At 45.9% G+C, this 68462-nt stretch overlaps 2 protein-coding genes and 1 pseudogene across 3 annotated transcripts; 1 reads left to right on the forward strand and 2 right to left on the reverse strand.

Moving 5' to 3' along the window:
* Nucleotides 1–3563: 3563 nt before the first annotated feature.
* On the reverse strand, nucleotides 3564–7487 carry LOC103737911 (annotated as a pseudogene).
* Nucleotides 7488–13064: 5577 nt separating this feature from the next.
* Thbd (thrombomodulin) lies at nucleotides 13065–60607 on the forward strand. 2 transcript variants are annotated; one of them, XM_029564809.1, is made up of 2 exons: nucleotides 13065–14732; nucleotides 60497–60607. In XM_029564809.1, exons 1-2 carry the CDS (start codon nucleotides 13281–13283, stop codon nucleotides 60566–60568), a joined length of 1524 nt encoding a protein of 507 aa, XP_029420669.1. In that variant the 5' UTR covers nucleotides 13065–13280; the 3' UTR covers nucleotides 60569–60607. The 2 variants fall into 2 exon arrangements, with proteins under 2 accessions (XP_029420669.1, XP_008835629.1); XM_008837407.3 differs by lacking the exon at nucleotides 60497–60607 and having other exon boundaries at nucleotides 13065–16716.
* Sstr4 (somatostatin receptor 4) lies at nucleotides 23966–25851 on the reverse strand. The gene has a single exon (XM_008837506.1). The coding sequence runs from the start codon at nucleotides 25726–25728 to the stop codon at nucleotides 24565–24567; it is 1164 nt and encodes a 387-aa protein (XP_008835728.1). The 5' UTR covers nucleotides 25729–25851; the 3' UTR covers nucleotides 23966–24564.
* Nucleotides 60608–68462: the final 7855 nt, after the last annotated feature.

Raw genomic sequence — 68462 nt, forward strand, 5'->3', positions numbered from 1 at the left:
TGCCAGCTTCTGCTAACTACTGAAAGAACTCAGTTCAAATCTACTCAATAATGACTTGGCTGGATAACAAGGGGTTCAAACATCAACTTTTCTCATCACTAAGTGTGGGGGCCATTTGTTACATGGGAATAGATGTATGGTATTGGACACAGCTATTCTACCTCCTTCATACTGCCAAAGCAGGACTGAGTGGAGATGCACAGGCCTGTAAAGCCTGGAAACTGACTCTGACCCTTCATGGAAAAAATGTGTCACACTCTGTTCTAGGGTGTCCACAGAATTCCTCCAGATCCATGGGTCCCAAGGAGTTTTACTGCCTTGCCTTCTACCACTCAAACCAAGACACTGTGTGATCTAGCAACCAAATAGGAAACCGGGGATGTTAAGGAACAGAGACAGGCTGGGCCCCTTCTACACAGCCTGAATCCATGGGCTCCAAATCTGTTCTCTTAGAAAATGTGTGTTTGGGGAAACAGGCCTGCTGAGTTCATAGGGTGCAGAGACTCAGTTATTTGTAACATCCCCCAAACAGCTTCAAGTGCCCACTGTACCACTTGAAAAGCAGAGTTAGGAACCAGTCAAAATAGCTCCTCTTTGCACAAGACTACAAAAATTAGACCATATATCAGTAATCAAACTACTTTGAAGTCACTAGATTTTATTGCTTAGAAGTAATTTCATCTTCTTTATGGGATTGGAGCTTTTGTATATTGTGAAACTAAAAATTGGTTGTTATCCTTTAACTCAGATAATTTATATATACATATGTATTTATTATGTTCAGTTTTTTCTAAAATAGCTGAGGCTATTTCTATAACTTTTCACACAGCAGACGTATCAATTATAATTCGCTTAGTACGCCTCTTATGCTAACAAAATGTCCAGCTTTGAAGTTCTCAAAAAAATTAAAGGCAAGCAATAAATATGTACAGTTGATTTTAGGACAGATATTTTGTTGTTGAGTTTCTCTCTCTCTGTTTCTCTCTCACGCACACATACACGCACATATATATTTAAAGTATATTAAATATACTTTTGTAAAATAACATTAAAGTAGGCAGCTTCTTTGTGATAGTCTCCCTCCTAGCTAAATAAGTTATAGTCTCCACACATCTGGTTTATAAGGCTCTTGTGCTGTGTGTACTTGAATCCTGAACTCATCCCCAGGAAATGCTTGTAGGTGTCAAAGCACATTTGACATCTTTCAAATGATACTTTTGAAGTTCTTGGCTCCTCTGTAAGGACTGTCTTCCAGGACAGTGCTGCTGAGTGTAACAGATTCCTTTCAAATGTGCATTGCATTTGAAATTAAAACATACTCTATGGAAAATATTATGTACAAACTAAAGAGAGAGCCTAATAGGTCACAAATGCATCTTGACAAAATAATGTAGAGGTTTTTGTTCGGCTGACAGAATATTCTATGTTCTTTCAATTTTGTGGTTCTTAATTCAGAATTTTCGTCAACTTGAAAGGAGAACTGTTGTAATTTTATTGTCATTAATCTCCACATGAAGTTTAAGGTACTGTTCCATGCGGAAAGGAGAGGAGGAGAAATGGGAAGAGAAGAAAGAAGAGGAACAGACGGGGGAGGAATTGAAGGAAGAGGAGGAGGAGGAAAAGGAAAGTAGGAGGAGGGAAGAAAGGAGGAGGAGGAGAGGAAGAGGAGGAGGGCCAGGAGAAGAGGAGGAGGAAGAGGAGAGAAAAGAAGGAAGGGAGGAGGGGGAAGGAGGAGGAGGGGGGAGGACGTGGGGATGAGAAGGGCGAAGAAAGAGGGAAAGGAGGAGGAAGAAGAGGACGGGAGGGTTAAGGTGAGGGGAAGGGAGAAGAGGAAGAGGAGAAGGAAGAAGAAAGAGGAACAGAGGAAGAGAAGAAAGTGGAGAAGGGAGAGAGGAAGAGGAGGAGGAGGAAGAGGAGGCAGAGGAGGAGGAGGAGGTGGAGGAGGAAGAGGGCACCACAGTGCCGCTGGTAGGACCCACGCTGTCAGCAGTGGGAATCACAAACCTTTCACCTTATGTTACAGTTCTTTCAGATTCCTGGAGCTATTCTTTATACGGATCACCAGTTCGAAATGATGGCATTTAAGTGATACACCTTAGAATTGTGACTTAGGACACTTAGAAAGAAGCATTTGTTTGCTATCACATATTTGCTTCATTTGATAACATTTAAATACAAATAATTGCCTTTTTAAATTCTGTTATGTTTTACTTGATGTATTGATTTAAAGTATGATTCTGAAAAAGGATCCATGGCTTCATTCAACTGACATAGATGGTCTGTGGTACAACTGCTTCTTACCACTTACTCTCAACTATTGAACAAGAAGAGACCACCATGTCCAGTCAGATAAAAGCTTCAGAAAGGTAAGTTGCTCAGTAGGCTGGGCTGCTGGTGGCCCATTGCTATTTTCCTCAAGCTCTGTTTTCTTCCAGGAAGCTTCTTAGGAGGAGGGAACACATTAAGAGTCTAAACCTACCACATACAAAATCCTCTCTAATCCCAAGAAGGACCACACCAGACCATGCAGAAATCTTCTGAGCTGATCAATGCAAGGTCCTATTGAAGGACAGACCTTTTGGGGCTTCATTTCCTACCTTGTACCCTAAATCTCCCAGCAGTAGGAAGAATGCTCAGGGGTACACTTGGTGGTGTTCTGCTGTCCCAGTTCTAAAAAGAAAATGTATTCCCTTGTTTTTAAAAGCAGTTTCACAGAGCCATAATCTACACACTAGCGCATTCACACATTTACAAATGTGAAAGTCAAAGGCCTTCAGCATAGTCACCTAGTGGCGTGACATCACCATAACTAACTTGAGACCATTACTATCATCCCATCAACAAACACCTAGCCATTAGCTCTCAGAAATATGTCGATGCTCTTACCTATATGCCTAGGAGTACAATAAATGGACCATGTGGTACCTTTAACAACTTCAGGCTCTGCCAACTACTTTACAAAGCAGATGAGCCATTTCATAGCTCTACCACTACTTAAAAGAGAGCGATTCAGATTTCTTAACTTCTTCGTCTATACTTAATATTTTCTGAGTTTTTTGTTACCATCATCTTAGTGGTTATGAAGAGCTATCTCACTGTGGTTTTGATTTGTATTTCTCTGCTAGCTGATTCTGTTGAGCATCTCTTCTGCTTATGGACCATTCATTTTAGAGAATTATCTTGTCAGATCCTTTGTTCATATTGTAGTTGTTGGCTGTTTTATTATTGACTTGAAATGGTTCCTTACACAGTTTGGAAAAAAAGTTCCTTATCAGTTCATGACTTGTAAATATTTTTTCCAATATGTAGGTATCTATTTTCTGTGAAGGACAAGTTTTTAAACTCCAATAACATCTTCGTTGTTTGTACCTTTGATGTTATATTCAATAACTCATTGCTTAGTCACAAAGCTTAGAAAGATTTGCATGTGTAATTTCTTCTATAGGCTTTCTATTTTTAGCTCTTCAGTTTAGATTTCTAAAAACTAGTTTTCATTAATTATTTTTTCTTCCTTCTCCCAAATTCTTGGCTTTATTTTAGTAAGCATTGTACCAGATTTATCCTTAGAATACTAGGTTGGAGGGAACAATAGGCAAGATGGAAAGGGGTAGATGCAGCCACCCAATCAGGGAGGTCTCCTTGCCAACATCTTTTATTGTGAGCCTCCTTCTCTGCCTCAGACTGGCTGTGTGGCTTCAACAGAGCCAGGCCCCTGCCGAATCATACAGGGCTGCACAGGGGCGGATGCTATGAGTGAGGCAGGTACTGGCGGACCTGCCTTCTGCATTTTCATCCCAGAGTGCAGGAATGGAGATTTGCTAGGAGAGGCGCGCTTCTCTATTGGCCCGGACGGGGGCGAGGGGGATACCTGAGTAATGTCATTCTGCATACTTGGTGGGGGCTGGTAGTTAGATGGAGGGGGTCTTATCATGGGAGGCACAGGAGCTGAGGGACCATATGGAGGCTGGCGCGTGCCATGGGAAGGCCATGGGCCTTCGTGGTTGGCCCTTTGATCCATGTGCAACATTTCGTCTGTTCGATTCACTTCATGACACGCAGGTCCCTGGGGGGCCGAGCCTGTGCTCTGCTTGTTGGCTTAATTGTAGGTCATATCATTGCACCCTTGCCACATGGTGCCTTGCTGAGCAACCTCAGTTGATGCCTGGATGGGGCCGTCCATCATTTGTGGTGGCATATTCTGCCGGGCATTGAAACCAGGGAGTGCAGAGACACAGTCTCGGCCAAACTGGAATGGAAACTGGTTCTGAGGACTGCATGCTGGTGGGCGCTCAGTAGCAGCAGTGACAGCAGCAGGTCGGGCATTGCCATACTGGTTGTACACATCTTGCTGAGGGGAGGGGGGGATGGGGGACGGGGGTGCAGCTTGTTGTTGACTGACCGCGCTGCAGGCAGCTGCTGTTGTTGAGGCTGCCCCTGCCCAGTGCTATACGGCACACTATACATCTCCCCTTCATGGCTTGGCAGGAGGACCTTACATGCCATCCATCGGCTGCTTATAATTCTGCTGCTGATACATTTTGGTCGGCTTGTTGCTGGGGAAGGGGGCTGCTGTGAAGGGGTGCCTTGGGTAGAGAATTAATTGCCATAGGAATCATGTCATTGCTGCCGTTGCATTTTGGGGGTTGGGGGGATGGGGGGTGGGAGTCTGGGGTGGAAGGCGTGAGATTTGGCTGGGGGGCCCCAGTGCCCATATTTCCTCTGGACCCAATTCCAGGCTCCGTCCTTTCCTCATGCTGCCATAATTATCCTTATTTGGCTCGTAGGACGTGTGCCCCATCACGTCAGAGGTCTTCATTGGGCTGGTACCCAGGGTTTGGAGTCATGGAATTCTGCTTCTGGAATGTAGGGTCACTTCTTTCAGGAAAGGCATCCTGGATTCTGAGTGATGCTCCTGCCTGGTAAGGGGGTAATTTGTGGTGTGGTGTGGATGCTGGAGTTGGTGGCTTCAGGTCTCTTCCTTCTGCCATTGAACTGCTGGCTGACTGAGGAGTTTGTGGCCCCTGCATAGAATCTGATCCTTAGAGAAGGAGGCTGGATCTTGGGCTGGGACATTTGGAATCAGCAGCTGCAAAGATGTCTGGGGGAGGATCTTCTCTGGTTCCATCTTGCAATCAAAGGCATAGAGACACTGGATATACTGTTTTTTCAAGGAGCCAGCAGCACTGCATGATGTGATTACATTGAAGTTGGCCACAAGTTCCCACTGGTTTTTATTCTTATTGGCCTGTTAGACACAGGACTCACTCTTGCCTCCTCTCACTAATTTTTATATATGATGTGAGGTAAGGAGCTAGTCGTACCTCATGTAGCCATCCAGTTTTCCCGGCATCGTTGCTGAAGAGATTATTCTTAGCCCATATAATTGTTTTTTCACCTTTGTGAAAATCAGCTAACCATAAATGTGAGCAGAATTTTTAGGTCTTTCATCCTATTGTATTAATTTATTATTCCAGTTTTGCTTATTCTATTTTTGTGTTAACTTTTGAAAGGGTAAAGTGTGTCTCCTTTTAACTTTTTTTTTTCAGGTGACTTTTTTTGGCTTTCAACTCACAACTTCTTTGGGAATTGCAGGATAAGTACGTGAATTGTTGATTTAAAGGGGGAGGGTGTGGAGGGAGGGTTAGACAGGGAGAGAGAGAGGAGAGATAAGTAATGCCTACCTAGTATGAAAAAACACAGGGAATCAGATTAGTCCAAAAACCTACCAACAAACTACACATACAATATCTCTACGTGACTCTATGCGTACAGCTGAAGGCTACATAACAAGAAACAGGGCCAAACAGGAGAAACCTTCCTTTGAGTTGCTGGCCAGGGCAGGCCAAGAGACTCTCAGAATTACATGATCTATTGCCACAGCCCTTGATTGTCTCCCAGAACTGGAAGGTAAGACCCTATTGCTAAAGACAGGATATACTTCAGACACAGGATTTGGAGCAATAGAGCTGGAACTGACCTGGAAGCCACTTCCCCAAGGCTAGCTCTCATAGCTTTGGAGAGTGCTATGTAAACTGCTAAGGAAGAACATCAATCAGTGGTCCAACCCAAGCTTCAAAGCCTAATAACCACATCAATGACTGGCACAGCACACAACATTGGTACAGTAGTGACACTTTTGTCTTGGGGGTAATCAACAGCTACCTAATTTGACTTAATGCCCACTCAATGAGAGGAAACTCATGTGTGGTACTATAAACATAGCCAAATACACATGACTGGAGAGGTCTTAGATCTTAGAGAAAACCCCAAGGCTCTCCTATCCCTAGACAAATGTAATTCTTACTATGTGCAAAACATGGCTCCTTGTATTTACAGACAAGTAGACTAACAGAGTTCCACAACTGGTCACACACAGACATTGTCTGTGAATTGCCCAAACAATCTACAGTGCAACCTCTATACCTAAGGCTCACATAACACAGAACAAGGGATGGAGAGAAGACTAATGCATGTCTCAGTTCTCATCAATGAAGCTCCCTCATGCAACAGAGGGCCAGGAACACAAAAAGTCACAAATGGCTAAAACATGGAGAGTAAGAGTCTTCAGAATGTGGGTCCTTAGACAGGACTCATATTAAACTTCACCCATCCAGGGCTCAGGGACCATTGCAGAGGAGAGGGCAAAAAGATTTTAAGAGCCAGGGAAGGCGTACACAACCACATGGAAATAGAGTCCTACAAGCTCCTGGGATTCTTCTCATGTGAATCCACAGCAATGGTATCAGCATACACAGGACCTATATAAACTCAAGCAGACAAAACCCCAGCACAAAACTTTGGAAATGGACAACAGTCCCCAATCTTAGGTAAGAATTATTGGCAAGTGATTACTGCTGGGTGAGGAAGAGTGGATTTTCTTAGAGGAAGGGATTCTAGATAGGCTGCCTAGACCCCAGTGGATGAGCTTGCACCAAGGGACATCTGGGGATACTTAATGTGACATGATAGGCCTTAACACAAATGACAGAATGTTTGGACTCCAGTGGTTTGAGGGGCTATGGGAGGGTGCCACTGGGGAAGGGGTAACAAATTATTAAGGTTAAGATGTTCTGTATGAAATATACAAACATTTATTTAAAAATTTACCAAGAAAGGAAAAAATCAGCTGTGATTCTGATAGAGATTGCACTGTAGATCAGTTTGGGGAATATAGCCACCTTAATTATGCTAAGTCCGCTGATTCTTGAACATAGAGTTCATTTGCATCTTTTAAAAGTTCTTTTAATAATGCTTAATCACATTCAGAGCATATGTCCTATATTCTTCTGTTAAATTTATTCCTAGAATCTTGCTCTTTTTGATACTAGTGTAAATAGAATTGTCCTGTGATTGTAACTTTCAGTTTGCACATTGATACTGTATAGAAATTCAGTTGGCTTTATGCATTAATCTTATATACTGCAGCATGTGACCTCATCTATTAGTTTCACAGAGTGCCACAGAGTGAAAAGATCAAGAGCAGACATCCTTATTTTGCTCATGATCACAGGAGAAAGGGTTTTAGTGTTTCACTATTCAATGTGGCATTAGTTATTCATATTTTATAGATGTGACGTATATCATTTTACAAAGAATAGATCAATTCTATTGACATGGTTTCTTGAAGAAAGCCTGAGTAGGAGCCAGGACTTAGAAAATGTTTACTTTGCTATAAACATGTTTTTGCTTATTGAAATTTTGCTCAATTAATCTGTTACCCCATCTTTAGATTTATGTATTGCTGCAAAGCCACATACTTTTACTTTTATGCCTGCATTTTAGTATAGTTATAGTTTACAAAATATGACAACGGTTCGGATGAGGTCAGCACAATGCCCTTGGAGCCTTCTCCCTCCGCTGAATTCCTCTTGGTGTCTGCTTTAACCATGTTTGCATGTTTACTTTCTAAACAGATGTCTGTTCACTGAGAAGTGGCTGGTCAAGGCTCCTCTACAATAATGAAGCAGAAACTCCCAACAGAAAAAAGAGACTTCTGGAAGGATACAAGTGATCATAGGAACCTGTGATAAAACTTTTCATCAGTAATGACCTCTGTGCAATGAGCCACTGTGTTCCAAGAAAAATAATCATCATATAGGCAAGTAGCTACCCTTTATATTAGCTATCTCCATTGTGTGTGTGCACATGTGTAAACCAGAGCTTTAAGAACCTCAGCCAGAGTAACTGGCATGTTGCTAATTTGGCTTCAGATGGCCTCCACATTGTAGGTCTTATATCTTAATAATAACGGTAACTGGTTTCACCATGTACTTGGCTGGAGGGGGGTATCACTTGCTCTCTCTGGCTTTCAGTTTCCACATGACGGGGACACCTCTCATGTGGGCTGGGACCTGACACCCATGCTACTGGGCACCTTTGGTTGCTTTCTTATACTTCCTTGTTTCTTTCAGTTTTATTCCCCACAATTGCTCATTATTATAATTGGCAAAAATGCTTGGCTGGATTAAATTTAATGTAATAGACATCGAGTTTCTAGTGGGGACTTAGAACCTTGTTGGGTGCTGAGAACAATTAGTGGGAGAATGCAAATTCTGGGAAATGTGTGGTTCCTTTCTAGCTAATTGTTTTTGAGGGTTCATTATAGCTCAGCTGGCTAAATGCTTTACATAATTTAGTTCCCGTAATGCTTTGACTGTCGTTGAAGAAACCAAGGCATAGGGATGTCAGATTACTTTCTAAATCTTAAAATTAATGCAGAGAAAGAAAGAAAAATCTTATGCTTAGTGGAAGTAGGACTCAAGTCCAACTATGCTGGCTCTAAAGCCCCCACTAACTTACTCTGAAGGCTCTAAGTTCCTCTGTCTTTGACTTTACAAGTTAACATGAGGCAACCACCTAGCGATCACACAGAGATGCATGCATTCACTACATGTGCTCAACTAACTCCTGGGTCCTGCCTCTGCACAAAGCATGCTTCTAAGCGAGAGAGAGGGGTACACAGATGTACAAGAAACATACTTTACTTCTAGGAAGACAGACTGTGGGGGCAGCAAGAGCTGGATACACACAATGACTTTGAGAGCAAGAAAGGAGTGGGAAGGAAAAGGAGAAAGTTGGCTTTCTCAGTTACTCAGAAGCCTTGTTGGTAAGGTAACTTGTCAACTGGGACTTGAAAAAAGGGAATATTTACAGCAAGCAGAGATGGGAGTGAGAAGAGGATCTTCCTAGCAGAGAAAGGGGCAGGAGTCAGAGACAGGAAGAGAGATAGATGAGGAATTTCTCTAGTAATGAGCAGAAGCTTCTCTTGTCAGGACCTGTCAACATCCATTGGGTCCAGAAGGACATTGGTCATTCTGTGTGAGGAGGTGGGGTGCAGGCTTTGGGTCCAGATCCCAGTCCAGCCTTCCTGAATGTGAACGCCCTCATTTGAGGCACAAAGATGAGCATCTTGGATGAGGTGGGAAGCTCTGAGGAAGTAAGAGGATCAAAGTGGCATTGGTAGGGCTGAGAAGTAGGGAAGAACAGAAGCCAGGAACAGTGTTGGAGACCTCACTGCCTTAACATGAATTGTGAAGTCGGGAGCAGTGAAGCAGTGCGAGTGGAGAGGACAAGGTGGAGACTGATGAAGTCCGAGACAGAGGACAGAGGATGAAAACAAAGATGAGAATATATGGTTTCAAACTGGGTGGCTTTCTCAGATGGCAACACAGAACAGAACTGGGTTGGGAGCCTTGCTAATTTGAATGAAAAAAAAAGTCCCCCATAGGCTCAAGTATTTGAACACTTGGTCCCCAGTTAGTGGTGCTGCTTGGTGGAGGTCACAGAAACCCTAGGAGGTATGGCCTTGCTGGAGAAAGTATATCACTAGGGGTGGGTTTTGCCTGTTCATAGCCCCGCTCCACTTCTAGTTTGCTCATTCTGCTTCAAGTTTGCTGTTGAAGATGTGAGCTCTCAGCTTCCTGCTCTAGCCAACATTCCTGCCCCTTGCTGCCATGCCTTCCTCGTCATTACAGACTCTCCTTCTGGTATAAGCAAAATAAACTCTTTAGGTCACAGTGTCTTATCACAGCAACAGAAAAGTGACTAATATAGAAATCTCTTCTAGGACATCCCCTCTCTAGTCTCCTGCCAGGGGAATGGGTAAGTTTACTCTTGAGAGAGAGGTTCAGAGACAGATGATAACTCCAAAGAGAACCACGGTGGGGTAGCAGAACGAAAGAAGTTACTCCTAGGTGAGGAGGCGCAGGACTACATGTGTGTCCAAATCTGTGGAAGAAGCTTTGAGATGGTGAAGGGTTAAATGCAAATGGTACAGAGCTCTCTGGAAGGGTGAAGACTGAAAACCAGTTCTTGGGATCAGTATTTAGGACACGATGCTCTTTGGGGAGACTGTCTCAGCAGTAAAGTGTCTTGGCTGATACATGATGGGAGTTGTCAGGCTGAAGAGCAGACCATGGAGAGGGAGGTGCAAGTGCCACACAGAGATATGAGGGAAATACAGATAAGAAGATGGCAGTCAGGCAAGAGCAGAGGCCTGGGGGCCTTCATTCAACAGAAGATTTTTTAAAGCATTTAGAAGAACTTGCACCATGGCAACCAAAGAAGAAAACTGGAATGTCAGAGGGGCAGCCCTAGAAAGCAAGGTGGTGAGTGCTTAGGGCCAGAGATAGAGTGATGAAGGATAGGAGAGTCTGATGGGTCATGGTCATCCAATCTCTGCAGGGTGGCCTAGAACTCACAGGTACCCAAGTCGGGAAATACTCGGCTCCCACAGGTTGCTTCTAATACAGAGGCATCAGTACCTCTTCGTATGTAGTTGGCCAACTTTCCATCATTGAGTTCCCTGTGGACTCATTCCAGCTATTTGTACACTCCCCCAATTTTCCTTTTTCTCTTTAAGTTTCAGTAGTGGGCTCAAGAACACCTTGTCTGAGACTCCCCAAGAAAGACACAGGTGGGTGAATCTGCTAAAGCCCTTCCAAGACCCCACCAACATTTAGGTCTGGCCACTCAGGAGGCCCCATGCAAGAGGGTGCCCCCTTTCAGAAGAGCCACCTCTCCTTTAACACTGTACTGTCATAGTGCTGGAATTCTTGGTGATTGGACAAGGCCCTCAGGTTCACATTCTGTAGACTGTACAGCTGGCTGGGTCCCTGGTCTTTTCTTTCCTACCCTAGGAATATACCTATTTTTGGAAGTGCTCTAGGAGGTTCCATCCCACATCAGAAGGCCACCTCCTCCCCCAGGGGCAAGCCCCATGGTCCCATCCTGTGGGTCCTTCCTTTTCCCTAAGGCTCCTGACAGGTGGAGTTGTGCTCTTTCCTAGAGCTCCAGAGCTTGACATCCAGCCATGACTCGAGTTTTCTTGACTGAGCTAGCACAGATTTGACCTGATGGAGTTGCTCAACCAATCCAATGCCAGGCCCTGCAGGTCCCAAGTCTCTCTTGGCATTACCCATTACAGAATTGATGGAGGACATCCCACTTGTATCCTTTCACTTTCTCCGTGCTCTCGCCCCACCCTCTTAGTCACCAGTCATTTGTGCTTGTCTTTTGCACGTGAGGACTTCACAACTTCCTGTTCGCTTGTAAAGTCCTAGACTAGGGAAGCCAGATACACATGTAGGCCGTGGGAACCACGCGGGACTTGCCGCGATTGAGTTTCCTGACCTAGAGAGAGGCCTCAGGTTCCTCCACACTCTTCACTTGTTTCCAACTGCAGAAGTAGCGGCGCTCCAACTTCTTTGGCGTGGTTTAGAGTTCAGCAGCGCCTCCTCCTGGCGCTTTGGTGGGAATAACAGCCGCTGAAAGTAGGCAAGGGCCGGTGTGCTGTGTGTGTGTGTGTGTGTGTGTGTGTGTGTGTGTGTGTGTGTGTGGGGGGGGGGGGTTAGTCTTTCTCCGGCTTTGTGCTGAAAGTAGGCAAGGGCCGGTGTGCTGTGTGTGTGTGTGTGTGTGTGTGTGTGTGTGTGTCGGGGAGGGGTGTTAGTCGTTCTCCGGCTTTGATTTGCATCCAGTCCTCCACATTCTGGTAAGTGTGTAAGCAGATAAGGTCACGGCAAGGCTACCTGTTCCTCTTCCTCCTCTCTGCCCCTCCCAGCAGCTGCTGTCCATCATGTGCACAAGACTGCCCCCTTTAATGCCCTTTGTGAACAAGTCTCTTGTACTGACATAGGTATCTGTCATTTCGGCCTCTTAACGAAATGATCACCTCAAGAAACCCAAGTGGGATAAATTGGATCCCACAGCACCTCCCTGCGGCGGCTCCCAGCCAACTTCATTAGGGAATGCTAGATGGAAAAACAGTTCCAACTAATGCGACACGCCCGCCCCCACGGGGTTCGGCAGGAATTGGCTTGCCACCACTCAGGAAGAGGGACAGGCTCTCCGAGCCCAGATAGCGCTCCCGCGACTTTCCCACGCAACGAGTTAGGATCTGGTCTCGGCAGTGCCTGCTCAGGAACTGGCGGTCATTGGGCCTTAATCCAAGAGAACTCAGTGCAGAACGCGAGGATCTCTGGCCTTCGACCTAGCGGAGTCTAAGGTCCTCTGGGGCTAAGTCCTCCGTTTGCCTCTGCGGCCAGCCGTCCTGACGCCGCCGTTGGTCTAACTGGCTCGCCTAGAGATGGAGCATGCCTTTGTGGAAATCCGTGTTCTAGTCAGCACCCCGCCCAAGTCCTGTTAATGTCTGGTGGCACCTCCCAGTGTCCTGAAGGTTTCAGGCACCCCTTCACTCGACTCCTTTTTTCTGGTTTCTTCTGAAAGCCCCACTAGCTGGGTCATCCTTCACAGCCTGGTAGCATTTATGGTGATGGGATGTGTTTAAGGGCGTTTAAAAGATTAAGGACAGGCTACCCGCAGGCTACAACCAGACTGTCCGGGGCGGGAACTGTCGCCTTGCTGTCACGGTGCCGTTCTTCGGTGGCGCCTGCCGGCCCCGCCCGAGGACCTCCCTGAGCCCTGGCCGGGTTTACTCATCCCGCCGAGGTGATCCCAGGCGCGAGGGCGGGCGCAAGGCGACCGGAGAACCCAGTAATCCGAGAATGCAGCATCAGCCCTTCCCACCAGGCACTTCCTTCCTTTTCCCGAACGTCCAGAGAGGGAGGGCTGCGCATTTATAAACTCGAGCCGCGGCGAGCGACATGTCAGAGGCTGCCTCGCCAGGGCTGCGCTCCTGGGCCTGAAACATCTGGCTTGCGACCAACCCTAGCCTCAGGACCAGCAGTTCCTGGAGCCCCTTCTGCTCCAGCAACCCCGGTGCCTGCCCCGACGCGGCGCCCGCTCTTTGCCCGGGTGCTTGCACACAGCACCCCGGGACAAACATGCTCGGAGTTCTTCTCCTCGGCGTGCTGGCTCCAGTCGGCCTGGGGATCCCCGCACCAGCAGAACTGCAATCCAGTGGCAGCCAGTGCGTCGAGCACGAGTGCTTCGCGCTTTTCCGGGGCCCGGTGACCTTCCTAGCTGCCAGCCGGGCCTGCGAGAGCCTGCAAGGACACCTGATGACAGTGCGCTCCTCGGTGGCAGCTGATGTCATCTCCCTTCTGCTGAGTGGCGACAGCAGCACGAACCCACACCTCTGGATCGGTCTGCAGCTCCCGCAGGGCTGCGGCGACACCGGGCATCTCGGGCCCCTGCGTGGCTTCCAGTGGGTTACTGGCGACAACCACACCAGCTACAGCAGGTGGGCGCGGCTCGACGGCGACACGGCTCCACATTGCGGCCCGCTCTGCGTCACTGTCTCTGCGGCTACAGCCGCTGCGCCCGGCGAGCCCGCCTGGGAGGAGCAGCAGTGCGAGACTGAGGCCGACGGCTTCCTCTGCGAGTTCCACTTCGAAGCCTCTTGCAGGCCGCTGGTGATGGATCGCTGGACCCCGGATGCCTCCCTCTTCTCCAGCACCTACACCACTCCTTTCGGGGCTCGCGACGCGGACTTCCAGGCGCTGCCAGTGGGCAGCTCCGCTGAGGTGGCGCCCCTCGGCTTGGAGCTGGTGTGCACTGCGCCTCCTGGAGCTGCGGAGGGGCACTGGGCTCGAGAGGAGTGGGGAGCTTGGGACTGCAACGTGGAGAAAGGCGGCTGTGAGTACATGTGCAACCTGACCGCAGGTGTGTCCAGCTGCCTCTGCCCCGGCGACGGTGTCCTGCAGGCCGACGGACGTTCCTGCACAGCAACCACCGTGCAACCATGCAACGACCTCTGCGAGCACTTCTGCGTCAGCAACCCCGACGTGCCAGGCTCCTACTCTTGTATGTGCGAGACCGGCTACCAACTGGCGGCAGACCAACACCGGTGCGAGGATGTGGACGACTGTAAGCAGGGCCCCAATCCGTGCCCTCAGCTCTGCGTCAACAGAAGGGGTGGCTTCGATTGCCTCTGTTATGATGGCTATGAGCTTGTGGATGGGGAGTGCGTGGAGGCCCTGGACCCGTGCTTCGGGACTAACTGCGAGTACGAGTGTCAGCCCCTGGGCTCCACGGACTACCGTTGCATCTGTGCTGAGGGCTTCGCGCCCAACCCCAAGGAACCACACAAATGTGAAATGTTCTGTAACGAGACCGCATGCCCCGCGGACTGTGATCCCAACAACCCAGACTTATGCCATTGCCCGGAAGGCTACATCCTAGATGATGGTTCCATGTGCTCAGACATTGATGAGTGCGATGCGGATGAATGCTCCCCCAATGAGTGCCGAAACCTTCCTGGCTCATTTGAGTGCATCTGTGGGCCGGACTCAGCCTATCCTGGCCAGGTTCGGGCAGACTGTGACCCCATTCCGGTGAGTGATAGAGAACAGGATGGCGGCTCTGGGGAGCCCCCCGCCAGCCCCATGCCAAACTCCCCGGGGAGTCCCCCGTCCGCGAGGCCAGTGCATTCTGGTGTGCTCATTGGCATCTCGATTGGGAGCCTGTCCCTGGTGGTGGCGCTTTTGGCGCTCCTCTGCCACCTGCGCAAGAAGCAGGGTGCTGCGCGGGCGGAGCTGGAGTACAAGTGCGCGTCACCAGCCAAGGAGGTAGTGCTGCAGCACGTTAGGACTGATCGGACACTGCAGAAACTCTGAGGGGCCTCCCTCCGGGGGCCTCGGCTTGCCCTGGCCTTTCCTCCCTCTCCCGCCCTGGCCCCCCAGCTGTGCTCTCTGGCTAGTCAAAAGCACCCTAGTTGGCCTGACACCAGGAGAAGATCTTCCCCCATTCTTCACTGAGAAGTGTGGGTAGGGAGGATCAGAAGCCTCAGAGCAGAGCTTCTTCCAAGTTACCGCTGGACAAATGGGCGGAGACGTCACATTCACAGTAAAGACCTGAATGCAGTGTCCAGGCCCTCTCCACGGGATGGTGGGCGCTGGTCCGTATCCTCAGAGGCGAACCTTGACCCCGTGGGCTCGAGATGACCCAGCTATTTATTTTTTTTTAACTATTTAGTATTTTCTTCCCTTTGTTTTTTCCCCCTTACCTGTAATTCTCCAGTTATTTCTCCCTCCTTCTCTCCCTCCTCTCTCTCTAATTCACCAGTCCATCTCTTCCTCTCCATATTTTGTCGCTCCAGATGGGCCTACGTGAAACAGAAACAAATACACTAAAAGCAGAACATTTTTTTCCACTGGCTTTGCTAATTTAATCTGAAGTTTCAGGTTTCCAGAGCAAAATAAGTTGAAAAAAATTTAAATGCAACAGCTGATCATTAATTAATTTTGCTGGACTATAACAGAAATTAAACCCAATGAATTTTTTTTAATCTTCAGTTTTGAAACAGTGAACCTGGGTTTTATTATTGTTGCTGTTGTTTGATTTGGACTGGAAAAAAGGGCAATTATTGTTAAGCTTTTTATGCAGGCTCCTATACTGTTGTTATTCAACCTTTGGCAGTGTTGAAAATGTGTAGATGCTCACTTGTCCAGCCTTTGACTTTGCAATAGGACATTGCATCTACAAATGCATTGGGCCATATTTATAGCTATTTTGGGATGCATGTGGCCTATGGGCTAGACCACCAGAGACTGACAGAAGCATCTCCCAGAAAAGTTTTGAGCTCCATGCTTCGTACCAAGCTGACTCTCAACTGTTCTTGCCACTTGTAGTTGAAAATAAAGCAGCTGTACCTCTTAGGGAGACATGGGAACTTGGGACTGGGCAGCCCAGGGGATGCCCAGTTAAGGCCTTGTTTTAGTAGTGAGACTCTTGGAGAGTATCTATTACTTCAGAGGGACCTTCTAGCCCTGGTCATTGGAATGAGGCCTCTGTACAAGGATTGGGCCCTCCTATGGGATCTAGTTAAAATTGCAAAACCCTAAGCTCCACCCCCACCTAGTTCACAAGAAGCTGCATTTTATAAACATCCACAGGGACAGTGTCCAGTCATTTGAGGACAATTGTTCTAGATCGTTTCCAACTTTCTGGAGAACATTAAATAAGGGTCAATAATAAGTAGCAGGCCAAGTTAGGCCATTTAATCTCAAGAAACTGAGGAATTTTCCACTGTACAGCTTTGCTTTCTGGTTTTAAAAAAATGACTAGGTACACACCTCTAGATATTGTCACACAGGGTCCAGAAGAATTTTGGTTCAACTAAGCTAGGAATGAAATCACGCTTCAGAATAAGGAACAAATGTATCATGTGTGTATCTTTTGTAAGGGAAGGCTTTCCTCTACTGGTTTGTAAACTCAACATATTTGTATATAGTTATTTATTTATTAGAGTTCAGCTAGGACACAGGCAATACCCTTGCTTATGATGTCACATGTACAAAATAAACAGATTTTAATGTGCTTCGGACGTCTGTTCCCCTTCCTTTCCCTGGGGCTCCTCATTCTATGCCACTACGTGAAACACACAAACACTGTAAACTCCAGGACATGTTGGCCTGCACCCACCACTTGCTCATGGCACCATCTCTGATTTTCAAAGATCTTTCCAGGGCAAGTTATTTCGACGTAGGACTTCATGTTATCTCTGTATGAACAAATATATATTTTTTTGCTTTCTGTAACCATAACAACCGCATACAGGATGCCTTGTGTCTGTGCTTTCAGACACATTCTCAGATCTGAGGCATCTTTAGATTTCTAGCTTAATGCCATGTTGTTGGTGATTTGGCATTATCTGCTTTCTGAGGTAGAAAACTCAAAGTTCTCATGAAGGTTCTGTGGCTCAAATTCAAGTGTTGCCTCTGAATCCCAAGGTCTCATGTCACCCAGTGTGACATCCTTGCCTCTACTAGTAATGCCAAGCATAGTAGTTATGTCACAGATTTCTTGAACTCTTTTTGTAGAATGGTGCAGCTGGCTAATTTTATATGTAAGAACATGAAATTTTCTTCAAGGCAAACATGAGGAAAAAAAAAAAGTTAAATGTTTGGACAGCCAGGTACATTCTCATTGTTAGCCTGAGCAGTTGTTGTGGTGGACATGGGTAGAGACCGCATTTCAGTGTGTGTGTGTGTGTGTGTGTGTGTGTGTGTGTGTGTGTGTGTGTGTGTTATATGCATGTGTGCTCACCCATGTAGGTATGTGTGAAGGCCAGAGGTGAACACTGAAATGTCTTCCTCAATAGCTTCTCCACTTTAGTATTTTATTTTATTTTATTTTTTTTTTGTGACAGGGACTCTCACTGAATCTCAAACTTGCTCTTTTCAGGTAGACTGCCTGGCCTATGAGCCCCTCTGGATTTGCTTGCCTCCTCCTACTTCCTAGCACGGGGGTTCTAGGCAAGTACCACCATGACAGACTTTTATATTGGTTCTAAGGATCCAAACTCGGGTCCTCATGCCTGTCCAGCAAGCACTTTACCCATTGGGTCTTATCCTCAACCCTAGAAGCAGAAATGTCAGCATTCATCCTAGAGACCTGTGAGAGAGCAAGGTGAGCGTTGTTCCCAGACCCTGTAAGTACAGTGAAGAAAGAGCTTAGGGGTGAGGCCAAATAGGTGCACTCATTGGTACTGGGAATCCAAAGGAGGGAGAAGTGTCCTCATTGCAGCAGGCCACTTTGAGGAGTTTTATAAGGAGCATGCTGGGATTGGAAATTGTTCAGAAAGATAACAGACACTTCTGGACTATTTACATGTTCCTAAGAGGAGAAACGTACAGTGTCCCCTGTAAGTGGCCAGCAGAACTATCATGCGACGGTAGGGATATCACAGACTCCTTGGCCTGATCCCAGCTTGAAACTTGGGATTACATAACCACAGACACCATGTACCTCTACATTTGAAAAGGGGCGCCAGCAGTGCTACCTTACTATGGTTGCATGAGGAATAGGCAAGGCGAGCAAGCAGTTTCTCGCACATAAGAGGCACCTCATAACTGTTAGCTTATGAGCTACTGAATTAGTGGGTGCTTATGAGGATAAGGGAAAGTTACATTGGAATGGGGAGTGTCATGGGGGCAAATACAAAGTAGTGCAAGTGCAAGAAGCACAAGTTGATTCTTTAAGGCATAAGTTTGTCAGCCTTAGGGGAACTGTAGTCATAGAATCTGGGGTATCAATCACAGCTTAAGGGGGTGGTGTCTGTTATGTGACAGTGACCCCTCAGTAGATGTGGAATACAGCTTCAAGGGCTCTGGTCTACATTCTGCTAAGTCTCATGAAGGAGATCCAGAGACCTCGGCATTGTTCCAAAGAGATCACAGAGAGGAAAGCATACATGTCAACATACACTCCAACAGGGTGAAAGGAGAAACTGACTCCTGCCTAGGCAGAGCTCAGGCCCCCTTGTGGGTGACACTGCAGTGGACATGGCTAGGTGGCAGAGGATTCCCAGTGTCTAACTTTTGAGAGCTCTTGCTTCTGGTTAACTGGTAGTGACACTGTAATATCATCGAGGAAAATTAAAGTTACAAAGAACACACAAAAATACATTTTTATTGTGGTCAAGGCGCTGTGAGAGTGGTACCCAAAGCATCTCCTGACCTTTGTAGGCAGTTCTTCACAGAACACAGGTCACACCCAGATCTGCTTTCTTTCTTTCTGGAATGAGTGCCCAGTTTAGCACTTTCTTTTTGTTTCAAGTGGGTCCTTCCTCCCTTTTTCTTTTGGTCAGCAGGTTCAGATGTAGGCAAACAACTGATTTCCTGTCTCATGAAAAACTAAATATTGTTTTAGCATCAGATTTTAGCAGAATCAAAATCCTTTTCTTCCTGTGTGCTCACAAAAGACAGAAGAGCCCATGGGATGTGATCCCTCAAAGTCACACCCTCTCGAAATTGGGGACAGATAGAAATTGGGGACAGAAGCAAAGGGCTTCAGAGATCTCATGAAAAGTACCAGGATTCAAAACTGGGGCCTATGACAATGGTACCACCCAGACCAGAGGCCGGAGGTATCTTTAAACCTCTGCCTGAAAGAAATCTGTTTAAATAGGAAGTTACAGGATGTGGAAACTGTCTGGTGGCAGAACCCTGCCTCTTGCCTGCATCTCCCTCAGTGATCTCCTCTCTAGCACGGCCCCACCTGCTACAGCACTTGGTGGAGTGGTGCGAATCCTTGTTTGGCTCACAAGGAAGAGAAGAGCATGGCAAGGGCCTGCCCTCATTCCTCTCCCTCTGCTCTGTCTTCTGCTCTGTTTGGGTTTAGTTCCCTTGAAAACAGAACCTTCCCTTCTACAAATGCCCTTTGGGCTGGGTGGTTTGCATAGCAGGAGCCCCTCCCCCACTTTAAGACTGTGTTATCAGAAGATAGGAGTCTGGTAAGCACCTATTGGGATTTCCAGGTTCTTGTGAAACAAGAAACTGGACAGGGACAAGTAGATAACAGCAGAAGCAGGGATCATTTATTAGAGAGGAACGCACTTTCATGAGAGAAGTGGGCCAGATCTGGGAGAAAGGTCAGAAACTCAATGGTGCCCATGCTCCACAGACTGGAGCTTTTACAGGCCATTTGTATACTGTCAGTCTCTATCAGTTACATATCAGCCTTGGTAGAGAGGGCTTTGCATCTTCTGCTTTTTTTTTTTTTTTCATACGCTAATTTTGACTTCCTTCTCGGTTGGTCCTGCTCCCCAGTCAGAAGGGTGCTATAAATGGCAAACCAGTTCATTTGGTCTGGGATCCTCCAGAACACAGGGCAGCCATATCGGCCTTATAGACAACAAGAAGCTGACAAACAGAGTGACTGACACAAACCTAGCACAGGCTCTCTGCAGTCTGGCAATTAGCAGGCAATGGCATATTGTAGTAGAGGCAGTCTTGGCACTGAAGGACACTTGGGGACACAAACTTGACTGGACAGACCTTAATATATATGACAGAGTACAGGAAATCCAATGGGGTGGCAATAAGATGGGTGCAGACAGGGGAAGAGGGTCTAGATATGATCAAAATATACTGTATGAAATGTGCAAAAATTCAGCTAAAAAAGGGTAAATCTCACTGTTCTCCTAGGTAAAGAAAACTGGGGTCCCTGGCTCCCAGAGAGCCACATCCTTTCTCTGGTACACGAAGGGTTACATGATCAGTAGGGAATTCCCAATTTTTCCAGGGGCATATTCAAAGTCCCAGTTTCTCCAGGAGACTTTGGAAGACCAGAACACTTCATATTCCTTTCCTGAATAATGTGTGTGTGTGTGTGTGTGTGTGTGTGTGTGTGTGTGTGTGTTGCTGGGAATGAAACCCAGGGCCTTGCACATGCTCAGAAGGCATTCTACCATTGAGCTACACTTCCAGCCACCTGCAAAGGTCTTATTTCAGTTTAGAATTGAATCATACTTTCATTTCTATGATTATTTGATTAATGCCTAACTTTGACAATAACTTTCAAGTTCTATAAGGGTGATGACGGACCTTTTTGTCTGGAAGCTGGTTGCATCACCTGAGAGACACTCTCAGCATACTGTCAGTGAGTACATCTCCCTGCACGTGGACCTACAGAGTTTTGGGGTGTGGTACTGACTAACACAGTAGAGCTGTCTCAGCAAAGACAGCCTTGGGATTCTGACATTCGTGATTACAGAATTCAAGGCTGTGCTTTCATCCTCTTGGGATAAGAGAGTGAGATATGGGGGTGATTCACACCTTATGACATATCAGATAAGTGTTTCAAGGCCCAGATTTGCTGGGATTCATGTCTGAGTTCTGTGGTAGCGGACAAAATATATGATGATTGGTTGATTCTTGCATCAGTCTTTAAAACGTAAGGCATGCCATTCTGATGGTTTTAGTGGAAGTAAAGCATGGTATTTCAAGATGCTCACGAAAGCAGCATGTGCCTTCAGTCAGAGACATGGTGCTGGCTTACTGGGCAGGAACTCTGACATGTGCTCCTCTCATGTCCAAATAACATCTGCCTCACCATCTGGAAAAGCTACACCTGCTTGTGACCATACAGTAAATAACAGGCAATTTAAAAACAGAATCAAATTCTCTAAAGGACTGAGTGGTGGTCAAAAGCTGTTTCTGTCCAGGGAAAAAATGTTTCCATTCACACTGAAGTCCGAACGTGATTTCCAGTCCCAGCAAGCACAGCAAGCAAAGCGGTCAAATTGTCCCTCCACTGTGACCTCCCAGGTAGCTGAGACGTATGTTGTAAGGGGACTTGGGGACCCTGGTGGTATGACTCACTGACTTCAATCCTCTCTGGTTTTCTTCATACAAACCATCAGGGAGGGTTTTATGAATCTAGCTATTATAAAGACTTAAGGGTTGACACTACTAAGTAAGAGCATCTTAACACATCCCAGGATGAACCCTTGGCCTGCTTGACTGTTGTAGCATTGTTTAGCCTGAGAACTACAAAGGGCTCTGCAGCTAAAGGAGAAAGCAGTCATCAGGAACCCTCTCTGTCCCGTAGGATTGCTGGGTTATGGTCCGGGCAGTATAAATGCTGATGGCTTCCAAGTGACAGGGGAGGGCTAAGCACAGAAGAGTGTTGCTCTCCTCATTGCTAACACATCTCTCCCGGGGCTTCAAAACAGAATTACATCTTGTAAGAACTCATAACTCAAAACCTCCCTTTGTAAATATGCCAAGTATGAACTGAGGCAGGAGAGTGGAAACCCTTGCTCACAGGCCAGCTGAGGCAGACCTTCTCTGCTGTCATTGAGGCTTCCCTTGCTTGAAGCTACTTCCCCTCTAATCACCATCAATCCCGGTTAAGAGGTTTCATTTGAAAAATAGGACATGTCTTATTTTAGGCAACTAGGCATGTCTTAATCAGTACCTGTGTGGGCTACCAGAAGGCTGGAAAGAAAGACTTCGGGCCTGCCCAAACCAGGCTAAAAACCTAACACCTCTACCTGCTGGAACCAGTGCCAAGGCCGAAACCCCTCACCTCACTGCTGTTACCCTATGTGGTCCTTGCAGTGAAGTTCAAGCATAGTTATCACGTCTACTCTGCAGATACCAGGGACAGAGAAATAGTTCAGTTATAAAGAAGTTACTGCTGTAACCTGCAAGAAGCTACTGCTGTATAAGAACTGAGGATACTCATTGTGGATGCCCAGGGTGATTGTGAGGAGGAATGACAACTTAGGGATGGTCCCTACATGCGCGTTTTTGTGCATACACGTGTGCCTGTGTGCATACATATTTATGCATGTTGATGGGACCAAAGGGTTCAGGGTCTTATTTAGATATTTTCAACCCACAATCAAGGCCCTAGTGCATGGCAGAGAGCTGGCTACACAGTTCTCTGAGAGATAAGTAAAACTCAACAGATTCATAGACCTTAATGATTTCCACACAATTTTTGCTCATATAGCCCTCTGAGATACCCTGGATCAACAGAGATTGTTGATCTCAGGCCTATAACTAGCTGTAGCTAGCTGACCATTTGGAAAAGGTAAGTATCCAGTTACATGCCCAATGACACTTGACATAAAGCCTTTCTCTTTTCTATTTCAAAGGAAAAATTTCCAGCCCTAGGAAAAAGGTATGAGGTTAGACCTTTCAGAATCACTAGGTAGGTCTGGGGATATAGCTCAGTTAGTAGAGTACCTGACTGGTCAGCATGAGTTTTATCCCCAGCACAGCAAACACTAGGTTTGGTGTCACACACCAGCTACCCCAGCATGCAGGAAGTAGAAGTAGGAGACTCAGAAATTCAAGGTCATCCTCAGCTACTATATAGTGAGTGTGAGGTTAGCCAGTATTACAGGAGACCTTGTCTCAAACAACAACAACAACAACAACAACAAAAACAACAATAACAACAACAACAACAAAAAACCCAGCAGCAACAAGAAAAGACACCATGCTACAAGGACCTGTTGATTTTCCAGGCAAAATTTCTGATGACCTGGGCTGAGTCCCCTGCTTGGGCTATGAGACACTTGTACTGGGACTAGAATTCAGCCTTCTTGTCTGTTTCTCATATACCTTCCAGTTGTTCCTGTCACATAAAGCCCTGGCTCTGGGCAAACAGCCCAAGGAAGGCCATCTCCTGTTCGTCCCAGGCTCTCAGAGAGGCACCGTGACCCATTTGGCTGCAGGGCATCCCCTTAGATGTCATCCTGCCCCTTGGCCCTGTCTGGATTCCCATTAGCCTCCCAGGAGCAGTACCCATCTTAGAACTTGTGCCAGCTGCCCTCAAAGACTCAGACCTGCTCATGAGACTAGGGTGTTTTTTCTTGAAGATGCTCTGCCAGGCAGCTGTGGGAGTTGCACACCTGCCTGTTCTGGTCTTCTGTCGATCTCTCCTGGCTTATCTTCCTGGTTCTATCAGCACTGGGTCAGAGGAGCTCAGCAGGATACTTTGCTGTATGGAGCTTGGTGGTGATGCTCTTTAATGGGATGCAGAATTCGCTCAGTCCCCTCCACTGGCTTAGCAGAAGTAAATAAAGCTCTTAGAAACTGCTCTTCCTCCCGGCTATGGTTAACTTACCAGGTACACACAGGGATGGCCTTTCATTGTGTTCAGCATCTGATGTGAAAACACAGTATGGCTTCGTTCCACTCTAGCTCTCTGAACTTTTCCTAACCCATCCCACTACTGTGGCATAACTTGGGACTGTAATGAAGTTTCATGTTCTCATAGACAAGGATGGAGTTGAAAAAAATCACCACAAATGAGATTTACTCTCTGCATTTTTATTCCTGACCAGGACTTTCATGCCTTACAACAACCCCCATGTCATGTCTCTATAAACTTTTCCCATTCACAGGAAGTGAACAACCAGGAGACACTTGTGGGGTAAAAAGCACACGTCCACTGCTGTTGCACAAACATCGCACTTAGCAATGACAGCCTGGCACAGACACAGAGGGAATATACTTGGAGGTGTCCTCTCTCCTCCCGTCTCACCTTGCACACTGCCCTCCCATCATTAGGCAAAGAGCCCGCAGACGGCAGGGCCCTCCCACCATAAGGCAAAGAGTTCAGGGCTCTCTCAAGCAGTCACTGTGACAAATCACATAAGGGTGATCATTCCTCTCTGGCCCTCACTTGTTTCCCACCCCTTAAAAAATCACCAGAGGCATCCTATCCCAGTTCCCAGAAGAGTCCTACCCTCATGGAGGTGTCCTTTGAGCGAGTCCTGGGAGAGGGGATAGCAGGAGTCCTGGGGCTCCTGAGGACAGCATACAAACTGCTAGAAGGGGCTAGTTTGGTGGAAATGCGAGTTGTCCTTGAAGTTGCTGGGCTGTGAAGGGTGGTGCAAACCTGTGGAGAAGGTGAAAAGGATTTTCAGAAAGTAGTGGTCTTGGTGAGAGGGATTTGCTTGCCACCAGGTTCTGTTTGCATGTGTTCCTGCTGGCAGGGCAGTGTGGGGCATATGCATCCGGCACCCCCTCTACTCTTGAGAGCAGTTGCATAATAGTCCAGGGGCTCTTCCTCAGCACCTGCAGCAGCATCCAGGAGACAGCAGCGCAGGCAGAGAACCCGCTGGAAAGAGCGCCGGAAGTTGTCAGAGAGGAAGCCATAGAGAATGGGGTTGGCACAGCTGTTGGCATAGCTGAGGATCAGGGACACATGGTTGACTGTGGCATCCAGGCTGGTGACAAACAGATTCAGCAGCTGAACTACATAGAAGGGCATCCAGCACAGCACAAAGACGGCCACCACCATCAGCACCAGCCTCGTGATCTTCTTTTCTGAGCGCCTCCGCTGCTGCCAGCCAGCCCGAAGGGCCACAGCACGCATCTTGCCGACGATGAGCAGGTAACACAGGCCGATGGCCAGAACCGGGAGCAGGAAGCCCAGCAGGAAAGTGTAGACCACGAAGACTGCAGACCAGGCCGGGTGAGGCCAGTGCAGGTTGCAAGCCACCGCCTCACCGCCGCGGGCAGGCTTAGTGTCCGCGAAGACGGCTATGGGCAGGGTGACCAGCAAGGATGCCAGCCACACTCCCAGGTTGATGAGCTTGGCCACGCTGGGCCGCCGGTAGGTGGCGGCACGCAGAGGGTGCACCACCGCCACGTAGCGGTCCACGCTGAGCACGGTGAGGCAGAAGACACTAGTGAACATGTTGAGACCGTCCACGCTGAGGACAGCGCGGCACAGCACCGCCCCGAAGGGCCAGTGGCGCAGGGCAGCGGCCGTGGCCACGAAGGGCACGCTCAGCATGAAGAGTTCATCGGCGACGGCCAGGTTGAGCAGGTAGATGTTGGTGGCCGTCTTCATCTTGGCATAGCGTAGGATCACGAAGATAACCAGGGCGTTGCCCACCAGGCCCACCAGACACACGAGCGCGTAGATGCACTGGATGGTGACCATGCCCGCGGTCCCCGTCCTGTCGGACCTCACCACCTCCTCTTCCTCCTCCGGAGCGCGGCTGGCGTTGGTCGTGGGGGGCCAGGCGGTGTCCAGCCCCTCCTCTCCCCCGGGGGGCAGCGTCGCGGGGGCGCTCATGCCTCAGGGTGCCCACCCCGGACGGCGGAGCGCGGCGGAGCAGCTGAGCCCAGCGCTAGGGATCCGGTGGCGGGCCGGGATCTCGAGCAGATGCGCGGATCAGCCGCTGCGCCTAAGTAGAGCGCGGGGCCGGGACGCGCCCGCCAATCCCCGCGCCGCCACGCGCCCCTCGGCTGCGGGAGCCAGGCTTGCCCTGCGCGCGCCCCTCCGCGCGCCCGTTCCCGGTGCCGCTTGCCCCGCCCGCAGAGATCTCCGCTCCTCGCCCGCTTTTCGCCCCCGCCAGCTTCGCCCAGACTCCGAAACTCTAGCGCAGATCCGGGTCCCGCGGTGGCCCTGCGGGGCGTCTCTCAGTGCTCGGGCGGGGTGTGTGTGTGTGTGTGTGTGTGTGTGTGTGTGTGGCTCAGATCGCACCCTTCCTCGGCCCTTTTAGTCCACTCCTGCTTTGCTCTTGGGGACCTGCTAGAGGCCATTGGCTCTTTGGGTATCTAGGTATCCCTGAGTTGCCCCAGATCGCTCACAAGGCTCAGAGTCTTCTGCTCTGCACCTGTCATCCCTTTGATTTTTCAGGAAGTCCTAGCTCATCTTTGAACTCTGTCCAGGAGGAAGAACCAGAGCCTCCTTACAGACACCCTGGTGAAATTCACGTCTGTCTGAGGTGGAGGTGGGGTTCTGGGGAGACGTGTGTCTTGATTTTCCCCCTTTCTCTGGCAGCAACGAAAGCAGATCCCCTGGATCTCTTCTGTTACAGTTGTGTGGAATTTAGATCTAGTGAGAGCAGGAAATGAAGAGGTATACAGAGAGGCAGAGACACCTCCCAAAGAAAACCAAACTCGGGCCAGTGAGATGGCTCAGCCAGTAAGGGTGCTTTGACTAAGGATCTCAGGACCCACACAATGGAAGGAGAGAATTCTGACCTCCACACTCAGCTGTGTCAGGAATGCCTCCCCACCCTATAAAGAAACAAGAAAATTATATATATATATATATATATATATATATATATATATATTTCTGCCCCCCCCCCCCCCAGGTACTTAGTACCCAAGTCCACTGGTAAGATGCATGAGAACTCCCACTTTGAAGCCACAATGCTCCTGGGGATGAGGGCGGCCATCCTAGTCTGAGTCTCCCCTGCCTCCAAACTCCAAACTAGTTCTGTGAAATTGTTTAAATGGAGTTTGTCTTGGAAATTTAATCTCAGAGGAAAGCTGATGCTGAGGAGCCTGGATTGGTTTCCCCAACCTCTGCGGTCAGTATGTAGAAGTGACTCCCTGGTCGCCTGGGGAGGTGGGAACTCCGAAGTCCCTTGCTAGATGGTTGGGACAGATGAACAGGGGCCAGGGCCAGGTGCTTCAGTTCCCCTGGATGTGGTCCTAAGAGAAGGGACTGGAGGCTGTGTGTTCCAGGTTGGACTGGGAACACAGGCCTGGTTAGTGCTGGGCAACAGAAGGGTTGACCCTAAACCTTGTCTCTGGCTTCTGTCACCCAAATGGGTCCACTGAAACGTGGCCTGGAAGTCCTCCACTCCTTTGTGGCCACTCCTTATACATGTCTGTCCTTTCCTCTGGTCTCATTCCCATCATTGGCCCTGTGGGAGACCTGTATCCTTACCTTAGGAAGAGAACCGACAGTGCAAGTGTTTAAGGCTTCTTTCACTGTTGATTATAAGCTTTATTGCACTGTGGTCTGAAAGAGAGCATGGGATTATTTCAATTTCTTTGTATTTGTTGTTTTGTGTCCCCAGAATGTGGTCAATTTTAGAATAACTCGCATGAGCTGCTGAGTAGAAAGTGTATTCTTTGGTGGTTGGGTGGAATATTCTGTATATATCTGTTAGGTTCATTTCATGTAGTATGCCATTTAATTCAGACATCTCTCTGTTTATTCTTTGTCCAGTTGACCTGTCTATTGAAGAAAGTGGGATATTAAAGTTGCCCACAATCACTGAGTTGGTGTCAATCTCTGTTTTACACTCCTGGACTACTGATTTTATGAAATTGTGTGTTCCTGAGTTTGGTGCATAAATGTTCATGATTGTAATATCTTCTTGGTTGAAGGAGACAAGGTTCAACTTGGGTGGAAAGAGGAGCATAGGTGCTTTCCCCCTAACTCTGGACTACGCAGAGACCCTGAAATGGCTTTTCTGCAGATTGGCTCTGGGTATAGTGCAGGGGTGCTGTCCTACCTCCTTGGCCTCCTGGGTTCTGCTCTCCTCGTACCCTTTGAACATTCAGCACTCTCTCTTCCTGGAAGTCGGTCCTGCTCTCCTGCCTCACACATAAGCCATTGGAATCTTCCCAATTCTTCCTCAGAGTTTTCCCTTGGCACTTCCTGCTCCCTTACCTCCATGCCTCAGACTCTGAGCAGGGCTCAGGAGTGAGGTCCAGGGCCTGGTGAGGCATGTTAAGCTTTTAAAAGTTATTCCAATGAAGGTGAATTTCAGTTGATGCCAAGAGCCCCTGCACTCAGCACAGCACTGTAGCCATAGTAAAATCTGGTGTGGGTGAGAAACTGGAGCCTAGGAAATTCAGGTCTGTTGTGGTCTGAATGGGAAATGCCTCTCACAGGCTGGTGGCACTCCTTTGATAGGAGGCAGAAATTTTGGGATGGAGACAGAGCTTAAGTAGGTCCCTGAGGGCATGTCTTTGGAAGGTTATACTTGGATCTTGTCTTTTCTTGTCTCTCTGCTTCCTGTTTGCCAAGGAGTGAGTAGCCTGTGCCTCATGCTCCAGCCACCATGATGTTCTGCCTCACCAGAGAATCAGTGGAAAAAGGACTGTGGACTGAAATTCCTCAAGCCACAAGTCACAAATCTTTCCTGCCTTAACTTGTTCATGGCAGGTATTTGATCACAGTGATGCAAAAGAAACCAACATGAGGTCTGATGTGGCCATAGTTCCCCAAAGTCAAGATACAAGCCCTGAAGCTGAGGGTCTGTGGGCTTTGATTCTACTGATGGGTCCGTGTGAAAGATGAATCATCTTCAAATTCTGGGTGTTTATGGAGTAAGTCCCGCATGACATTACTCTGATTCCTAGCTTCACTGTTCACCAGTGAACGACCTTGGGCAACTTATCCAACTTGTCTGTGCAGCCTCACTGTCCTCTGGAAATGCAGTCATACTAGCCCCTTCCCCAGTGGGCTGCTGTGTGGTCTGAGCAGGTGACATACTTGAAGCTGTTCTAAGTGTCTGATGGTGCTAAGCATAGCGGCACATACCTGTAATCCCAACACCTGGAAGATGGAGGCAGAAGAACGAAGAGTTCAAGGCCAGCCTGTACTATATAGTGAACTTGAGATCAGCCTGGGTACCTGAGGCCCAGTGTCATAACAACAACGCAACAATAATGGCATAATAACAACAACAAAAGTGTCTGGCACTGGGGCTGGAGAGATGGCTCAGCAGATGAGAGCACTGACTGCTCTTGCAGAGGACCAGGGTTCGATTCCTAGCACCCATATGGTGGCTAACAACCATCTGTAACTCCAGTTCCGGGGGAATCTGATGCCTTCTTCTGATCCCCACAGGCATTGCATGACACGGGTGCACTTACATGAAGTCAATACACTCATACATATAAAATAAAAATAATAAAATAAAATATTTATTTAAAAAAGTGTCTGGCACTGAGAAACTCTACATGTGTTTATTGCCTTTAGTATTTTTGGCACTTGGTAGTTCAAATTATGAGGCACTGTGCTGATCAGCTGCCTGTTGCTATAGCAAACACCTGAGATAAAGAAAAAAGTTCGTGAAGAACACTGGAAATTCTAATTCATGAACATATGATGAAGAAAAGCAGCTTACATAAGTAGGAGGTGGGGAATGGAGGGTGGTGGGAGGGAGAGAAAGAGAGGTTCACAATCCCCTTGGAGGAGTGCCCCCAATGACTTCGGAGTCTCCTACTTGGCCCTGTCTCTTAAAGGTTCCACCATGTTGAATGAGAGCTGGAAGAAGAACTGGCCACTCTGTTTCTCCAAGATCTAGGAGAACATCCATGCTGAGAAAAAGTGCTGGCAACAAATGTGTTTGTAGTGCTGTTCAGTTCACCCTTCACTCTTTCCTTAGGCCGTGTATACCGGGCTCTGCTTTGTCTGTTAAAGGCCTTACATTAGGCACAATTTTTTTTTTTTTGTACATTATGAGTAATGGAAGCCAAAGCTGGCTGGTTCTGAGGGCTCTTCTACTTCAGGAGGTGAAAAGGCTGCCCACAGGCATAGTGCATCTCAGCTGATGCAGTGGCCAATGGGGTGTCCAGGTCTGGGGCCAAAATGTGGGAGAGCAGGGCCTCATTCCTTGCCAAACTCATTGTTAGAGCTGTAAGTGCCTCACTTTCCTTCCCCATCCTTCCAGTGTAGCCCTTGGGTGGGAGGACCGGCTAGCCCAGGAATCTCAGTCCACAGTCCAGGGGTGCCCCATAGCTCCTCTTTCAGATAGCAGCACCCAGGGGAATACTTGGCCAGCTCCTGAGAGCTACTTCTGTCACCTGCTGATGAGTGAAACAATCTGAAGTGCTTTCAGCCGTTTGCCTTTGCTTCCAGCAGCTCTGCTCAGCTCAAGAGCCTGCTTTAGCTAGCACTAAGTACCTGGCATCTTCAGTAGCGACTCACAGGCACCTCCACCAACAGGTGGAGAAAGCACTTCCAGTTCCACCCAAACTGCATTGACATCCCGGAGTGGGGGATGCTATAGCACTTGCTCCACTCCACAGACTCAATGCTGACACTAAGTGCCTTCCCCAGGCTCCTGGCACAGGCTGAGCATCCTTGATCTCAAATGTGACATCTGTAATGCTCCAGAATCTGAAACTTTTGAGCAAAAGGATGACACCAGTGGGAAATTCCTCATCGTGAGACTGTGTCATGCACAAAAGAAACAAAAATATTGCAATCAATTACTTTCAGATTACGTGGATGATACAAACAAATGAATTTTACATTTATATTTGAGTCCCATCTCCAAGATGGTTCATTATATATATGTAAATATTCACAAATCTGAGACAAGCCCAACTCTGGAAGGCAGCTGTGCTCACCACTATACCACCAACGCCTCACATGACAAGTCCAACTCTGAAACACGTCTGGCCCCAAGCATTGTGGACAAGGGGCAGTAGACCTGCACTTATCGGTGTCCTACCTGAAGCCATAAGCCATGCAAAGGTCATGGAGACAAAGGCACAGGGACTCAAGGCTTGCAACAGAGTTCCAGAGCATCTGGTTCTATGTAATCTGCCATCTGCCCTTGGAGAGGCTGTAGCCCATCACAGAGCATGTGGCCATGACAGAGGTCCTTTTAGATGGTCTGTTAGCAGCCTGGCCTCACAGCTCTGTGTGCAGAAGTTGACGAACCGGCAGACAGAAGCAGGGGTCATAGTTCTGAGCTCTCTTCTTGTCAGGGCAGGGAGGACTCCCTCAGAACAATGGCTCTTTTGTTGTGATTGCTGTTCTGGCTCTGTAACACAGGCTAGCCTCACACGTGTAATCCTCCTGTCAGGGCCTCCTGAGTATTAGGATTATAGAGATGCGCTACCTGATCAGTGGGCCTGGACCAGCTCTTTGCTATTATCTGCTAGAAATTCACATCTCTACACGCCCCCAAACCTGTGGCATCAGGAATGCCGAGGACAACCATGTCGTCTGTCATCATGGGACTCTGCTGGGGCTCAGATCTGAGACTGTTAAGCTGGGTATGGCAGTGCACTTAGTAGGCTGAGGCAGGAAGATTGCCAAAAACTGGAGGCTAGCTTGGACCACACTGTGAGACTGATTTTAAAACAAATCCGAGTGCCCTCGTTTGGGCTTCTGAGCCCTGCCTTCCCCAGCTACTTCACGTCCCAGTGTTTCAGGTCAGCAGGGTAAAGAACATTTGCACGCCTGCTGTCAGAAGCCTCCAGACCAGCCCTGGATATAGAACATGGATATATGGGAGTCAGATATGGAAATGTTGGGTCAGATACAGTGTTAAGGGCTTAGGGTGAAACAAATGAGTGTTAAGTATCTTAGTCTTTTTCAGTATCAGTTATAAGGCCAGGTGTGGTGTTGTTAGTTCCAGCACTTGGGAAGCAGAGGGACATGTATCTCTCTGAGATTGAGGATAGCTTGGTCTACATAGGGAGTTCCAGGTCATCTGGTGCTACAGGGAGACCCTATCACAAAAAAACAATACTGGTTACAAGTTGAAACAGTTAATATTTTGAACATAGAAATAAATAAGTTACATTATAAAATAATTTTTACCTGATTCCCTTTCATGTTTTGATGATTTAGTTTTTTTTGAATATGTGGATGTGTGTGTCTATGTTTGGTATGTGCATATGAGTGCAGGTGTCGACAGAGGCCATAAGAGGGTGGAGGATGCCTCAGAGCTGGAGCTACTGGTGGTTATGAGCCACCCAACCTGGGTGCTGGAAACTGAATTCAGGTCCTTTGCAAGAGCAACAAGCACTCTTAACATTGCTGAGCCATCTCTCTAGCTCCTCTTTAAGTTTTCATTTTTTAATTTTAATTTTTTAATTTTTATTTTATATGTATGAGTGTATTGCGTGCATGTATGTGAGTGCACCCATGTCGTGCAGTGCTGCGGAGGTCAGAAGAGGGCATCAGATTCCCCTGGAACTGGAGTTAAGGACAGTTCTTAACTGCCATGTGGGTGTTGGGAATCAAACCTGGGCCTTCTGCAAGAGCAGTCACTGCTCTTAACCACTGAGCCATCTCTCCAGCCCCAAGTTTTTTCAAATGTAGCTACTGGATTCAAAATTGCATTAGTCTTACACACTGTATTTCATAGCATTCCAGAGCAGTTGGATATTTCTACTCCCACAGCAATGTTGCTTGACTCAGTGACCCACATCAATGAGGTAGCTAAGGAACCCAGGCAGCTCTTTAAATTTAAGTGAAAGTTGAAAAAAAACCCTCAACTCCTCAGCATTTTGCGTTTATTCTACTTGCTCAATAGTCACGTATGCCTATGGTTAAGAAGCTGGGCAGGTTTGCCCTACAATGTGCCCCTCATGATGACAGTGGGATCCTAGGGGCAAAGGGTAGAGCCTTCACTGTTCACAATAGTCATGCTATGGCATCAGCCTAAGTACTCATCAAGTGGACAAAGAAAACACGGTCCATATGCTCTGCCTTTTCCTCAGCCATAAAGAAGAAAATTATTACTTGCAGGAAAACAAATGGAACTGAAGATCTTTGTGTGACGTGGGTCATTGTGTCTAGTAACATTGCTGTTGGCATAGAAACATCCAACGAAGGGGTGACATTTGATCAGATGCATTATGTACATGTATGAAAATGCCACCGTGAAACCTTGTACAGTTAATATGCTAACAAAATCTACTATACGAAGAGCAGCATGTTGGACCCCGGAGTTGCTGCTGTACACCTCCCAAACTCACTGCCTCCTCGTCCTCGTGGGCACACTTCCTTCATATAGGACTGCATTTTACGTGCACTCTCCCTTAGACTGTCTTCTTTCATGGAACCTGGGCTTACTTGCAGTATGGACATGTGGTCCAATTCTCCTCAAGGAGATATGGAGGGAGATCTGTAGTAGTAACTTCCAGGAAAGGTTTGGCCCTTGTCTCATGGAGATAGGATGCTTAGAGTTGCCGTAGTTGCCTTGTGACTGTGAGGTAAAAGACAACTACTGAGGGGCTAGAGAGATGCTCAGGGGTTGAGAGCACTGACTGCTCTTGCAGAGGACCTGGGTTCGATTCCCAGCACCCACATGGTGGCTACGAACCGTCCTTACCTCCAGTTCCAGGGGAATCCGAAGCCCTCTTCTGACCTCCATGGCATTGCACGACACGGGTGCACTCATACATGCAGGCAATGCACTCATACACATAAAAAAATAATAAAATATTTTTTTAAAAAAAAGATGACTATGTGGGGTGTGGTGGTGCATGCCTTTAATCCGAGCACTCAGGAGGCAGAGGCAGGCGGATCTCTGTGAGTTCAAGGCCACCCTGGTCACATAGTGAGTTCCAGGACAGCTGAGAGAGAGACCCTGTCTCAGAAAGACCAGAAACAAACAAACAAACAAAAAAGATGCTACTGAAAGAGCAGAGAGCCCTAAAGACGGAAGGGCAGACAGGAAGGGATTTGAGTGCTTGGTACCATTGGCTTCTTGTGGAAGATGGCTGCCATTCCTGTTTCACTGTGTTTAGTTAGCTGTACTTTCTGTTACACGTAGTCTAAAACACTCTGACCTATTACTGACGTCTTTAAACCACTGCTTTTTCATCCTCGGAATACCAGTTTTCTTATCTCTTCCAATGAGACAATATAATAATAACAATAGAAAATATTTCTGTCAGACTGTGGGGTCCGCCCTGTTTAGAAGAGTCAATTCACTTTGCATATACAAGATGCTTAGCACGGGATTTGGAACCTGTGCTCCTCACACTCCTCATCACTTTCCCTTCGATTCAGGATTCAGGCTATGAATCGATGGAATTCTGCGCTGAGACGTTCACAAGCAGTGGGAAGGTACACTTTCCACCCTCCTCCACCAGCCCAGGAGGAAAATTACAGAGGCGTTTGAAGAGTGATTTCATCCCTGTGCAAGTTTTGGAAATTCAAATTCTCTCACAACTGGAGGACGTCAGAATCAGTGCGTGGAACACACTGCCATATTCAGGATGCAATCATCATGTTTAAAAATAGATTCAGTAAAGTTCTTGTAGTTCTGTTTGGGAGTTGGAAGAGCTCATTGGGAGCCTGGGTTGAGATGGATTTTCACTTCTCCAGCTTAGAAATAGTAGCTTTGTTTTGTTGGTGTCCTGTACCATGTCTGTCATTCTTTCTGGCTGTTCTAAGCAGCTCAGTGATTACACTATTTCTTACCTCTGCCGACAACTGTGAAAGGCTGACCGCTTGCCCACCTTAAAAGTGAACTGCTTAGCCCACCACAGTTTTATGGCAGCTTGGAGAAGACAGGAGACTACTTGGTCACATCAGGGCTATTTTTACTCAGGGAACAGCTGACCTTCTGAGCACCACTTCTCTTCCTTTCCCTTCCCCTTTCCCCTCTCTTTTCCTCCCTGAAGAGCTCACAGAGGACAGAAAGTTGGGCTCTGGAAGACTGCTATTCATCAACATTGAAGAATTCCTAAGTTTAAGAGATTTTAATCTTCTAAGGGGCTGGATAGCAAACCAGCCCAACCTTTGCCCCAGACAACAGATGCTATCTCCATTATCCTTCTAAAAAAGCAAAGCATCCTTTTGACCCTAGAGATGGTATCTCTGCTTCTTCGAGTTGTTGCTATGCAGATGTCTCTAAAACGATAGTTCAGAGCAAAGGTTGCTGGTGGCTCAGCTCCAAGAGGTGCAAATACAGGAGAGAACTTGGACCATTGTCTCCCAGATCCCCGGGTGGAGAGGAGACCACCCCCACTGTGAAATAGGAGAGACCTCTTAGCATCTTATCTCAGCCCCCAGGGTGGAGGGGAACTCTACTCCCACTGGCCTCCCCACTTCCACCTCCATTCTCCTTGTGTCCGCTCTGTTTGCATCCAGGCACAGCTCACTGTATTTGCACTGGCCTCAAGCCTCAACCCCTAAGAATTACTTCTCAGTGGCCCATGTGCTAAGAAAACTGTCCTTAGAGGCCCAAGTCCAGATGAGCAGGTAAGTGATTCTGATTGGCTCAGGTTGGTCCCGGACTTCAGTGAGCTTGGCTCGATGAACTGTGACCAAGTGGCAAATTCATTTGTCATAGACAGCTTGCCCGTCAGTGTGGCTAGACAGACAGTGAGGAGACTTAAACGACGAAGACAGAGTAGCAGTTTCAGTCAACGCTCACTCAGCCAGTGTTGACTGCACAGCTTGCAGTCACCTCCTTAGACATCTAATACATCATGTATATTAAGAAAGTCACTAAAGGCCAAGCCTGGTGGTGTATGTCTGCAATTCTAGCACTGGGGAGGGGAGGCAACATTGAGGCAGTCTGAAAGAACCAAGAATAAAAAAGTAAATATACATGATAATAATAATAACAACAGATGAAACCAAATACACTCAAATAACTTCAGCGGAAAAATCACTGTCATAAATAAAACCATTAAGTTATATATCTGCATATCCTGAATATTAAAATAAAAGAGGGGGGTGGCTGGAGAGATGGCTCAGCGGCTAAGAACACTGGCTGTTCTTGCAGAAGACTCAGGTTCGAATCCCAGCACCCACATGGCAGCTAACAACTATCCATAACTCCAGTTCCAGGGGATCCAACAGCCTCTTCTGTCCTCTGTGGGCATTGCACAACACGGGTGCACTTACCTACATGCAGGCAATACACTTGACAGCTCCTTTCCCTGCTAATGGCTTGCTGGCTCTATGCTTGTTGCGAAGTGCCAGAGTTGCTTATATCAGGGCAATGTGTGCTGTTTGTATAAATCCTACTTGGAAAAACAGAAATGCATTTGCCAAACCAAATCCAGCAGCTACAGAAAGAGAAGCCCAATAAAAGGGGAACAATGTGGAAAGAGCGCTCTTTGGTAGAAAATTGTGACATTCTAAAAGAATAACTCTTTCTCAACAGGGCCTTGGAGAATCTGAAATTGCCCTTAGATACTGGCTGGGTCCTAACCCGGCTGCCTGTTTGTGGAGTTAGAAGTGGCAGGCTGGGCCCCCCTCACGGCTCCCTTCCCAGCTTATTCAGTGGGAGACTTCTAGTTTTCTAATGTCCATCACCTGTCAAAAAGAAGAGTTTATGCATGAGTGATGAATGAACTCTCATCCTACCTGATGTTCCACAGATTTCCCTTCAACTTAACCGCTCTCATAATAGAATGGAAGAGCCACCAAAAGAGAGGTGGCTGAGCCAATTTGGTCAAGACAAAATATATAGTACATGGGTGTAGTGGCACATACCTGCAATCCCAGCATTTGGGACATAGAGGCAGGAAGATTAAAAGTTCAGGGTTAGCCTCAACTATGCGGGGGGGGGGGGGGTGAGTTACATAAGGACTCTCTCAAAACACACACACACACACACACACACACACACACACACACACCCCAGAATCAAACAAAGAAGAGAGCACAAATGGGCAGCCGTGGACATATGGTCAGTAGTGGCCTTCAGTTGTGGATGGGCAGCCGTGCACATATGGTCAGTGGTGGCCTTCAGTTGTGGATGGGCAGCCGTGGACATATGGTCAGTGGTGGCCTTCAGTTGTGGACATTTGAGGTTATAGAGTGGGGCCTGTTGCTTTTGCTCTTGGTATTATTTAGATTCATCTGGCTTCCTGCCCCAATTCCCATAGCTGTAGAGTTATGCATCTTAAACTCCCTTGCTTGGGTCCCAGAGCAGTTATCAAGCGGTTCTGTGTCACATACTGGCTCTCAGTCTTCCTTCATAAAACACACAGTGAACTGACTTCTGGCTTGGTTTTCTGCTCAAATCCTGGACGAGCAGCCTTTTTCACCCCTGCCCTGTTGTTCCTGTCTATTGTACCTTGGTCCTCAGTCAGTGGCCTCCTGCCTATATTTTCGTGGCCTTAACAGGTTGTAGTCCTTGGCTCATAATTCACTCATTCACACATAATTCACTTATTTGTCAGAATTTTAAAAAAATATGCAGAAGTTGGAATAAGCATCTTGAGAGATGAAGGATGAAAAGAAAATGCCAGTGCTGTGTTTTGAATAGGGGAGTGTCCTCCAGGGGTCTGTGTGCTAACGTTGGTCCCCAGAGTGGTGCTCTTGGGAATGCTATGGACCGTTACAGGGTGACACCTAATGGGATGTCCTTAGGTCACTAGGGGGAGAACCCTTGGTAAGGATTAAGAATCTCCAGTTTCTTTTCCCTCCTCCTCTCTGTTTCCTGGCTCAAGACATGACATGACTGCTTGCTCTGACATGAGCTCCCCCCATTGTTATCTACCACCTTCATCAGAGGCCAAATTCACAGGTCTGTCTGACCTTAGAGAACTTTAATACTGTGGGCTAAATAAACCTCTTTCTATAAAGTTGGACAACTCAGGTATTTCACTGTGGTATAGAAAGCTAACTAATTTTAGATGGACTGACTAGAGTCCAGTGGATGAACTTGCACCAAGAGACATCTGGGTAGAAATGCTTGACTGGATAGGCTTTAACATATATCACAGAATGCAATGCATGAGGTCTGGTGGGGGAGGTCATGGAGGGTGTGGACGCTGGAGCAGGGGAGTCTAAATTTGATTAAGATCTATTGTATGGTGTGCACAAAAAGTCAACAAAAATATACATAAAAATAAATTTAAAAAAAGAAAGCTGACTAGTCTTGGTTTCTTCCCCTAAGATCTCACAACAGCACACTGTAGAAGTAGAGATAAGATGGAAAAGAATTCTCCCCACACAGTAAGAGCCATAGCAAAGTCTGGGTCAGTGATTCAGAGAACAGGGAAGAGAGATGTCCTTCAGCATGTAGCCTGGGGCAGCCTGCAGGGATCAGAAAAGGAGCAGAGAGATGACATCACATGGGTGAGTGACAGTCTCAATACTCAAACTTACAGTATCCTCCTTCCCTTTTCCTTTCCTGCCTCTTCCTGTTCTCAGTGAATCCTTACAGGAGAACATTTGTCCTCATCACTCTGGTGATAACAGTTGGGTTCTGGATAGTTTCTGGACTGGAGCATCTTTGCCTTTTGACATGGCCTAAATAGTTTAAAAAGGTTTAAGAATGTGTTCATAGCCAGGTATAATAGTACACGCCCGTGATCATAGTACTTGGGAGACAGGCAGGAAGATTGTGAGATTGAGACCAGCCTGGGCTACATAGCAAGACTGTCTCAGAAACAAAACAAAACAAAACACTCATGTTTATGCAGAAAACAGTGTGCTCCAGGTTTGCATGGTGCTGTCCTTGCTGCAGGTTCTCTAGAAGCTGGGTTGAGGATGTGGGGTGCTCACCTGTAAAAGCAGCCTCCGTAGCAGCCCTGGATGTTTTCATTGCATTAGAAATGATTGCATCCGCAGTTTCCAGCTCTTGTTTTAGTAGCAAATTTTATGCTGAAAACAAAGACTTGCTGAGTGTCTGACTTGACGCTCATCTTTCAGAAGCTCTGGAATGGAGCTATCAACTTTCCTTTAGAGCAATATTTCTCAGAAACAGCTTGGGGACTTGGTCAAATGCAGAGCCCATGGCTGGTTTGAGATCTCTGGGGTAAAACATGGAGCTGTGGCCTGGGAACTGGACTTTCAACATACTTCCCAGATGATTCCAATACAAACCAAACTTGGGGGAATTCTGGAAAATGAGAAAGAAGACACTGTTTTAAAAACAATTAAAAGAAGAGGGAGGGTAGTGGAGTGTGGGAGAGAATATGCTCAAAGCATATTATGTACTTGCAAGAAGATGGCCTTATGGAGCCCTTTATAATCAAATGATTAGAAATTGGTGAATTCACAAGAAGCTGGAAAGGGATGTCATACAGTCTGGATCTTGAGTGTCTCCAAATGGCCCATTACTACTGTTAAGGTCTTGCTTCCAACATGGTGCTTCTGGGAGGTGGTGAAACCTTTAAAAGCTGGGGGCCTAGTGGAAGGACTTTAGATTATTGGCGCAGGCTCTCAGAGGGGACTGTGGGGCCTGGCCCCTTCTTCTTTTCTGCATCCTGGCTATGAAATGAAGAGTTTTGCTCTGCCAGCATTATGTGCCACCTCACCACGGGCCTAAAGCTCAGTGGCCAACCCACTGAGGACTGGAACCTCCAGAACTGAACCACAATAAAACAATTTTCCTTACAAATTGGCTGTCTTATGTATTCTGTTATAGTGATGGAAATCTAAGATAAGATAGTTTTGGAAGAGAGCTGCTAAAATGGACTTTCAGTTTTCTTAATGTCATAAATTTAAAAAATTTCTGAGCTTTGTAGCCATAGATTCTGGGACTCACCTATACAATCACTGGGGAGAGTAAAGCAGGAGGATTGCACATTCAAGGTCAGCCTGAGTTATGTAGTGAGTTTGAGACCAGACTGCTATGTGTAAATAGATCCTGTCTCAAAAATTAAAAATAACATAAAAACAAAATTGAGCTCTGTGATTTGAAGGAGGTAATTTTCTTGGAGCCAATAGCACGTAAAAGAGATGTGAAGAGTCAAAGGTCAGTGGATGTGATGATGGTGATGGTGGACTTGGTGATGGTGATGGTGGACGTGGTGATGGTGATGGTAGACATGGTGATGGTGAAGGTGTACATGGTGATGGTGAAGGTGGACGTGGTGATGGTGATGGTGGACGTGGTGATGGTGAAGGTGGACGTGGTGATGGTGAAGGTGGACGTGGTGATGGTGAAGGTGGACGTGGTGATGGTGGCTGTAGAGTTCTCATAAGAGCCTAAGGACAGAGTAATTCCTAGAGGAAGAAATTCCTTTAGTCTGTTTTGTGTTGCTGTAACACTGCCCCTCCTTGGCGGAAGGAAGGAAGGAAGGAAGGAAGGAAGGAAGGAAGGAAGGAAGGAAAAAAAAGGGAGGGAGGGAGGGAAGGGCACAGAACACTGCAGGAAGCAGCTTTGATGAGGGCTTTGATCCCATCAGGAAGGTTGAGCCTACGTAACATAATCACCTCTCAAAGGCTGCACCTGTTATGACCATCACATTGGCCATGAAGCAGGTTTCAAACCACAGCACTTAGGGCACGTCCAGTAATTCCCATTCTACAGGACTGATGGTTTGTAAAGCTTCTTAGACCAGCAACAGTAGCATCAAAATGGGGATAGAAATGCAAATTCTGAGCTTTACATTCCATAGTCTCAATCACAGTGGGGACCCAGGATTTGAGTTGTAACAGGCCCTGCAGAGGGTTCTGATGGTGCAAGCTGGAGAGTCACTGCTCATTGATAAACACTGGCAGATGGGGTGACTGGTGAGAGTCTAAACTGTCCCCAGAAGGGCTGGTTCTCTCACTACTGCCTTTTGGATGGAAAATCTGGGATGTCCTTTCTCCCCTTGTCCTATCACTGGAGGCCCCAGAGCAAACCTTGTGATCTCCTTGCTTAGATGTTCTTGACATCCATCTGCAACCATCTTGGAATTACTTAAATTCTTTGTCTTTTATGGGACAGAGATGTTTCCTAGTAACACTGTTGGTTGATACATAATAAGGTGATTGAGATATTTTGCTTTGGAAAAACAAGGGCTGTAAAAGGGAAAAACATGGCTGGGATGTAGCTCAGTTGGTGGAATGCTTGACTAGCATATACAAAGCTCTGACTTTGGTTCCTGACACCGCACAAACTGGGCATGGTGGCACTAGCCTTCATCTCAGCAAGCAGGAGTTGGAGGAAGGCAGAAGCATGGGGCATTCAAAGGTATGCTCTGCTATACCGTGAGTTTGAGACTAGTCTGGGCTATCTGAGATCCTGTCTCAAAAAAAAACCCCAAAAGCAGCATGGGGAAACTAATAATTTTCCAGTGGAGATATCTAATGAATGCCACCATTAGACCAAGTGTTGAGAGTTTAAGTCAACAATATTGGGACAAAGCTACATACTGTAATATCTATTATGATGCCCTAGTGGGAGCACAACTCACATGCACAGCCTGAATCACTTGTCTAGGGAGCATCAGGCAAATTCAAACTGAGGAAAATCCTATAAAATTAGTAATCAATACTCTCTAAAAATATCAAAGTGAAACCAGGCTTGGTGGCACAGGCCTCTAATCTCACCACTGAAAGGCTGAAGCAGGAGGATGACGAGTTTGAGTGTAGCCTGGGTTGCACAGCAAGACCTTACTTTTAGGGTTACCTCTTCAGAGGGGTGAATGTTAGAGTAGCAAAAAGCCCCATTAAGAAGAAAGAAAGAAAGAAAGAAAGAAAAAGAGAGAGAGAGAGAAAGAAAGGAAGGAGTGCATGAAGTTGTCAGAAAAAAGTGATGGGGAGATATGGGAGGTGTTGGAGGGGAGGGAATGGGTGTAGATTTGATAAAAACACCTTATATGCATGTGTGAAATTCTCACTAAAGTTTTTTAAAAAGTTAAACAAACAACAAAAGCAAATAAAAATAAAGCAAACAAATAAAAATCAAAACCAAACAAACAACCCAAGCCATCGAGAAAGTCAACACCTGGATAGCATGTAGCCCTGGGTTGAATGCTGGATGAGAGAAGAGTTATGAAATTGTCATTGGGACAAATGACAGAAGTTAAATATGGCCTGCGGTTTGATAGTGGTATTGTTCAATGTTAACTTTTCTTAGTCTGATTATTGTACTGAGGTTATGTAAGAGAATGTCCTTGTTCTTAAGAAAATCCAGTTGAAATATTTAGGGAGTTAAGTGAGGCAGGACATCTGTAACTTACTCTCAACTGGTTTAACCAGAGAGTTAGAGAGACTGATAAGGGAGAAAAATATTAACAACTTATGAATCCAGAAGGAGGACATGTGGAAGGGGGTCTGAGTTACTGTTATGTCTTTCCCCCTGTGGAAATTCACTCAGAATCATGTATAGAGGCATGGGATTAATATTCAAGTTATGAACATTATTCTTTAGCAATGGAATTATGGGTGACATTTTATTCCCCCCCCCAATACTCTGTGGTAAATAAGAACTATCATTGAAATCAGAAAAGCATGAATGAAAAGATAGACTGATTAGTTTCTAGAATACAGACAGAATGGCTTCAAAGGAGAGCCTGATGCTGCTTCCCTGGCACTGCCTCATGGCATCCTCACACCCATACCCACACTGGCCTCTGTAGTCATGGAAATAAGGGGCATCCTGAAGGTTCTGCCATTTTCTCTTCTTTCTTTTGGCCGAAAGCTACTTTGTTCTGTTGTTGTCAGATTTGAAATTGCTGAGAACACAAAAGAGTCAACTAAATTGGCCCACAACTATACAGAGTTGTCCCTCAGACGCCATGGGGACTGGTTCCAGGATATGATGTGTGTACCAACATTTGTGGATGCTCAAGATCCTTATACAAAAGATGATGCAGGGTTTTCATGTAACCTACCCACCTCCTCCAGTACACACTACACCATCTCTAGAGCCAAGCGCAACGGTGTACATCTGCAGCTCCAGCACTTGGGGAATCACAAGTTTGAGGCCATCTTGGGATATGTAGTGAGATGAGAACATCTTAAAACAATAAACTCTAGATTACTTATCATACTTAACATATTGATCGTGTCTATTTCATACATAGAATTAGCCTGTTTCCTATGGAATGACACCATCCAAAGCACCCTCTTTCTTCTGTTCCCTAGTATGTTCATCAGTTCTGCTGTGGGTGAGGTTGTGTGGACTTTGGGGAGGCACCAAGTTCCTTTCCTTTCTGCCTCCTGCACTGTAAGGGTGTCCACAGCATTGTGGAGATAGTTATCTCTTCTCATCATTTCAGCATTGTTATTGTGTGCAGATATGGACAGTACTTTGCAGATGCCAAATACAAGAGATAACCACTGTTATTTTAAGGCTCTTCCTCTCCTGTGAATATGGGGGTTGCTAAAATGACACGAACAGATTGCACGAGGCCAACTACAATGAGGTGAATCTGAACATAAAAACTGTACAGTGTCCTGGAGTCTCTTGATTAATCCAGAGGGCTGCTGAGGACATCAGCTGGGCAGATCTCTGCCAGGGGTGGTAAATGTGTTGGGTTTTCCTACCAGACAATGGTGGTGAATTGAAGGAATGCCTCCAGAAAAGCTTGCTGCTAGGCTACAATGCCCTGTCCTGTCTTAAAGGGCGATGGAAGGCTTTCTGCAGTCATATTTTGAAACTGAGAGGAAACCAGAACAGACCTCCAGCTTTGCTTATTTCTAGTGTTTATTTATTTCTAGTGTTTTTGCCTTTGTTGGTTTCAGAGTTCAGAGTAGCGTACTCCCAGAATGCTATGTATGCATAACACTCTCAGGTCAGGATGGTTACTGTTCCACAAACTGTTGCCCATGTCAGGATAGTTACTGTTCTCCAAGTTATTTCCCAGGCACTAACAAGTAACTTTGACAGGTTGAAACCACCTCTATTCTTACGGACCTCACAGATGTAGATGTTGATTTTAGAAGGCTAGAACCTTACCCTTGGTGCAAAAGAGCACCTCCCTTTCCTGAACACGTGTCCCATGAAAAGCCATGAAGTTTGACAGTGCATTTGAAGACCAGTGATGACTTCACTTCTTCTTTTTCTCCAAGTTTCATTCCACCCCATTCGGTTCTCCTGCGAATTGCTCTAAACTGTGTCCTCATGGAAGTGGAGTTGAGAGTTGGGGCTCCTGTCTCATTGTGCTTGGATGCCCAGTGAATAAACCCTTTGTGCAGCTTGTTATTTTGATGCCTGGTGAAACAGATCTCCTTTAGTAATAATAAGACTGGATGTGTATTTCTTTAATTTTTTTCCTTTGAAATTGTGTTTGTCACTACTTCGCAAAGTGTGTTATATATACACAATGGGATTTTATTCAGCTATAAAGAAAAAATGAAATTTGCAGGAAAATGGATAGATCTGAAAAGTAATATTAAGTCAGGTAACTCAGTCTCAGAAAGACAAAAATGACATATTCTGTCTCATAAGTGGATCCTAGCTTGCAATGTTTGTATGAATGTACATAAGTGGGGGTAAATGCCGTGTAGGCTATGAAACAAGAAATGAAACCATGAGGGAGTGGAAAGGTGTTGAGGAAGAGAAGGAGGACATGAGACATAAAAGTGGAAAGAGGCTATGATGGGGTGGGAATCATGGAGATGGAGAAGAAGAGGGGAGGAGAATCAGCAAGAACAAAATTTGAAAATGCTGCAATGAAACCCAATACTGCGTATATTAATTTAAGCCTTTTAATTAAAAAAAGAAAGAACTTTGCTTGAAGTAACTTTCCAAAATTCTGTGGCTGCACGCAATAGAAGACTCTGGAGAGTGACAGCTGTTACATGTACTTTAGTTGATAGGTTGATCCTTATAATTTCTCCCTAAATAATATAACAACAATTAACATAGCATTTGCCTAAAAGACCTAGTGTCTAAAACCACGCTTGTCCCAAGGTACTGTCGTCCAACAAATGCCTACTGACATAAATAAAGGTCTCAGTGCTCCTTCATTTCCTTTGTGGAGTGCAGCATTACGACATCAGCATTACAATTCCCTGAACAAAAAGCCTTACTCTTTAGTTTTTAGGAGTGGGCCCAAACTCAGAGGTCACTTATTCCCCTAGATATCTGTGAATATGTGACTTACACACACACACACACACACACACACACACACACACACATTATGTGTGTCTGCATTTCCAGTTACATATCTGCATACGCAATCATCCACAAAAAAAACTTGCAGATTTTCTCCTTAAGCTCCTGAGTAGTCATCTCATGTTACAGGATAAGAAGGTTTGAAGAGATGGCTCAGTGGATAAGAGCACTGGCTGTTCTTGCAGAGGACCCGGGTTTGATTCCAGCACCCACATGGCAGCTAACAACCATTGGTAACTCCAGTTCCAGGGGATCCAGTGCCCTCTTCTGACCCCCTCGGGCATTGCACAACATGGGTACACTTACATACATGCAAGCAATATACTTTTTTTTTTTTCCCCCAAAATGGCTTAGGAAGGTGATGTTTGGGTTGGGAAGATCAATGACTTGAAGGTAACACTGAAAAGTGAAGTCTGACAGCCTTCCAACCCATGACTAGGCGATTCTAACCCATGACTAGGCGATTCCAACCCATGACTAGGCGATTCCAACCCATGACTAGGCGATTCCAACCCATGACTAGGTGATTCCAACCCATGACTAGGCGATTCCAACCCATGACTAGGCGATTCTAACCCATGACTAGGCGATTCTAACCCTAACCCGTGACTAGGCGATTCCAACCCATGACTAGGCGATTCCAACCCATGACTAGGCGATTCCAACCCATGACCATCTGGCTCTATTCATTTCCTTCTTTCTATATGGAATGAAGAATCCTTTTTGGTCTGGCAAGTTTCACAGTTGCTAGAAACATCAAAACCTGCATCTTCTGCCCCTAAAGATCTAAGGCACAGTAGAGCCTGGCTGGTGGTCCATGCTTCTCCATCGTCCTCATGTGATGAAAGTTCAACTTTTATTATTTCTGCTTCAGGTTCCTTCATTTTCAAAGTCAGGCAATTGTAGTGAGGGCTTATGAGGTTGTCATAAATACCAAAGGAGCTAATACATGCACAGAACCTGATGTCTGGTTCCTGGGGGACAATGCATGTGCTGTCGTGTGGGCTGCCATGCGATGCTGACTCTCTGAGTGATGCTGAGGTAACGATTTGCTTCAGGGAACCAGGAGTCTCTGCAGGCATGTCCCTTAGACATTCTCAATACTCCACCCTTAGGAGGACACAGCAAGGGTTCAGATTGGACAGATGAGGTCTCTGGGTATCTAGTAATCTGGACCTGTGCATCTGATTGTGTGTCTACCACAATCTGTGTGTTGGGGGTGATTTTAGTCCTACAGATTTTTAGTATAAGCCTTCAAATGTGGCAATCTCCTCTTTTTTTAAGAAAAAGAGATGTGATCAGTTGAAAGAAGTCTTTGGAAATTAAATGTGAAGTGCCAAGTGCCAGCTTCTAGTGGGACTGGCTGACAGGTGTTCAGGACTTTTGCTTATTTAAATGAAACCTAGGTTTGTGCTTTATCTTTTGAATTTGACAATTAAGATGCCAGGATAACTGTCAAAATAAGCAACTATGCTTACAAATTACTATAGCACTCCTCCTCCTCCTCCTCCTCCTCCTCTTCTTCTTCCTCCTAATGAAAAGATGCAGATAATATTTCAAGAGAACTGAAAGAGTACCAGAGACCTTTTAGCCTCAGGCCTGCATTGTATCAGTCAAACTACAAGTTGGAAGGAGTGCTTGCAGCCAGTGTGATGGGTTCTACTGTCACTAGTAGGCACTTAGGTGTCAAGCACTCTGAAGAAGGAGCCTGGGTGAACCATCTTTCCACAAAGGCTGCTCCTCTCTTCATGGGTGGAAGGAGGTGTGAGAAAGCAGCTGTTTTTTCCCAGATGGGCGAGTGCTTGCAGATGCTGAGTGTGATGGTTAGTATTAGTTTTTAACTTGCCAGATCTAGAATCACCTAGGAGATAAGCCTTGGGCACACCTGTGAGGAATTATCTAGGTTAGCTTGGCCTCGGGACCAGCCTGTGGGGGGAATATCTTGTTTATATTAATTGATGTGGGAAGACTCATCCTAATTGTGGACTGGACCATTCCTTGGGCGGGGGATTCTGGATGGTATAAATGGAGAAAGGGAACTGAGCGGCAGTGAGCAAGCATATGTTCACAGCTGTTTCTGATTGCAGGTAGAACATGACCAGTGGCTTCAAGCTCCTGCTGCCTTTTCTTCCCTGCTGGGATGGACTGGACCTTGAACTGGGAACTAAAATAAATCCTTCCATCCTTAAGGTGCTTTTGTCAGGGAGTTTCAACACAGCAACAAGAAATGAGACCCAGACACTGAGTATTTGCCATCAGGATGGGAGGCTCTAGTCCCTGTGCCTCCTGAGTCTCAGTCTGATTCAAATGTTAAAGATGGGGGTGGGGAGCAGATCACTGGTACAGGATGCTTCCAACCAAGCAAGAGTCACTCTGCCACCTCCTCTACAGGGGCTCTCCTCCTTCCACAGCCCTTATGTCTCTATGCTGTGAGACAGCTATGTCAGAAACATAGACATACAGTGTCAAAATTTGTTGAATAACAAGGAAGTCACAGGCTATTCCAATTCCATTGGCATTGATGCACCAAGCACTTCTGATGTCACTTGATAGTGATGGCTGTTGACAGGCACAACTGCTTTTATTTGGCCTTGACTCTCAGGTCACACTTTACAAATTACAAATATATACCACAACTGACCCAAGAATCAGCACATGACACAGGCTGACCAGTCACAATGTTGCCTTAGTTTTAGACACACACTATATATGATACACACACACACACACACACACAGGCTATGACAGGGTTAAACTACAGGGTTCGGAGAAACCATACTGAAGGCAAGGGAAGAGGGCTGTTACAGATAGTCACTGTAGGTATTAGACAGACAGTAACATAGGAACCCTGTCACAAACTATTCTAAGCCACAGAGCTGTTTCAAGGTGCAGAGAGGGTTCAGATCAATGGTGGTATGCATGGCAACATCACTCAGAATTGTGCTGAGCTGAAGCCCTGGGGACAGAGTGGGAAGTTTGCCATCTGTGAATCTCATCATGCATGCACCAGTCCCAGCTGAACCAAAATCCTCCCCAGGCAACGGCTAATCACCTAACCTCAAGGCTGCTCTTAGAGAGACTGTACCACAAGCTCAGCTTCTTTCCAGGGATGAGTATAAACTCAGAAAGCAGGGCTGGAGAGATGATTCAGTGGTTAAGAGTACTGGCTGCTTTTGCAGAGGACCTGGGTTTGGTTCCCAGCACCCACATAGCAGCTAAGAATAGCCACAATTCCAGATATAGGAGATCTGATGCCCTCTTCTGGTTTCCACTGGCATTGCACGACATGGGTGCACTTACATACATGCAGGCAAAATACTCATACACATAAAAATAAATAAATAAATAAATAAATAAATAAATAAATAAATAGTTTAAAACCCAGAGTACCAGACCAGGGGCAATCAGGGATGGAGGCTGCCAGTGGGCTGAGACACCTGATCAGGCCTGCATTTCACATACACAACAAATAAGGATATAGGACAAGGAGATAAGCCTTCAATATATCACATGACATACTTAAACTAAAAGATTATTTGTTGGTCTGAAGTTAAGATTTAACTGAGCATCTTGTGCTTTGATGTGATGCTTGTGCTACTGAGCCTCCTTTTGAGTCTGATTTGACTTGGTGGAGAGTTTAGGAAAGCATCCTTCCTTTGCCCTTTCCTCCTTAGTCCTTAGAAAGGTTAGTGCTAATGTTCTAAATTCCAAAGAGGAATCCTGCCCAAACAGCCAGAAGATGAAGGCACTAACTTTAGATCTAGAACCCAGAACATCCAATGGTCTTTGTAATGTTCCTCCTTAGTCTTTAGTTACACCAACTAACACAAAGCATAGAATTCACTATAATGATGTGTCTAGAGCCTTCGCTTCACTTGGGCCAGAGGAAAAGAAAGGAAGCAGACTCACTGACCCTACTCCATGGACAGTACCCTCCTCTTTGCTCTCCTTCCCTCCCTATATAGCCCTTTGCTCCATGGAGCCTCCCAAAGGTGACCTTTGAGGTGAATCCCTCCCTCTGCACAATGCTGCAGGCCCTTGAATAAGCCTGATTCTTTGCTACCAACTCCTGTTTTCCAAATATTAGTCTTTAAGCCCTTAAGTCGGGTTAACAGCAGCAGCAACAGTGGTAGTGTCATATCTCAGCAGTGGAGATGGTGGTAGTGATGGCAATAGTAACATCGGCAAGAGTCAGAGCAGAAGCAGCAGTGCTAGCAGGAGCCCCAGCCTGGCAGTCAGAAGCTTGGCGCCAGTAGCAGTAACAGCAGCAGTCCTAGAGGTGGAAACAGTGCGGGCTGACAGTCTCTGTGTTGTGTACATCAGGCGGTGTTCTAAGCATATTCCTCGTGTGAACTTCTCTGATTTTTCCAGCATCCCCCTCCTGCAGTGGTAATTATGATGATCCACACATGAGGATACTGAGGCACTAAGCTGTGGAGTGACTTTTTCAAGGCCACACAGTTAGTAAGCAGTGTAATGGACTTCAAACTCAAGTAACTCAGAGATCACACTTTCAACTACTGTACCACATTAAAAGCATTTAGCAGTCTTCTGGAAAGTTCACATTGCATGATTTTCCAGAAAAGTGAAATCATTTCCTGCCCAAATCTAGGAAGCTTCTAGAACTTTCCCCCAGTGTGGCTGTTTCCCATCCTGGTCTTGCCCACCATGATTCAGAGCCACAGATCAGAGGTCCCAGGGGTCACCAGCCTTAATCTCTAAAAACCTGCCCCTTTTTTGCAGCCTTCTGCAGGAAAACTAGGTTGAGCAAGTGGTAAATGCTAAGGACCATGTCACAGTTTAAAGAATAAGAGCTTAGAGCTTGGCTGGTCTAGGTTTGATTCTTGGCTGAGACATTTACCAGCTGTTGCTTTGACCTTCAAGCCATAATTTGCCCTTTCTGAACATGTTTCCCCTTCAGGAAAATGGAGGGTGATTATTAAGGTGGCTCTATCCTGGCAGGATGCCAGAAGGCTGAATGGGGACCTATTGAAAGTGCTCAGCAATATCCAGCCAGAGGCAGGCCCCAGCCTGTGGCCTGTTCCATCCAAGAGCTAAAACTTTGAATGGCATCTTGCCTCTTCTCAAGCTTGAAAAACCAGAGGTCAAAGTTCAGTGTGACTGTGATGGCTTGAGAAGGGAGAATTCCTAGAAGATTCCAGAAAGTGGGGTATAAGCCCTGCTGCCCCTCTGACTGAGCCCTGAGCTGTGCATATGGGGTGCAGGCTCCAGGCATACCCACTGGGATCAGGGAGAAAGAGGGCCTTCTGTTTGACTGTTATTCTACAAACAACATTACCATTCCTCATAGATGTAATCGACTCCTCCCACACTCAACATTACCATTCCTCATAGATGTAATTGACTCCTCCCATACTTGGGTCACAATGCCAGATCACAACAGGAAAACCACTCAGTATATGGAAAACCAGAATAATGACAACAGAGAGCACCCTGGATGTGCTTGAGTGGAGCCACAGGTAGGCTGAAGGATTATTGTGACTAAGCGCAGTGACGTAAGGGAAAATATGCTCATAATAAGTGAAAATACAGAATTCTCAGTAGAGAAATGGAAACAATAAAAGATAAAAATTTTAGAAATAATGCAATGTCTGGAACAAAGTACTTAGTGTAATGGCAGGCACTCAGAAAACCAGGCAGATGTTAAAGCAACATGGGATTAAAGAGACATTCGATTGCATCAGGACTGAACTCTGGCAGAAGAGAGTGCACTTTCAAAGCAAAGAACAGCTACTCAGACATCCTGATTATGAAGGAGGCATCTTTTTCGTGAGGCTGAATTTTCCTGTGTTATTTTTGGAAGAACTCTCTCTTAGCAGCTGGCTGCGATCTTGTCCCTGTGCTGTAGAGCCTGCGGCCTTGGCGGAGGGTTGGGGCTGGTGGAGGAGGCAGAGGGCTGTCCATCAGCTACCAGGAAAGAGGTGTGGATGGAAATCCCAGCTGTGTCTTTTTTCCTATGAGGTATATATCTTAAAAGTGTCCTTACAGAGTTCCCATAGGAATTACATGTGCCCTACCACTGAGCTACGTCCCCAGTTCTCCTGACATGAGCAGGTATTCCAGAAATGGGCCTGGCCTGTAGAGATGGCGCTCCTCCCATTGTTTGTGGACTTCCTTGGATGTCTCAGTATTTGGGTATGGCATGGTGTTCCTCCCCGCCCCTCTCCATGACCCTTTGGAAGATTTTCACCAGGATTCCAAGTTCCTCTGTGGAGCCAGTGGGGTGAGTGGTCTTTGGGTTTCCCTTTCAGTTCAGGCTCTGGCAGGTCCTGTCCTGAGCAGTCTTACTGTGGTGGCCACAGATGTGAGGACTGGACAGAGAGCCCTAAGACAACGCCTAGGGCATATTAGGATCAACTGTCAGATAAGAAGATGGGGACCAGACACTGAGGTTTAGGTAACAATCTCAGGACAAGTGGGAAAATCCCCACTTGGGTTCTGGGACCTGTCAAGCACAGGCCCTTTCAGGGTCCGCAGGTTTGGTAGCACAGAGCACAGGTGTGCTCCAGAAGCTCCCACCCCCACAGCCCTGGCTATGATGAAGCGCTGCCCCCTGGTGGCTGGTGGGGCAAGGACCAGTGGTGTGTACTTTCTATCTCCAAGTTCCCTAGGTCCTGCAAGCTGGGGTCACTGATGCATGCTTTTGCTATTACTCCAAATGAATAATAACTGAAGATTAAAAACAAAATTTTGATTGATCTCAGAACCCTCAGATTCTGAGACTATTACCCTAACTTCTCACCTGGATCTGTAAAACTTTGGTCTTTGGTTATTTGAACCTTTGAGAACTGGATCCCAAGCTTCCTGGAAAACTAAAGGGTCTTCTAGCCAAGCCAGCTCTCTCCTACCACAGGACTTTACCTGCCAGATTCCTCACCTTCTTAAGCTTATACTCACGTACTACTTCCCGGGCCCACTTTTCATCTGCCATTTCTTGCTGATTTACCAGTATCTGTTCAAATGCAAAGCTTTTCCATCCTCCAGAGAGGCTGGGCCTACCTTCAGTCCTTCCACTAGGATGCCTGATTACCTAACTAGCTGTGTAATTATGTGTTCCTGACTCTGGGCCAGCAGTAAGTTCCTCTTCATATTCATGGTTCGGCCTGCCAGGGTGAGCATAGAGTGGACAGTCATCAAATATGTGCTAAACAAGAGAACAGCTCCCAGCTGCTCATTTCCTCATCAGTTCCTTCAGTTCTCGGACTTTGCTTCTCTGAAGTCCTTAGGAAGAAGTTCATGATACTAAGATACATAATGAGGACCAAATGAATAGTGGCCAGCAAAATCATTTTTGCAGGTTTGAACATGATGTTACGAGTTTACTAAATTCAGATTTTCCTAGGCCCAGGGGTGCAGGCCTGAAATCCCAGCTATTCATGAGATTGGGGTAAGAGGATCACAAGTTTGGCTTCCCTGGGTTACTGAGTGAGTTCAAAATCAATCTGGGCAACTTAGTGAGAGTCTGTCTCAAAATGAAAAGTGATAAAAGAGAGCTAAGGATGTGGATCAATGGCACAGAGTTTTCCCAGCATGTGCCAGGCCCTGGATTCGATGCTTGAAACGTCAATACATTAATTAATTAATTAATTCAGATTTTGTGTCTGTACTGTTTCCTTATTTGTATCACATTTGCATTCATGATCTGGAGCTCTCCTTTGATTACATACTGAATCATATGTAGGATATCACTATTAAGTTGTAAGCAGGAGTGAACTGGGCGAGAGCTGAGCCATGTGGCCTTGGACACCTTGGGGTCTCTGTGCACACTGAGACAGCTTTGGGTCAGGAAAAACCACACTACTTACTAGTAGTTATTGAGGATGTATGGAGTAAATGAATCAATTTACAAGTACTGGGTTAAATGAGGCTGGGGAGGCAGCTCAGTCAGTCAGTTGCTTGTTGTGGTAGCATGGGTACCGAGTTTGGATCTCCAGTACCCATGTAAGAAAGGATGCCTGAGGCTTATTGGCCAGACAGTCTAGCTGCAGCAATGAGTTCCAGGTGCAGTAACAGACGTCTCAAAAAATAAGGTGGAGAGCAGGGGAGTAAGACTTCTGATGTTGAGCTCTAGCCTCCAGGCACATGTACATACACACACACACACACACACACATACAAACACACACACACATACACACACAACACAAACACACACAGCATGCACATACAAATACACACAACACACACACATACAAACACATGTAGCACACACATAGCTCACATATAACATATACAACACACATATAACACACTCACACACATACACACACACACACGCACATATACCCACAAGAAATTAAAAATAAAAACAGCAGGTAAGATGAACAAATTCTGAAGTGTATCATTGCCTTAGAACATGTTTTTCTATAAGCACAATGCTATTCCCAGGTCACCTCTAGCTACAGATGGACTTGGGGTAGACTATTTGCTCCTTGCTCATTTCGTACCATCCAGCTTTTTCTTCCGTTATTGTATTTACTTTTCTATGCGAATCATCTGTAGGAAGCTTCCAGACTCCCTGCCTCTTTCTGTAAGTCAGTGAAGAGGGCTCGTACGTCTACTCTCCAATGCCCTCTGATGTCTGTTGCAGGAAAATAAGAAATGCAGATAGGGAAAGAGATCTAGAAGCCGAAAGCCCAGCACTCAGAGACCGTGGTGTGCCCTATTGTGTTATGTGTGCCAGCTTGTGTCTGTATGTGCTTTGCCTTGGTTCTCTGTACAAATCTACATCTATTTGTGTAGAAAAATGAGCAGCTTTTGCCCTCTCCTTCATTGCCCACTTCCCTCTTACGCCCATTCATTGGTGGGGGTCTATTTATCACAATAGAGGAACCTACGTTAGCATACCTTGATTGTCTGAACCTTGTCATTCACATAGTGGTTACACTTGATCCCGTATATTCTGTGGGTTTCACAAATATATAATGAAATGGAGTCAACATTTTGGCAGCCTACAGAATAATTTCCATTGCATTTGAAACTCCCTGTGCCCAGGGAGATGCCAATGAAGCAGCTCAGCAGCATCATTCTTAGACTTGGCGAGCACGACGGCTTCCAGACACCAGGATGCTGTCCCAGCTCTTCCATCCTCACGGAGTTGGTGTGTCATCTGTGGGGCCTGCTGGAACTAGTTATGTGGTTTCTGTTCTTGACACTGATTAAGCACCTAACCTAGACAGTGGAAGACAAATCCACCATTAGATGCACTCTGATGAGCAGTCTGCACTCAGAGCAAAACTGGTTCCTTGTGTTTCCATGTGTGACCATTGCTGACCAGAGTCTGCAGCCTGTTCCCCAGCTGAAGCAGATTGCGACTCTAGAAAGGGCTTCAAAACCACATGACCACTAATCCCATTTTAAATCTGCAACATTTTTTAAAGAGCTAAACAACAATTCTACATGTTCAAGGTAAATACTTGGATGAAAAATGAGACATTTATTTCTTTTTAAAAATTTTATTTATTTAAATTTTATGTGTATGAATATATTGCCTGCATGTACATAAGTACACTCATGTCATGTAATGCCCACGGAAGACAGAAGAGGGCATCAGATTCCCTAGAACTGGAGTTATGCACGGTTGTTAGCAGCCATGTGGGTGCTGGGATTTGAACCTAGGTCCTCTGCAAGAGCAGTCAGTGCTTTTAACCACTGAGCCATCTCTCCAGCCCCTAGACCTTTATTTCAATGAGCTCTTATATATCACAAACCAGTCCAAAACTTTCGTGGTTTAAAACAGAAATGGTTTGCTACTGTCATGATGCTGGGGGTTGGCTTGGCTCAGCTGGGCTCCTCATGGCATTGATCTAAGCCACTCACTCTGTTCAGCTGTCTGCTGGGTCTTGGGAGAATCATCTGCAGGCTGCTTTAATTGGCTTCTTGAGGACAGGTGACTGAACTTGACTTCCTTGACAGTCTGTAGACTGTGACCCCAAGTTCAGTAGCAGTCTCAGAATGATCCACTGTCTTGTGTGATGATTGACTTTAAGGAGGAAGAAAGAAGATGATGGAATACTGTAAGACCTTCTCCCAGACTGCTATTTGATTTCCCTACTACTGTGCTGGTCAGAGCAGTCAAAGGCCAGACCACAATCAAGGACAGGCACATAGATACCATGTCCCAGGGGGTGAAGCAGCATGAACTGATCTGGAAGGAGTGGTTGGCAGCCATTCCTACAACATCACAGCATGAGAGCCTGGCCTGTCTGTGGCCAGCTGTGCTGCTGTGGGATGAGCCTTCACCTCCTGCTGCAATCCTTTTATTGATCAAACAAGGAGGACTAGCTACGTATACGTGTTAGAAGCAAATAAGATAAAATACACAGTGTGATACATTAAGAAAAAGTCACCTGAGTGGCAACAGGAGTCAGCATCCAATCCATACTTCCCAGAGTCAGCTGCTTGTTGTGCCTGGCCTGTGCTGGATAGGCCACAGTTGGGTACCTGGTGGAGATAGAGGAAGACATATGTCCTTTGTCTTCACCCTTCCTTGGATGACTCTGAGGCTTGTCATTTGTCAGTGTCTCAGACTACCAAGGGGACTGCTCTCCACAACTCCCAGTGGGACCTCCTGACTATCTTTTGGTAACTCCATGCTTTCCTGGACACTCTTCCCAGCACATCACATGCTTCTTGGGGATCATCTCTTGTGGCTTGCATATGAAATGTTCCCCACAGGTGCATGTGTTTGAACACTTGGTCACCCACTGGTGATGCTGTTTTAGAAGGTTATAGAACCTTTAGGAGGTAGTGCCTTGCTGGAGGAAGTGAGTCACTGGAAGCAGGCCTTCAGGTTTTACAGCCTGCCTGTTGACTGCACTCAGCTTCCTGACTGCATGTGTGATGTTACTATCCACCCCAGGCTCCTGGCACCACACTGTTCCTGCCATGATAGACGTATCCCTTCATGAACAGTGAGCCAAAATAAACCCTTCCTCCCTTAGTTGATTCTTGTCAAGTATTTGATCAGTAACAAAGCACTGGGCTCTAAATTCTTATCTTAGGAGCTACTTTGGCAGTGGTAGAAAGTGGGAGCAAAACTGAGGCATCAACCTTTCACATTCTCTGGGGTGTATTTTAGTTGGCCAAGCTGCCTTACAGATATATAATCTACCTCTTTCAGTGGAAACCCTTGGTGCCATAGGTAAGAGTCACACTCCAATCTCATCCCTGGGTGACTCAGCTGCTTCAGTTGTAAAAAAGACTGAACTTATAACAACCCTCAGCACCCCAATTACCATCTAGTCTTCATTGTAGTCTGAGGATGGGGACTTGCGGTATCATGCAAAGTGGCTTTGCGGGGAATGTGGTGACTGTGGAGAGCTCTTCTAAGGGCCTCAAGGACAATTCATCATGGCAGAGAATGACTTTTGTTTTGAAAACTCAGGGATACCTGGACACAGGGACACAAGGACAATGATTGACTTAACCCACTTTGCATTTGAAATGCAAAGGTATCACAAATACCAAGAGTAGGACGGGGAAGATGAGAAGGCTGAGCAGCCAGGCATTCAAGTCTCCTCCCAACAAAAGCAGCTGTGTGCACTGCGTGTTTTCACGTTTGTGTGCATGGGTGTACTGAGGACAGAAAACCACAGGCACTCTCCTGAAGACTAGGAGACCTTTGGTGCAAATGAGTGATCTGAAGAAATGCTGATCCAGGGAAGTTTGTGGAGACTGAAAGGATGACGTGACAGCCAGACACAGAATGAGCTCTGTCAACCTGATGCCTCTCCCGATGATGCTGACAATGAACTTGAGTACACAGCAACTTAACACATTTTGCTGGAGATTATGGGGCAGATTTAAAAGCATTACACTATGTCTCCATCCTCAAGGAGCACAAAGCACACAGGACTAAGGGGATGACATTTCTTATCAGTGACAAAAGCCATTCCCAACACTACTAAAACTAGCTCATTCCCTAACAGCTACCTAAACTCTCACCATCAGCCAACGCTATCAACCGTCATATCACCAGCTTCCCTTGACCTTGTCCATGGACAGGGGCAGGAGTTGGGGAGGAGCTGAGGAAGAACTGTTATACATTTATTTCTTAAAATGTTTATCTTGTGGGAATGAAGCGGCAGAGCTAGATAAAGCTTTGTTTATGTGACCGGAGTCTGAGAGGCAGCTGGCTCGGGTGGAGATGCCCAACAGTCTTGGTTATTCTCAGAGTACCACTGCCCTGGCTCAAGAAACTGCATTTTTTGTTAACGCAAGCTTCAGTCCTTTCATTTGAGAAAAAAGGGAAAGATTCTTCCAAATCCAAATCTGTGCTAGGCCAGTCTTCAAGGAGTATCACATAAGAGAGCCATAAGTCATGAACTAAGTGGCCACAGAAAAGACAGAGGTAACATTCAGTGGGTATCAGATGAGCACATTTGACTCTCAAGCAGAGAATGTTGGTATAAAGACCTATGAAGGGCAGTCTAAGGAAGAGCTTGTCTGAAGGACACCAGGAAAGTTGTTTGTTTTCCCTCTGTCCCACCACCTCCTGGAAACCTTCAGTGGACATCATAGCTTGTGTGTCCCAGGACCCCATGTGTATAGAGATGGGAAGGCAGGATAGCCATGTATCGGAGGGAAAGACTCCAGTTCAGGAATATTTAGTGGGGAGCACATAGCCTTTGGCATCCAGACATAATCTCTACTTGCAGTCTCAAACACCGTTTCCAGCACCATCTCTAGCAATCCCACCACTGTTTTTCGAGACGTGGTGAGAGTTACCTCCACCCATTCTAGAGGTGGCACCTGCAGTTCAGAGTGGTTAAGTACTGGAAAAATCTCTCAGTTATGGCATGATGAAGCCAGGCTTTGGGGGGCGGGTGGTCTGAGACTTCAGTAGCCCAGTGGTCACAGTTCCAAATGCCTTAGGCGACTATATGGCTGAGTGATGTGGGTGCAGCAGCAGGACAATGGCAGTTTGGGGACTTGGCCAGTTGGGGAGCTGCTCTCCATTTAAGAGAGGACTGTTCTCCAGCCCCATCTGACTGTGGCTTTGTGGTGATGGTCTAGCCCATTTTGCCTGATATTCCAATGTTATCAGAATTCTTGCTTGATGAGACATTATCTGGCAATTCTTTAAAAAGAACTCAGGATAAACAAAACATTTTTTTCGGTGGTAATACAGTCCATGGGATGTTTTATAATATTTGTTTTTCCAGCATGTGTCTTGGTAGAAGGGGACTGGGTGGGAGTGATGACTAGGGAGGGTCAGCAGTCAGTGGCCTGTGCCCTGTGTTCTCAGACCACAGTGTGACACGTTCTGTATGCTAGCTCTGCAGGGGCTGGGCGTGGGGCAGGAACGGCTCTCAGTCAATTTCTTTTGAAGGGAAAGTAAAAATATAAAGTGGTGACAGTGCATCCCATTAAACTGGAAGACTGAGGCAGGAGCTATTTTCCCATAGCCCTCTCCTTTAGTCCAGCTGCCATCAGAGTCCTGTACAGGACATTCATTCTGTCAGCTCATTTTTGGAGTTCATGGCCAAGTTTATGTTTTCCTTAGAAAAGGATGCAGTCACTATCTAATCTCTGCTTTTCTCAGTCTGCCTGTGTTCTGTCATTTTTTTTTTTTCTGTAAAGAAGGGATGGCAGTGTGAAGCCTTAATCTTATCAGCAGCTGTCATTGAGTGTCTTCAGTGTTAAGGACAATTCCAAATGGTGGGTGGGGCCTCCCCAGTCCCTGTCTTTCATTCCTTGCTCTCTTGTTATCCAACACTGAGAAAATCTGGGTTCCCCTCTTAAATTTTTTCCCCCTCTTGAATTTTTTCAGACCCCCCTCCCCTATGTGCCTGAGATGACTCGGGCACGCAGTTAGAGTTTCATGCAAGGTCACTGTTTCTCCCCAAGAAGACTGACAAAGTTCCAGGAGATGAAGAACCAGTCAGCACACACTTCCATCCTGAAAACCAACCTACTGACCATGCCTGCCCTTCCCCGCCCTACCCTGAGTCTGTGCTTCACAAGTGGGCCACATGGAGGATGGGGCAGGGCATTCTTCAGGTATGTGCAGGAGTGCTCTTCTGACCTTTCCTAGTTGTGTGTTGGAGCGTTGTCTGTCTCAGAAACAGTGCAAAAATAAATAATAAATAAATAAATAATAAGACCAAAGCAGTCTATTGAGCTGCAGAAACCAAGGCTTAGGAGAGCATCGATGGATCCACCCCATCTACACCCTTTCCTTGTGTAAACACAAAGGGGCCTCCTATACATCTTATTTAGAAGACTGAGTACGCAGAGGTTATCAGACTTATTCTAGAATGAGTCATGGAAGGTATGGGAAGCTGGTGGGGTTTATAGTCCACATAGTCAACTATGCAAGAAAGACATTTATTTCAGTCTCCTGAAGCTGGCATCATCGTGACTTAGCAGCTATGTCCCCCAGCTACGTTCCTGTGAGCTGTCATCCTTTGTCTCACTGGGAACCACTTCTTGAGGCCTCGTCACAAACATGGCCGACCTCTGCCAGCGTTCCGGCTCCATAAATTCCTCAGGCATAGCACCTCAGGTCTTGCATCCTCCCAGGATGTCTGTGTCACTCAGCTCGTCTCATTGTCAGCCTTGGATGTGATGTTCATATTCCTTCACCTCACCAGCTAGTCTGCAGTGCCATCCCTCAAGCTGTCCACTCCTCCAGCGACACTCAGCATCATCTCTAAGGAACTTTAGTGTTCGAAATGCACAACCAGACAATGCCACTCTCTTGCAGACAGGTTCTCTCCCCCTGCCACAGCCTTCTCAGTGTGAGGAAACATGAAAGCAGAAAGGGATGATGTCAGTGCAAAACATAGGAACCAATATCCCTACCCCACAACGCTGGGCTGTCCGCAACCAATGACACTAATCATCGATGATGCCTGGAGGGCCAGTACAGACTGAAGGAGGGAGAAGGGTCTACCTGGATGGTGTGAAGCAAGGGCCGCTGCTAGAAGATTCTGCAGCTTAGATGCTTACAGTCATTGTGTCTACACTGCAGTATTCTGTCTCTAGGAAACAGCTCCCACGTCAAGGCTTTTCTGCCATCAACACCACACTGTGACCAAAGGTGACCAAACCTTTCTGTCATAGGGTGAAGCACTGGAGGACAAGAAATTTCTGGCTGGGCTGGGAGGTAGGGCCTTGCCTAAGACCTGGGGCTGAAGGGATGCCTATACATGGCACCTTCAAGTGTCAAGTCCTGGTTTCTATTTTCTAAATTTTCCTTCCCTCCCTCTCTCCCTCCTCCCTCTTTCCCTTCCTTCCTTCCTCCCTCCCCTCCTTCCTTCTTTATGCTGGGCATGAAATCCAGGCACTTGTGCTTACTAGCAGGCACTCTACTGCTGGGCTACACTGCCAGCCAAGGTTCCTGGTTTGCAAGAGAAAGTGTCACACACAGGAGGTCATGTTAGGGCCCTTTGTGTTGGCTGATGTCCAGGGATAGAGGGAAATGTTACAGCCTAGAAAGTGAGATGGTTTCCACTATTGCCCAAGCTGCCTAGACCCAGGGAATAGTATTTCTACCTGTGGGCTTCAGGGGGGCTTTTCCTGTGCATAATCATTTCTTCCCTTTCTTTTTCTTCATAGGCCAGAAGACCTCTGTGCTCCAGTTTGGTTTCTGTTGCTAGGATGAAATGTGGACCAAAACCAAATTGGTGAGGAAAATAAATTGGCTTACATGTCACAGTTCATCCTTGAGGGAAGCCAGGGCAGGAACCTGGAGGCAGGAGCTGAAGCAGAGACCATGGAGAGTGCTGCTTACTGACTTGCTTCTCTGGCATATGACCAACCTGCTTTCTTATGTATCTCAAGATTACCTGCACAAGAGTGGCACCACCCACAGTGGGCTGAGCCCTCCTACATCATTCAACAGTCAAGAAAATGTTTCACAGACATGACCACAGGTCATTCTGATAGAGTAAATTCCCCAACTGAGGTTCTCTCTTTAAAGGTGTGTCGAGTTGACAGTTGAAGCTATTCAGCACAATTGACCTCCTGTCAACACACAAACACATCACTATTACTTTCCGTTTCTTATCCCCAAGATCTCATGCTAATATCCTTACTACAATATAAAATAGTAAAACTTTAAAAGTCCCAGAGTCTTTAAAAATTTCACTTTGCAATTTCAGAGCCTCTTTAAAAAGTCTCTTAACTGTGGGCTCCTATAAAATCCAAAACAAGTTACATACTCCCTTATTTCAAAATGGAAGAGCTGGACACATTTAAGTAAAAGTAGAGCCCTACAGCAGAGCTCATGTCTGACATCTTGGATTAGCTCATGTCTGACATCTTGGATTAGCTCATGACTTACAGGGTTCCAAAGAACTTGGGCAGCTTCACGTTTTTGGCTCTGCCATCTACAGCACACCTGGTTTTTCTCATAGGTTCAGGCTGGCTCTACTTCACACCTGCTGCTGCCCTTGGTGGTCCTGGCATCTCTAATATCTTGGGTTGTTTACTACAACTGAGGCTGAACTTTCACCAATGGACTCTCCTGGTCTCTTATGGTGCCAAGCCATCATGATCCTTTCATTTCTTCAAAACCAGTACCATGTAGGAGAATCTTACACATTACCAAGTCTGCTTCCAGCTTGAGATGGAGGCTCAGGTCCCCTCTGGACCACAGATTTTGTGTACAGACCCTGAGGAAATATTTCCCTGAAGAGTTCACCTCAGTGATGCTGATCTTTTCTTAATCCCAGCCAATTTTTCCATCTCAGCTAACCAGCATCAATTGTTCCAGAAAAGCAAAGATTTCACATCAGTGGTCCTGGTCTCTTGTTAATCACAGCTGATTCTTCAGCCCCAGCTGAACAGAAACACAGATTCTCAGTTCAAAATACCATACTAATAGCCCTGATATTCTTTGCTTCCCTAGAAGTTCACAAACCAGGCCTCCACGTCTGCGTTTCTTTAAACTTTCACAGAACATCTCTCTAACTTTTAAGCAGACTCAACAACTTTTCCAGCCCAAAATTCTAAGAACTTCTACAATCTTCCTGAAAAACAACATGGTTTGGTCCATCACAACAGCATCCCACTCTCGGTGTCAATTTCTGTTCTGGTTTGGTTTCTGTTGCTAGGATGAAACACTGACCAAAATCAAGTTGGGGAGGAAAATGTTTATTTGGCTTACAAATCACAATTCATCCTTGAGGGAAGTCAGGGCAGGAAGTCAGGGCAGAAACCTAGAGGCATGAGCTGAAGCAGAGACCATGGAGGAATGCTGCTTACTGGCATGCTCCTCTGGTCTGTTGCCTAGCCTGCTCTCTTATACAACCCAGAACCACCTGTATGGGGTGGTATTGCACACAGTGGGCTGAGCCCTCCCACATCATTCAACAATCAAGAAAATGCTTCACAGACATGACCACAGGCCAGTCTGAGCACTGATGTGTACATGCACATGTACACACATCATGCAAATATGTGAAATACACACACACACACACACACACACACACACCCTGAAGCTGACCTCTGCATTAATACACAGAATCTTCAAGACAAGTAAAAATTCCTCCACACTCACGGCAGTACTCAGAACCTGCCACCACCTTTGGAAGAGGAGATGATAGCGGCAGTGAGTACCTCTTTAACTATTGACTAAAAGATTAATATGTAATTTTTAGAGAAGTTGAAATTCAAGACTGGATGTGTTAATTTTCAGTTGCTGTGACAAGACACTAAGGTGAAGAGACAAAAGTCTAAGGAATTTGGAAGTTCAGACCTGGGTCATTAATTCAAACAGATACTGTGGGAAGACAGTAGGACCAAGCATGGATCAGAAATTCAAGGGTACTTGGAAGGATGGGACAGCCTCAGGTGGCAGGTGATAGTTATGTTAGAAATTAGAAAAAGTCCAATACATAGTCTAATTCACAGCTATGAAACCAAATGTTCAAAGAATTTCTAAAAAGACAAGGCAAAGCTCCCCCAAATTCTGGAGGTGGCTCTCTGGAAGAAATAGGGCACACCAGACCAAGGAAACTAGAAAGATAGACAAAAGTCAAAGGAGTGGATGACTTATGACTGATTCTACCGTCTAACCAGGGATTCAGGAAAGTTCACTGCAGTACAATGCTAATTCCCATTGTAAACATCCCAGATATGCAAGAAAAGTTCTGCTCACCATTGTATTACCATAGTGAGGCCCATTCATGGATGATCATCTTCATTCCTTATCAAAACACTTCAACATCAGGGACATCATGCAATTGTTTAAGATTAGGATGGAGGGGCTGGAGAGATGGTTCATCAGCTAACAGTACTTGCTGCTCTTGCAGAGGATCTGGATTCTGTTCCTAGCACCCACATGGCAGCTCACAATTACCTACGAGTGTGGTTTCAGTGGATCTAATGACTTCTGGCCTCAGTAGTCATGCATGTGGTGTACAAACATACATGCAGAAACACACATATACATAAAAATGGATAATGAAAGTATAGCACATTTACACAAGAGAATATTCAACCGTTAAGAAAAATGAAATTCTCAGGTAAATGGATGGAACTGGAAACAGTCATCCCGAGTGAAGTGCATTTTATCTCTCATAAATGAATGCTAGCTTTGAATCCTTAGATATGCATGTTTCAATTGGAAACTCCATAGAAGTCAGGAAACTAGTAAAAGACATGGTGGGGGGAGGGAGCCTTGTGGGAGAGGAGATAAAACATAAAGTGGTAAAGGGGAATAACAGAGTGGGAAAGACTAAACGGAATGGGAAGATAAGGCAGATGAGGGAGTGTGGGGAGGGATAACTACACTAAAGCCCTTTAGAAAATGTCATCTGGAAACCTACCACTATAGAAGCTTCTTGACATATATACATACATAGTATAAAAACAGATTAAAAGAATTTCCCTAGAACAGGGGAACATTGTCCCTACTATACATCATAAAGTGGATAAGAAAAAGCCCCCAAACAAGAATGGACTCCCTCTTTTGAAGCCATTGATCAGGGATCCCATGAACCCTCAAACAATACTGGCCATTGCCCATGCTTTTTGTTATCCATCAGAACCTGACAGTAAGACCCTATTGCAGAAGACACAACATACATGAGCTGCAGGACAAACAAGGAGAAATTAAGCTGGTGCTGACTTCAAAGCGTCATCTCTACTAACTAGCTTTCACAGTGCTGGAAGGTGCTAGGCATGCTACTGGAAGAGAAAAGAGGTTGTCAACCTTGTCCAGCTGTGAATACTGCAAACTACAACAGCAAGTGACCGGACAAGACATGCTCACTGGTACAACAGTGGCATGAGTACTTCTAAGCACTTTCTGATTGGTTTTAAGGTCTGCTTCACAACATGGAGCCCATACCTGACACCTAGACAGGTCATAAGCCATAGGGGACAGCCTATTACTATTACTCTGCTAAATGACATAGTATTAAACTGATTCCTAGTGACTTATTGCCATATCTATAGATTAATGCATCTCTCAACTCTCACCAGAGAAGCTTCCTTATATAGCAGATGGTAATTAACACAGAGACCCACAATTGGCCAACATGCAGAGAATGAGAGGCTGTAGAGTGCCTTCCCCTGAACTGGACACCTATATCAAACTTCTTCCTCCCACGACTCTTGTGGAAGAGGGCGTGTAAAGATTGTAAGAGCCAGAGATGATAGATGACCACAAGGAAACAGAATTTTCCATACAGCTGGGCAGTTACTCATATGAACTCACAGCAATGGCGGCAGCATGCACAATCTACACAAAAGCTCAGTCCACACATAGAAGTGGGGAAGCAGGGAAAGAAATCTCATCCCTAACTGAGAAACTATTGGCAACCAATAGCTACCAGGAGGGGCAGAGTCAGTCTTCTTTAAGGGTGTGACCCTGGGAAGGTAAACCAGGCTCTAGTGGATGGACCCACACCAAAGGACACTTGGGGACACAAATTTGACTCCATAGGCCTTAATATAATAGAGCACATAAATGGAGTACATGAAATAATAGAGTACATGAAATAATAGAGTACATGAAATAATAGAGTACATGAAATAATAGAGTACGTGAAATAGGGCAGGGGGTAGTAATGAGGGGTGCAGATAGGGGAAAGGGTCTAAATATGATTTAAAAATATTGTATAAAATTCACAACCTGCCAGCCTCTCTCCTGGGTAAGTCCAGCGGTGCCCACCACACCTTGACTCCCCCAGCCTCATTTACCTTCCCAGCTCCTCCACCCTATATCTCCTCCTAGCCTGGGGACTGGCCCATTTCTTGTGTTGGCACCCCAGACACCGGAGCTGACCTCTCAGCCCAGAACCACCACTGTTTCCTGATCTTTTGCATCTAGACCAACCCAGATCCTTCTCACGGTCCCCAAGAGCCCTCTGGGCCTGGTCCCATCCTCACCTGCCTCTGTTTCCCCAGGCTGCACAACCGGCCAACCTCTCTCCTGGGTAAATCCAGCAGTGCCGACTGCTGCCTTGATTCCCCCAGTCTCACTCACCCTCACAGCTCCCCCTCCTGGTCTCTCCTCCTAGCCTGGGTACTGGCCCATTTCTTGTCTTGGCACCCCAGACACTGAGGCTGACTGCTCGGCTTGGAGCCACCACTGCTTCCTGATCTTTTGCATCCAGACAAGCCCAGTTCCTTCTTGAGATCCCCAAGAGTTCTCTGGGCCTGGTCCCGCCCTCACCCCCCTCTGCTTCTCTGGGTGGCATGGCCACCAGCTGCCCTAGACCAGCATTTTCCTGGGCCCTGCTCCCAGGCCAGTCCAGCCCCCAAATTCCTGAGGACATCTTTCTTGGAGGGATCTAGACCTTAGGAGAAAGCCTGAGAGCATCTGATCCTCATCTGACTTGGGCCTCTGTGGGAACTCCTGAAGACAAAAGCAACCCAGTCACTCCAATATAAAATCAAAAGAGGGAAGCAGAAGCTTAGACAAACCAGCTTTTCATGCTCAAAAAGTAAATCACAAAGGCACATAAAGATTACAAAAAGAAACAGACCTAAACATGAAGGCTTGAGGCTCACACAAGAATTAGACACTACAAAAGAAATTCACATGTCAAAATCACAAAAAATAATAACATGAGAAATGAAAATAACATATCCCCACCAAATACCAATACTCCTCTAGAGGAGTACAATGAGAATGCCCTAGAGATAATGCAGGACATGGAACGCAAAAGAACAATTATAAACATGATAAAAGAATTTAGTGAATTTAAAGAAAACTCAAACAAAGAAATAAAGAACTGAAGGAAGATAGGGATAAACTTCTGAATGAATTCAGAAAAGAGTTAGAAATATTGAAGAGTACTCAGGCTGAAATGAAGAAGGAAGTGAAACACTCAGTAAGCCAATTAGGAATGACAGGAGAAACCTCACCAACAGGGTGAACGAAATGGAAAACAGAGTATCAAGACTGGAAGATAAAGTGGACAAACTAGACCACTCAAGCAAAGATTATGAAAAATTTAAGAAAACGTAAGAATGTAATATGCAGGAATTGGTGACACCATAAAAAGACCAAACTTATGAATCATAGGCATACAGGAAGGAGAGGAATCTCAAGATAATGGTATGGACCGGATCTTCAACAGAATTGTAGAAGAAAATTTCCCCAAATTAAAGACATGTACATACAAATACAAGACGCATACAGAACACCAAATAGGAGCAGAAAAGAAACTCTCCACGGCACATCATAGTAAAAACACAAAATGTACAGAAGAGACAATACTGAAAGCTGCAAAAGAAAAACAAGTCACATATAAAGGAAAACCCATCAGGATTACAGCTGGCTGTTCAGTGCAAACTATGAAAGCCAGAAGAACCTGGACCAAAGTATTCCCAGCTCTAAATGACCACAGATACCAACCCAGATTACTATACCCAGCCAAAATGTATATTGTAGTGGAAGGGGAAAGAAAAACTCTTCCATGACATAAATAGGCTGAAAGAATTCATGTCTACAAAACCAACCATTCAGAAAGTTCTTGAAGCAGTACAAAGAGCCAAAGAAGGGAATGACTATACCCAAGGGGTTGCAGAAAGAATTCAGTGAAGGTATAACTGTGGAAATGCACAGCTATATCAGGAATGTGAACAGAAATAAAAATGACAGGATTCAACACACATCTTTCATTAATAACTTTAAATATCAACAGACTGAACTTCCCAGTCAAAAGACACAGACTAGGTGAATGGATTAAGAAACAAAACCCATCTTCTTGTTGTCTGCAGGAAACTCATCTCACTTTCAAGGAAGGCACTACCTTAAGGTGAAAAGATGGAAAAAAAATACCAAGTGAATGGTGCTAAGAAAAAAGCAGGTGCTGCAATTCTAACATCTGACAAAATAGACTTTAAACTAAAACTAATCAGAAGAGATAAAGAGGGCCACTTCATTCTGATCAAAGGAACAATAAGCCAAGAAAATATTACAATCATGAGCATCTATTCACCAAACTCTGGTGCACCCAACTTCATAAAAACAGTACTACAGGGTTTTAAGAGCCAGATTAATCCCAACTCATTAATAGAAGGGGACTTCAATACCACACTGTCTCCATTAGATAGGTCAACAGGACAGAGTGTTAACAGAGAGACATCTGAATTAAACAATGCTATACATCAAATGGACATCTACCGAGTATTTTGCCCAAGCACCAAAAGATATACTTTCTATTCAGTGCCCCAGGGAACCTACTCTAAAATCAACCATATACTGTGGCACAAAACAAACCTCAACAAATACAAAAAGATTGAAATAATTCCATGCATTCTATCAGACCACAATGCAATAAAGCTTAAAATCAACACTGGAAGAAGCCCTAGTAACCACATGAACACATGGAGATTAAACAACACACTCCTGAATGATGAATGGGTCAAAAGAGAAATTAAGAAAGAAATAAAAGTATTCCTGGAACTAAATGAAAAGGACAATACAACATAACAAAACCTCTGGGACACACTGAAAGCTGTCCTTAGAGGGAACTTTATAGCTCTAAGTGCCTACATTAAAAAATTGGAAAGAACACAAATAAATGACTTAACATTGCAACTCAAGGCACTTGAAAAGCAACAACAAATGAAACCCAAACCAAGTAGACAAGAAAAAAATTTAAAAAATCAGAGCAGAAATTAATGAAATTGAAACAAAGAAAATAATACAACAAGATTGACAGACCACTAGCCCAGTTAACCAAAAGAAAGAAAGCAACTCCAAATCAACAAAATCAGAGATTAAAGGAAACATCATAACACAACAAAAAGATCCATAACATTATAATGAATACTTAAAAATCTATGTGCTATTAAATTTGATATGCTAAAAGAAATGGATGTATACCTAAAACTATGGGAATTACCTCCAGGCATGGTGGTGCACACCTTTAATCCCAGCACTTGGGAGGCAGAGACAGGAAGATCTCTGTGAGTTCAAGGCCAGCCTCATTATGTTCTACATAATGACTTTCAGGTCAGCTGAGGTCCTTTTGTCTCAAAAAGATCAAAGTAAATAAATACATAATAAATAAATAAATTAATTAATTAAAAAATCATAGGAATTGACAAAGCAAAA

This window comes from Nannospalax galili, unplaced genomic scaffold (assembly GCF_000622305.1).
Source record: "Nannospalax galili isolate Female #2095 unplaced genomic scaffold, S.galili_v1.0 scaffold1490, whole genome shotgun sequence".
Taxonomy (NCBI): domain Eukaryota; kingdom Metazoa; phylum Chordata; class Mammalia; order Rodentia; family Spalacidae; genus Nannospalax; species Nannospalax galili.

Bases quoted from the DNA above. Each gene is read 5' to 3' on its own strand.
- Thbd (XM_008837407.3), top strand. From the start codon at position 13,281: ATGCTCGGAGTTCTTCTCCTCGGCGTGCTGGCTCCAGTCGGCCTGGGG.
- Sstr4 (XM_008837506.1), bottom strand. From the start codon at position 25,728: ATGAGCGCCCCCGCGACGCTGCCCCCCGGGGGAGAGGAGGGGCTGGAC.